The sequence below is a fragment of the Protopterus annectens genome, chromosome 15.part0 (genome assembly GCF_019279795.1).
Source record: "Protopterus annectens isolate FY-2018-M chromosome 15.part0, PAN1.0, whole genome shotgun sequence".
NCBI classification, from domain to species: domain Eukaryota; kingdom Metazoa; phylum Chordata; order Ceratodontiformes; family Protopteridae; genus Protopterus; species Protopterus annectens.
Window position 1 is genome coordinate 332,904,913 of NC_056749.1, and position 72,089 is coordinate 332,977,001.

Here is a 72,089-nt window from a genome sequence, read left to right on the forward strand (position 1 = left end):
GCCTAAAAAAGGCACTATAGGGGCAGCAAGAGCCTTAGCTATTATCTGGAATCCCAGGGGCGACAGGTGCAGGCCATCTGTGGCAAAGCATTGTGGTCTGTCGACCATGTCATCCCAAGCAGACAGATACTGGATCCCCTTAGAATGACACCAGAAGCTTAGCCAATTGTTGAAGTCAATCATTTTGTCCTTGTACTGCAGTATCATTCCGGGCGATTGCAGAATAACTGCTTAGGGCTAGGGTCATACCTGCCTGGGCTACAAGATCGGAGAGCTCTTCCATGTCTCTCCATGTAGTCCAGGGAAGTAAGTCTCAGGTCATTCACACCAACATGGACAATGACAGAGTCATATTTGTACTTGTGTAGTGACCTGAGTGCGTGGGTTATGTGGCGGATCCTGGCACCCGATAGGCAGCTGACAGTAACCTTCTCCTTGTTTAGCCAGGTGAGTGGGACATCAGTGTGCCTGACTATAGAGTCACCTATGGCTAGTGTATTGGGTACATTGTTTTGCCTTATTGGCTATGGTTGAGTGGCACACTGAATCTGTGGGCTATGTGTCATTTGGGTTGTGTTGGGGGATGGAGGTTGCTTGCGTTTCTCTTTGGAGGCCTCTTTTGCTTAGACAGGTTATTATTGAGAGCCTCTGCGAATGTTTTTGTTACTATGTGTGGATTCTGGTGGTGTAGATTTAGTGAGACTGTGTGTGTGTGTGTGTGTGTGTGTGTGTGTGTGTGTGTGTGTGTGTGTATATATATATATATATATATATATATATATATATATATATATATATACACATTATGTGTGGTGCGGTTTGTAGATTTATCTGGGGTTTCAGGTAAGTGTTGTGTGTTCGAGCATATTGGGTAGGGATTTTAGTGTGTGTGTGTGTGTGTGTGTGTGTGTGCAGTGTATTTTTTTGTGTGTTTAGTGCGACCTCGGAGTTAGAATATATAAGTAGGGGGGGTGTGGGGGGTGCAGGGGAGCTTGCCCCTCTGCTTATAGGTAGGTTAGGTGCATTTCTGTGTGTTGGTGTTATGTTTGTTTAGCTAGGTAGGTGTATGTGTGTGTGATTATGTCATGGTTTGTGTATGTGTGTGTGAATGGTTGTGATTTTGGTATTCGTGATTGTGGGTTTTCGTGTATGTGGGTTTTCAACTATTCAGTCTTGAAATACTGAAATTTGACATTTCAGTACTTCGAGATTGTATAGCGAATCCATATATATGTATATGTATGTATATATATATATGTATATATATATATATATATATATATATATATATATATATATATGGAATCCATTCACTACAACAAATTTACATTTCAAAGAAACGTAAATTTGCAAGTGCACTTCCACGATAGTGCATTTTGTCGAAATTGCACTTAACTGGGAAGATTAACATAAGAAAAAAAAAAACAGTAGTTATAAGAACATGTAGTTGCATGTCATCTTAGATGTACATCACAGTTTAGTGTTGATGTACAACTAAACAAACTAGTGCTGAGATCGTGGTACAGTGGGGATAAGGGAATATCCCCTTTTCCCCACTGTAGTGCGATCTCGGAATGATAATATTAAAGTAGGAGGTGTGTGAGGGTGCAACCCCCCACATGCAGGGGGTGCAGCCCCCCTGCAAAAGATGGTTTGTTGTGCATTTGTTGCTTCTGTTAGGGATCTGGTGATTGTACTTCAGCAAAAGTCCACTTTCGCTGAAGTGGGGATCTACTTTTTTTTTTTTTTTTAACAAGTGTATTTTCGATGAAGAAATATATATATATATATATATATATATATATATATATATATATATATATATATATATATATATATATATTGTCTGCTGTTCTTGTTTGTGTCAAGTGCAGAACATCAGTTTGCATTTTGTACTGACATCCTTTCATTTGTTTGTCACCATCACTTATTCAATATATTAAGTTAAAATTAATCTTTACTTCAAAATCAAAACTGTATGTCTAATTACCATTTTTGCTTGTAGGTGCTGGAGTTGAAGATCAACTGACTGATAGCATGTGCATGAAAAGACATGATTATTATCAGTAACTTGCCAAATGTTTCCTTTTACTTTAGCTACATGCTCTTTTCTGTAAGAGGTCACAAATGAAATGGAGTTTGAGTGTTCATTCTGGTGTACAAAACTGCACCATTTTTTGCCAGTTCTTTAGATGGACAATCAATAGGTGAACACAATAGTACAGAAAGTTGGAAAGTCATTTTATTTCTCAGACTTTCTATTCTCAAAGTTTCTTAAGATGTGTAACCTCAACCTTAGACTTATCAGTGCACAGGACCAATGCAAATAAAACATAGTTTCATGTAATTGTAAGGAATTACTTTTGAAGTATTCATTTTCTTAAATTTAACTAATACCTACTGATACTATGACAAATATGCTTTGTAGAAAAGTGGCTTCCTATACAAATTAGCAAGCCAGCAACTTATTTATGATTTATTTGTCTAAGGCACTCTTGGGGTTGGTTAAAGGGCATGAGAACTTTTGGTGAGCTACCCTTTAATTGCTCTCTCCTCTAATGATGTATTTATTTATTTGTTTGTCATGGTTTACCTGGAAAGTCAGACACCCATTTTCAGCAGTGGCCCAAGGAGAAAATTTTCCTTTGTTTACATTGCATTATACTTTGCTCCAGATAAACACAGAGTAGCTACATTTCTATTTACATTTATACAGTCTAAGATTTTACAGGGGTAGAAGTTACTAAAGAGAAAGCCTACATAAAAGTTAGTGGATTGTACAGGCAGGATTTTTGTATAAAAATTGTTTTGTCATTTTAGAGGTTGAGAGCATTCTGTTTAAGGAGAGTATCTGGAGAGTATTTTATGGTGAGCACCAAGTCTTAACCTGGTAATGCTCATGTGCAGGACTAGGAGTGGTTAAGATGTTGTTTAAGCAGTGGTTTAAAACTATTGTATTTATGTGGGGATACTATATATTATATATATATATATATATATATATATATATATATATATATATATATATATATTAGGAAAGTACTGGGGTACAGAGAGTCTCCTACAATATTATTTGACTTGTATTTAAGTAGTAAGAATTTGTAACTAGAATGGAAGTCCCTTGCTGGACAGTACGGCAGTAATAAGTTTTGTAGTGCAGGGCATTTTTCTGGATGATGCTTGCATTTGTGTGCTGTAGTTATGAATATGTTTGGTAGGTGTGCAGTTCAAGCCAGTTTAATTGCTTTAAGGTATGACAATGGTGGGTTGTATGAGGGAGATTGGTGGCAAATTTAGCTATTTTATTGTAGCAGGAGGCAAGTTTCTTTATTTCAGCATTAAGTTTGCCATGATAGGAGCTGTGTGTAAGAGATTTGACAGTAAGAAAGAGGTGGCTAGAGTTTGTATTGCAGTATCTGAAAGGAATCCATTGATACTATAATGGGCGTCTAGTTTCTGGTGTGTAGATTTAATGGCGTTCAGTATATGCTAATCATATCTGATATTGTCATCTATTATAATACCTAGAAGTTTACTGTGAATTGCAGTTTCAATGACAGTATTATTTGCTGACTTTATGGTAAAAGATTGCTTCAGATTTTGGCAAATTTTTGAGGTAAAAGCATTAACTTAGTTTGCCAGGGGTTGAACATAAATAAATATATATAAGGGGTTGATTTTTTGAGCCAGGTTTCTGCAGAGGAGAATGATTTTCATGTAATGTCTTTGAGCTTTATCTATTGTTGAGCCTGCACATATTAATGTTGCATCATCTGCATACTGAATTAAATTAGCATGGTGAGTGAACGTGTGGAGGTTAATAAATAAATATATTAAATAGGAGAGGACCCAGGATAGAACTCTGAGAGACACCTGTAGTAACCGGTTGAGAAGATGAGTAGGTTTCTTGCTTTTAAATGGCTTGTTGCCTTCCAAACAGGTAACTAAGCAACCATGACATGGAGTTTTGTGAAAGTCCTATTGAGGAGAGCTGAGTAAGCAGTTGCTGGTGTGAGTTTGTATCAAATGCCTTTAACAACTCTAAGAACACTGTGGTCACAACCAGACAATTGTTTCTATGTTGGTTTATTTCATTGGTAAAATGTATTAGAGCAGTGATGTGCTGTGCTGGGGCCTAAAGCTAAGTTTTGCTTCTGAGAACATGTTATTTGAGATGAGGTATTGCATCAGCTGCATATGGATGCATTTCTCTAATATTTTGAAGAGGGGGTAGAGAACTGCTATTGGTCATTAGTTATTAAACTCTGTAGAAGTACCATCTTTGTGCAGTGGTGTGATGTAGGATTTTTTCCACCATGATGGGACTTATCTTTCTGCTAGGGGCCTATTTATTAGTATGGACCCGGGGAAAGGTACAACTTTGGCCATTTTTAGGTAGTCTGGTGGTAGTTCTACAGCTACAGAGGTAGTTTTTAGTTTACCGAGAAACTTCATTATGAGTGAGGTAGGTACTGGACTAAAACGCCAGAGCTGTGGGTGGTTTTGGTTGGTCAGGGTAGAGAAGGGGGGGGGGCAGATGCATTTGTGTCCAACAGACATAATATTGGTTGTATAAAGTAGGAATTAAATGATGTGGGGATATTCTGGTATATTCTCTGTTTTTGGAGAGGTAGTGGTGGTCCTTTCATGTTGGAGTAGTTTATTTAGTGATTTTAAAATTTTGGGTCATTTTGATGATTGTCTTGTAGGTTGGTATAGTATGTTTGCTTGACCTGTTTGACATGGACTGTTGCAAGGTTTCTAAGATGTCTAAATTGCTGGAAGGCATGTTGAATTCTATTTGTATACTATTTTTTTCCAGGCATTATGCCTTTTTGTCATGATTTTTTGTTTGCTTTACTATCCACAGTGTGTGGTTGGTCTTTAATACAGACCTTAAATAATTTTGTACCAGTACGTAATTAGTGTTCTACAGCAGTATCTAGTGGCATTATTCTATGTACATTCTGGCTATATTGTTTTACTGTTTCATTGAAAAATTCTTTGCTGAATTTGGTAGTATTTTGCATGTGATTATAGACATATTTATCTAGGTTATGTTGAGTTCTAATGGAATATGTTGGTATGTTGTCACTTAATGCTACCTGAGAGACAGTCAGTTTTTTTTCAGTTTGTCTGGTTTGTTTGTAAGGATCCAGTCTAATGCTGAATGTCTCCCTGAACTTTTATTGATTTTTAGTGGATCTCTACGAACAGTCCTAATTACTGTATTCATATGTTTTATCAAACTTCTGACTTTTTGGGTTTTATTGAATTTCTGCACTCTTTCATTGATCTTAATATATCTATATATCTCTGTTACATCAAGCAACTCTTCTCTTAGCTTATTTTCTTCTAAACTGAGGGCATATTTTTTATTTTCCATTTCCTGTGGGCATACTATGGAAAGTTCTATAGCAACTTCCTGTGGCAAATTTTCTTCAATTTCTTTCTGTGCCATCTGTTGCTCTGTCATATGGAAGCTCACTTAGCCTATCACTTCTCAACATTGACTGCATCAACATTTCCATTTTCCTGTTCCTTCCCTTGCTATCTAACTTCAAGTGAATGCTTATACTGGCTTTCTGTGGAAGGCTTCAGAATATCTTCATATGGCACCAGACCAATTGCTTCCTGTTCCACTGGTTTCCCCTAAATTTGGAAGTCCATTGCTCTATCCTCTTGTGGTGCTTTTTGAATTAAATTTTCTACACTGCATCATTCACTTCACAGGTGCTCCATAATCTCAGTTTCTATTTCTTTAACTTCTCCTTTCCTAATCTCTTTATCTACTTTTCTTCTTTGTCTTCTTATTTTTTGTATTGTAAAATTGTCCATGTTTCGATTCCTGTGCCTGTATTTGTCTTCAAATATCTTTTGTGTTGCTCTTTTTGTTTGATTAGTTTTGCTTTCTCCTTTGCATACATAGGTATTACACCATATTACATCTTTTTTTTCTTTCCCATGTCCATTCTTCAGATGTCTCCTGATCTTCCTGTTTCTCCTTAATTTGGGGACTCATTCCATCATGCTGTGATGTAATCTGTGTTAGACCTTCTACACCAAATTCTTCACTTTGCAGGCATTCCATAACTTCAACTTCTATTTTTTTTTTAACTTCTACTTTACTAATCTTCTTTTCTACATTCCGTTTGTGATATATTTTCTTATTGTGAAATTTTCCATATCTGGATGCCTTTACTTGTATTTCTCTTCAAATATCTTTGGGGCTGCCTTACTTATATTGATTAATTTAGCTTATGGCTTTGCATAAATATTGCACCATATCAAATCTCTCTTTCCCATGTTCATATTTCTTTATTTATACTTTTCAAAAATCTTTTTTTTCTTCCTCAGATGATGCTTTTTCCAAACAGATAAAAGTTTCTTGGTCTATATACTGTTTTTTTTACAAATATGTTGTATTAATGAACACAAACTTTTATTTGAAGCTTCTGACAGTTTTTTTTTTTTTTTTTTTTTTTTTGTGGAAGTATTTTTCTTTCCTCTAAATTCTTAATCTTTTTCTACATCTTGTATCTGAAAATTCTGGGCTTTTTGCATAATAGTAGCAATGCATCATTTCTTTCTTATTTTCAATAGTCCTGTCTGTCATCTTTGTCTCTTCTTTGGTCTTTCAATATTTGTGATTTTTGTGGATTGTTACTTCCTTCTACAATGGGGTGCCATCCTCTTCCAGAGCCTGTGCTGGCCCCATTGTAGGAATGTTTCGATATTTTGAGGATTTTTTTCCAGTCCTGGTACCTGTGCACCTACCAGTATTGGGCACTTTTTTATCTTGGGTATTGTGCACACAGCTATCTTTTTTTTTTTTTTTTTTTTTAATTTTTAATCTACTTCTGTCCATGATATGTGCTATATAAATATAGTCTATATATCAGTGTCATCTTGATGAGATTTTGTGAAAAACAGGGTCCACCTTATGAAGGTATTCACTAAGACTTGAGGTTGAATTGATTTTCAGCAATACTCCATTGCTTTCTGACTTATCTCTCCATTTGGGCCCCTCCTATGTGAGTAAGGTTATGGCTAGGAAATATTTATAGATGATTGCTAAACTACCTGCATGCTGGTTTTGTCTGTCATGCCTGAGTATATTACATCTTGGGGGGTATAAGGATCTCATTATCCTTTGTCTTTTTTTAACCACGTTTCAGTAGCTATGACTACATCAGGAGTGTATGTGGCAAGGTAGGCATGTTTGCCATGTATTTCATTGCACATACTTCTTATGTTCATATTTAGTTAGATGAGTTTCTGTTGTGCTTTTTGCTGAGAAGTACTAGGTGACTTTTTTTTGTGTGTTGGAAGCGATGGTTTTATGAACAGTGGGTCCTGGGATGGGGTGAAAATTTATACTAGCATGCCAGGACAGAAAAGTATTCGGTATTTACCCAAGATAACCATGCACATTTTGTATAGATTTAAAGAACTACAGCAAATTATTTTAATGTTTTCTTATACAGGAATAAAAGAAAGACTATTGTGTAGGCATCATGAAAAGAAAATATCCACATATTTTGTCTGAAATGGTTTTATCTTTTGATGTAGTCATCTCCCTACTATAACTACTTTTGTAACAGTGAAAATTGTCAAGGGACAGAAAAGAAAGCCCAGAAATTTAGATTTTGTCACCACTGTGTTTTCTATCTACGTGTAAAACTCTTATTGAAAAGAGCATGAGGCATGCAGTCATTTATCTGTGGTGGGCTAAAGTTATAAGTTTACCCTTATTTCTTCCTCCTTCCAACATTGCTGAAGTAAATTATACTTATAAGTGTGACTAGCTAATAAATGTGAAAATAATTCCATCTTTTCTTTTTGCAGGGTTAGGGAAAAAATCAGATCAGTAATTACTACAGATGCAAGATGATACTTCATTTGGAAACTAAAATATTGTTATTTCCATTGAAACTTGGAGAATAGCAATTTACTTGAAATGAGTTATGTCAGAAGCAGCTTGCTGTGCATGACTAAGATGTATATTTTTAAACTCATTTTGTGTTGAACTCTTGCAAAGATATAAATGCAACATGCCACTAAATGTACACATGTGCATATGGACTTTTTTCTGTTTTTTTTCTTGGGGGAGAGGGTTAAGTGTTCTACATATAAAGCAATCTTATTATCTTGTTTAGTCTTACTTTTCTGAGATATACTTCCAAAAACAGGTCATAATTAGAATTTCATTGCTAGTTACCAGGTCAACTTCCTTTTTAATAAGAAATTAGTGTGCTTACCACTTTAATCACTCTCTACTCTGCGGATGTAGTTCCCCACACCAGTGGCCTTCACAAATGTTAAGGATTTCCAACTGCACCATAGCAAAAAAAGAAGAAACTAAAGTTTATCCTAACTACTCTATATACAAATACCTAACTGTGTTTTTGACACCATCACTGCAGATAAGATCAGTGATGTGCACACTAACAGGAGTGCTGTATATCCATTTTTACCCCCCCCCCACCCCCAATCTCTCTCAAAATTTCTTCCCTCTCCCATGCTGGATAAACTCTTTGCAGTGTAGTAAATGTTTAGTCTACCCAATAACTCTGTAAGACTGTATGCATTGTTTAAAATACCAGGCCGCCACAAGTGTTCATCATAGTTGAAATATCGGCTTCTATTGACCTTTGAAGAATCATTGAAACTGATATTTTTTCACTGAACAATTGTCTGCCTCATGGTGCAACCTGCTCCATTCGCCCTCGCTTTGCTCTGGCTCACTCTGTTCCCCTACCCTACCCCATTCCCACCCACTCCCTCCTTCATTACACTTATACTGACCCGGGCCACTCCCCCATATGCTCTCACCCAATCAACCCCTCCACAACCACACTCAATATTCTTCTGTTAAGTACCTGTTAAACTTTAAATATCAACTAATTTCCCTAGTCAATTTATTATCACTAACTTCACCCTAACTTATTTTATATAACAGTTATGCTACAAAATGTCCAACATCAAACAGCTAATTATCTTAATTTTCTCTCTTAGCAGTCCTCTTCCTATACTAACCCAAGTCACCTCCCTCCAGAACATTCAGTTCTCATAGTCTTCAAGAGCCCCTACCCTAAGTACAGCACCACAACCCAATATAATAAGCTTCTCCAACATCTCATTATCTTTATTTAACTGTAGCAATATAAACACAACCAAATTCAAACTTCTCCCTATCAACAACAAACTCAAAATAATTCCCTATACTTTAGCTAGGTCCTCTCCTAAAATCTACTACTTCTCACACTTCATAAATCATCTATTGCTACTATCTCAAAGAGACAACATATATCCAAATCCCGGCCCTTCCTCTCTTCCAATAGCAGCCATACCCCCATCTCCCTCCTCTACATCATCTACTAACACTAGAAACCTTTTTATAACAACAGTCAATACACAAGAGTATTTGTAACAAAATCATAGATCTTCACACCTGGCTCTCTCAGTATAACCCTGATATTGTAGCTGCTACAGAAACATGACTAAAGCCACATATATCAGACACTGAAATAGTTCCAACTGGCTAAACTATTGTGTGAAAAGATAGACTCCTAATAAATGTTGGAGAATAACTCTAAACTGCCATAACTCCTTAACCATTTCATCCTTTCCTAAACTTGTCCAAACCTTTGGAAAAAAAATGGAAATTTTATTAGCATCATTACAAATAAATAATAAATATTTATGCATAGCAGCACTATATATCCCCCCATAACAAATTATTTCTTATCTTGATGATTTTCTATCTTGGACAACACAAAACATATCCAATGAAAATAGTATTCACTTATACAGGTTTATACAGCTTGTCACATGCCCCACATGAATATTAAATAAGCAACCAGAAGCCACCTTGGATTGGATCCTAGTCTCGGGTCCACACAAATATTCCAGTACTGGTACCCTCCCTTACATACTAAGTGACCATTTACCTGTTTGTTTACACAGGGAGCACATACTTGTGTACCAAAACTCCACTCGTGTAGAATATTTGCAGACTTAACCATCTTCAACCAAATAACTTTCAGTAACTCACTAAAAGCTCTGAATTGGACCCATTCATCCATGCTGCATTTGAGGTATGAACCATGTAAAGAGGTATTTTAAGCACCTTCACATATTTCCCATCCTCCATTTCCTATGTTAATTTAATATTTTGTTACTGCTGCATTAGTAACTAATATAAGTGCCCACACATAGGAAAAGCCTGTTTTAAACCTGTCTCCATATTTTTCTGTCACTTGGTCATCTGTTGATTCTTACTGTATTGCTTGTTTTATCAAACATTAACTTATAATCTCATTATAGTTTCCCTTTTTTTCAAATATTTTCAAAATTGGCTCATGTTGCCTCATGAGCTCCGTTTTGGTTTTCTCTGAATCTGATTTTGCTAATGTCACATTAATGTCAAGTGGGTTGTTCACTTCTAGACTATTTTTTAAATAGCCATTCATATTTAGCTACATTATTTGACTTTACTCTTAATTTATAGTTTTTTATGCATTTCTGACCTGTTTAAAGTTTATTAATCAGTCTTATCAATGAGATATATTTTTTTCTGGTTTAATAATGCATATAATTTATAATAGTTCTAATCTGAAAAGCTGGCTTCCTAAAATGATGAGTAGAATGAATAAAACAAAATAAAAAAGGCCAAACCTCAGAAGGATGAAAAATCAATTTTAATGATTTTTTTGAGGGCAATCCTCATTGAGCCCTTAATGTGGGAAGCAAGCCTCCCTCACATCCCCAAACTTGTATACACTATCTCTATGATGACATTCACATGAAACATCTCCTAAACCAAGTGAGTAATTACTGGCACACAATTTGAAACCACATTGACAATGATTTCCTACAGACAGCAGCATTTGACATTATGCAGTTTATCTTTTTTCATTAAATAACAAAAACACCTCACAGTTCAAGAAATAAGAAAACACACAGCCAGCCAGTACTTCACCAGTAACTTGCTTTTCTTTAATTAAACGATCTGGTACCTCGGCAGTTCGCCTTCAAGGATCACAATTAATTCAATGCACTCATAACATTTATATACACTTCTCTTTTAAACAATTAACAAATGAATCCCCTAATTAATCAATTTAACAATGAAGGATTATTTAAAGTGACCTTAAACCAACCATAAATTTCTATAACATGAATATAAATGTATAAATACACGAATAAATAAATAAATAAATAAATAAATCGATAAATACATAAATAAATAAATAAGTGAGCGTGTACTAAACATCAATAATTCATTAGATGCCTAATTCTTGATTCATACCATTGGGCTTTAAGGTATGGAACTTGAAAATCATTCTAATCTCAAGTTCCAATAGTTTTCCTACAACATCATCTCCCCTCTGAAGGAAGGGTTTTCCCAAAACACTAAATGTTAAACTATTAGAAGACCCACCATGTTTTTCTAAGAAATGCTTAGCAACAGGGCTAAACAAATTTTGGTTCCTTATATCTTTTAAATGCTCTAAAATCCGTATCCTAACCATCCTTTTGGTTTGTCCTATATACCACATATTTTCACATGAACATCCCAAGATATAAACCACCCCTGTTGACTTACAATTAAAATGATGTTTAGGAGTATAATTTACATCATTAATGATGCTCAGGTTCACAACCTTATCACAAATATTACAAGAACCACAACGATATGTGCCCAACTTTGAAGTCATGATATTCTCTTTCCTTTCAATTAGTTCAAGTTCCATACCTTAAAGCCCAATGGTATGAATCAAGAATTAGGCATCCAATGAATTATTGATGTTTAGTACACGCTCACTTATTTATTTATTTATGTATTTATCTATTTATTTATTTATTTATTTATTCGTGTATTTATACATTTATATTCATGTCATAGAAATTTATGGTTGGTTTAAGGTCACTTTAAATAATCCTTCATTGTTAAATTGATTAATTAGGGGATTAATTTGTTAATTGTTTAAAAGAGAAGTGTATATAAATGTTATGAGTGCATTGAATTAATTGTGATCCTTGAAGGCGAACTGCCGAGGTACCAGATCGTTTAATTAAAGAAAAGCAAGTTACTGGTGAAGTGCTGGCTGTGCGTTTTCTTATTTCTTGAACTGTGAGGTGTTTTTGTTATTTGAATTTGCCAGTTTCTTCACCAGTTTATTTATCTTTTTTGCTTATGTCGCAAATTAATGAAGGCTCTGAACAGAGCAGTATGTCAGGAACAATGTTGTTTTCTGATATGAGTGAGCGTGATAAGAAGTATATTACCATGGATCCCTGGAACGTGGGGACTGATCGTGATGTAGACGGGCGGTTTGTGCAAAGATTAATGACTAAAGAAATTGCTTTATATTTGGATATGCGCCTTTTGGAGAAATATGTTAGTTTAAACATTACTCCGAGGGGGTTGCGTATTGATAAGTTACCTGCCACACTATTTTCTGAAGAAGAGTCTGACCTACTAGACAAGTGGAAACGGGCTTCTTTATCTTGTACCAGTAGTTGGCTTCGCACTCTGATTAAGCGAAACATGAGAGCTCATGAAAAATTGAAAAAGGAGATCTTGCATCTACAGGATGAGGTGGTGGGGGAGTCCTGTTATAGGATGCAAACTTTAAAAGTAAATGAGAAAATATGTAAACTAGAGTGAGACATTATTCAGAGGAAGCGGAACAAGCTTATACGTGATTTAAGGGATTATGAGACTGGTATACTGTTTTCATGGCAACGAGAACCTGTGCGTAGCAGGTCAAAGGTTAGCAAAGCAAGTCAAAGACAACGCGTTTTTTCAGTGTCTTCAGCGTCTTCATCGGAAAGGAGCACTGCGAAAAATGTAACTTTTGCCAGCACTTCTATGACTACTAATGTAGGTGAAGTGCTTGATGGTGCTTCGGTCTCTTCCAACACAGGGGACTCCTTTCATACGAACAGTTCGAATAAGGGGCGAAACAGAAGGAAGGGAAGAAACCGCTTCAAATGACTTATTGGTATGTGAAGCTGGTTCCATTCTAACAAATGTTACTAAAGAGACTCTAATGTGTATTAATTTGTCGAATTTGGAATTGACCATTGATATGCAAAATGTTTTACATAAAGGTAGCAAGTTTATACCAACGTTTTTTCCTTCTTTTGCAGACATTTATTTAGAAATTAAAGATTTCATTAGAAAGTTGCTGCTTAAAGTTTATTTTAAAAAAGAAGATGAGCCAATAATTGAAAAATTTGAACCTAATTTTTGTAACATTGATTTAGATGATAGCCTTTTGAATTTGTCTACATATGACTATGATTGGTCAGACCCCAATGAATTGTGTGAAAATGATGAACTAGTTAATCATGAAAGTAATTATAATACTGGCTATGGAAAATTGAATGTACCATATCTAAAGAATGTTAACAAGTTTACACCCAGCATTGCTGTACCTGCCATTTCTATTTTTTTTAAAGTTCTTCTTAAGGAAGTTGATATAACTTATAAATTATTTTGTAAAAAAAAAAGATGCTATAACCTAAGTAAAAATGAATGGCAAGCATTGAAAGAATTGAAAAAGTTAAAATCAAACTTTATATTTAAATGTGCTGATAAAGGTGGGAATTGGGTTATCATGAACAAATCTGATTATTGTGATATGGTTGACATTCTACTTTCTAATGGTGATGAATATAAAAAATTAGAATGTGAGCCAACCCAGATATTTAATGATGAGTTATTATTCCTGTTAGAAAAGGGAGAACGTTTGGGATTTTTTGAACACAGGGATGTTTGCAGAATATATATTAAAAAAAACTGCTATACCTATCCTGTATGCTCTGCCTAAGGTGCATAAAAACTTAGAAAAACCTCCTGGTAGGCCCATAGTCTCAGGGATAGGCTCCTTTTTGGTCAATGTAAATACTTTTTTGGATTTTTATCTGAAAACATACCTGGGTAGGGTTACAGCTCACATTTCTAATACTCAGGATCTTATCAATAGTGTATCCAAAATTAAATGGCACCCAGACTATTATTGGGTAACTATAGATGTTAAATCATTGTACACAAACATTGACATTAGATGGGGACTGGATTCAATTTATGATATGTTGGGTGAAGGGCCAAGGACCAATTTTTTGGTAAGCTTATTAGAGTTCTGTTTGACTCATAACTATTTTCTATTTAATAACAATTATTTTTTGCAAATAAAAGGTACGGCGATGGGGGCAGCTTTTGCGCCCTCATATGCTGTCATATATATGGGCTTTTTTGAGAAAACATTTATTTACCCTACTGATTTTTTTAAGAACAATGTGATACTGTATCAACGCTTTATTGATGATCTGATTTTCATCTGTAAGGGAGATATAATTGATTTCTTTGAATTTTTTGAAGTATTGAATAATAATGGGCACAATCTTTCCTTTTCTTATGAATTAAATAGAACACAGATTAATTTTTTGGATCTGTCACTATTTGTAGATGGGGAGAATATTGGATTTGGGCCCTATAGAAAATCTACTTCAGTTAATATGTTTTTGCATGCGACAAGCATGCATCCTGACCATTTACTGAAGGCTTTACCTTATGGAGAATTCAAGAGAATATTTGATCATACTAGTAACATCAATGAAAAATCTAATGAATTAAATAACGTTGTGCTGAGGTTGGGTGAAAGAGGTTATAACAAAATACAGTTATTAGCATATAGGGATAAATTACTTGGAAGAAAATCATTTGGAAGAAAAATAGAGTCTATAAATTTTGAATCTAGACAAGAAGAGTTGAACATAGAACAGAACAATGAAGAAGCTGATTAACTTTTTTATGTTACCAAGTTTACTGCCTTTTCTGATAAATTAGTGTTATTGGTCAAAAAATATTGGTATTTGGTCAGTGATGATGAATTGATTGGTCACTTGTTCCCTAAACATATCACGTTTTCATATAAGAGAGGAAAAAATCTTAAGGAACTGTTAAATAATAATCTAATTGAAAGGAAAGAGAATATCATGACTTCAAAGTTGGGCACATATCGTTGTGGTTCTTGTAATATTTGTGATAAGGTTGTGAACCTGAGCATCATTAATGATGTAAATTATACTCCTAAACATCATTTTAATTGTAAGTCAACAGGGGTGGTTTATATCTTGGGATGTTCATGTGAAAATATGTGGTATATAGGACAAACCAAAAGGATGGTTAGGATACGGATTTTAGAGCATTTAAAAGATATAAGGAACCAAAATTTGTTTAGCCCTGTTGCTAAGCATTTCTTAGAAAAACATGGTGGGTCTTCTAATAGTTTAACATTTAGTGTTTTGGGAAAACCCTTCCTTCAGAGGGGAGATGATGTTGTAGGAAAACTATTGGAACTTGAGACTGATTTTCAAGTTCCATACCTTAAAGCCCAATGGTATGAATCAAGAATTAGGCATCTAATGAATTATTGATGTTTAGTACATGCTCACTTATTTATTTATTTATGTATTTATCTATTTATTTATTTATTCGTGTATTTATACATTTATATTCATGTTATAGAAGTTTATGGTTGGTTTAAGGTCACTTTAAATAATCCTTCATTGTTAAATTGATTAATTAGGGGATTAATTTGTTAATTGTTTAAAAGAGAAGTGTATATAAATGTTATGAGTGCATTGAATTAATTGTGATCCTTGAAGGCGAACTGCCGAGGTACCAGATCGTTTAATTAAAGAAAAGCAAGTTACTGGTGAAGTACTGGCTGGCTGTGTGTTTTCTTATCTTTTTTCATTGTTTGCTACAGATGCTTTAGCTTTTTTACCTTGATATGTAGTGGAGCTATTTACATAATCTACATGGATTTTCTCTTTTTTTCTTGTGTTATAGACCTGGTTTTAATATCCCTATATATTAATGAATTAAATAATCCTAAAAAGTGACATCTAATAAAATATTTCATCATAAATAAGTTGCAAATTGAATTTCTTCAAGAAACCTGCTTCAGACATGTTGCCAAAATCTCTTGGAACACAAACAAGCATATAATTTTATCCTACACAACTTTTAAAGGTAGTGAAAGAGGAGTAATGATTATTTGGAAAAAGATTATAATAATGATCCAGATTATTTATAAATTTGAAGATACTAAGGGTTTATTGTCTTTAGTATTAATGAAATTCAGTAACAGAATTTGGACTCCAGCCAATATATATTAGTTAGCCGAGGTGGACACCAGATTAATGAAAAAGCATTTGGAAATCATTCTGAGAAATACTTTCATTTACAATCCCAGTCATTTCAGTCAATGAAATGATGATTCTAAAGACTGAAAATCATGGCTGACTTATTAGCTTATGAACAACTACCAGATCTACAACATTGTTTGTTGTCTGGAAGCATACTTCTCAACCTTTTAGAGCAAGAAATCTGGACAAAGCCATAAATAATGGGGGAGGGTTAAAGGTCCAAAACTAGGGACAGTTTTTAAGTACTGTTGTTACAAATTAATAAAATTGATAGAAAAGCTGCTTTTGGATTAGCATTAATTTCCTGAATGGTATGAAGTTTGAAACTTAAATGTCTGTCATTATTTTCTAACTTTAACCTTCAATGATTTGCCAAAAAAAAAAAAAAACACACACACACACACACACTTTAATGAGAAACAGACCAAAAGTCTGAAGCAAAAATCTGGGAATTCTGAGAAATACATACAGCTGAGAGTTATGTCTGGAAGTTTTATATGCCAATAAGGAAGACTAGCTGCTGAATGATACTTTAGCGGCCAGACACTTACTGTTGGTATATTCTCAATTTACTACTGGCATGCTGGTTGGGCTAAACAATCACCATGCTCGTTTTTGAATGTTAATGGCCAGTCATTATATAATTAACCACTGCATGAATATTGTATGTAAAATGTGAGCTAGTTTACATTTTTTTAATGAATGAATACTTGACAGCATATAGCACAGGGGCAACTGCCCTAGTGTCCATGCAGCTGTTTAAGTATAATGTATCAATCTCCAAAAATAATTCTTCTTGAACCTACACCAATCAAAACATGTAGCCATTCACAATCTGTAGCAAATGTATTTTACTCATGACTGCCATCAAATTATAAAAGGCAGTTAGTGCTTAAAATCATTCATTCGTTTTCAAGAATGAATGAATGAATTTCTTTAATTTTTATTTTTAGTTTGGAGGAGTTATGAATGAATGCATTCAAATTATACTGCCTTTCACTTAAACTAAAGATAGCAGAAAAAGGCAGCCATGGTTCAAAGTATCATGACAAACCAAATAAATTGAAAACTAAACCAAACAAACAGAAACCTTCCAGTTGATCTCTGGTCGATGTAGTAATCAGCAAACTGTCAAAAACACTCGAATGACAGCAATAGTATTCCACACTTCATTAATTTCGTTAAGCTTAAAATTAAACAGCTTTTCATCAGTTGATCAAAAACCAACTTCCTCAGAGCGGAAAACACGGCAGTGGCTTTCAAACACCTTACTTATAATTTTCCTCGCGTGATTTCTGTGACAAGAAAAGCATTAACAACATTCAAAAAATCATCCGTTAAATTCAAAGAAACATCCTAAACTGCTAAAATATAAACTATAAATTATACAAACTATATGTAAACAACATTTAAAACAATCAGCATGCCAAAACGTTTAAAAATATTAAATCTGTAATATATGAACATATAAAACCCTGTATCGTCCGACAACTGAATGCTGTCATAAGAAGCTTTCTAAATCGCTGTTCAACGGTGGAATTATTCTGAATACAATAAAGATAAAATGCAAAGGAAAAGATAATAAATAAAAATGAAAAATAAGAAACAAAATACTTGATATTAAACAAGTTTCCCAGTCATTCTAATATCTCCAATGATTACCTAAATGTTATTCTCCAAATAACTACATCATTGTACAAGGTAACTATACAACAAAACTAGCAAGCAGATAATATTGCCCAACAAAACAGACCACTAATATATGCGCTCACCTTATAGCCCATAAAACGTGGCATACAAGGTTAGCAGAAGGGCATACATGTAACCTATAAATATAAATACAATCCGAAACTCAATTCTTGATTTATTACTTTATTCTAATCATATGGTATCAACTCTAACTATAACCATAGCACTACACTGAACATGTGAACATAAAAAACCGCTTAAAAATAATAATGAAAACAGTAAAAATGAAACATTGGCCATTTATATAGCCCACCTATCCTTTAAACACGACTCCACATAAAGTAGGGAAAATTCAGAGGTCATCTCTTATGACTTGACTTATGAATAAACATAGGAACAAATACCTGTCATTATGAATGCCCTAAATTTCATCTTTCCAAACTCTTTAATTTGAGTAAACATGTTATAGACAACATTCCATTTAGACCGGGGTGGTGACAAGCATCCAGATTTAACTGCCAAATCAGTTCCTTCATCTCCAACATCAGAGACTCAGGTCCCTCCCTATTTTCTAATTGAATCTGATCGATGACAAAAAAAAACAAATTCATGGTGGGGGGTTTTCCACTGTATGTTTAGCCAGGGCATTCTCCATTTTTCTTTTCTAATGGCATACATGTGTTCATACATACGTTCCTGTAATTTCCTATCTGTTTTTTCTATATAGAAAACAGGACAGTTTGAACATCTCGCCAAATAAACGACATGGGTACTGCACATTTCTTTTCTGCCTATTAGGGCACACTGATGATGCATTTTTAATACAGGCAGCTTTACAAATACATTTTTCAACACAAGCATCTGTACAAATCAGTTTGATATACAAATGACATATAATTCTTTACAAAATTACAGCTAGCTGTGCTAGTATATGTTACATATCCACTGCCTCTCTTCTCCTGCCATAGTTGGCAGTACCTGCTATCATCACACAAAATTATTTTTTATATGCAGTGCACTCAACATGGCTGATGTCACCGAGTCAGGTGTCAGGTTCACTACGAAGACTCTTAACAAAACATTGTAATAATTAAGAAGAACTACTTCTGGAAATTGAACATTGCCTATACAGACAGCATAGCCTGTCCACCATCTCTAAGACTGCAGATTTTGTTTAAAAGACGCTTTAATGAAACCGGGCTGGACTGCATAAATTATTACCTAATGCTTTGTCCCTTTTCAAGATGATCTGAATTTTAACTGGCTGATTCTTGCAGACTTAGAGCCCACAAATTTAAATATTACTAACAATGTCCATATTTGGGTAAGGTTTACTTGTTTGTTTGTTGAAACAAAAATTTGATTTATGTAGCAGATATAGACTCAAAGTACTCACCTGATTTATTTTTATTAATTGTACATTGTTAGAGTAAGTCAAGCTTGTATAACACAGCTAGATGAGGAAAAATAGTGCAAGACCTGCCTATAGATGAAAAGATCAGCAACAAAGAAAATGACATGATTCTTTTTTTCTTTTGCTTCTCCTTTGATTTGCCTTTTTAACTCATGTCAGAGCAATTGCTAAAATTAGAAATGTAGTAAAAAGTGATACTAAGGGCGGTAAAATTTGCTATATGATACACTTCTATTCTGGTTGAAACTTTCATTTTCTTATCTGTAAGCCAATCATTTCCATATTTTATTGTCATTATCTGGATGAATGTTTTATTTTTTTTTTAAATTGAACCCCTATAGACCTAAGTTGGTTAGTTACAGAGTAACAAACAGCAGTATAACTTTACAGGAAAATAATCCATTCCCAAAGTATTAGCAATTATGAGAATGCATCATTCGCAGTAATTTGTTTCCTCTTCAAGCTACTAAGCTCAGACTTGTGCCCTTAATTAGCAATTAGTCATTCTTCACAGTCCCCCACACATGCTAAGATACATGCACAGCATACATTATGGAAAGGGTAAGAGAGAAACAAACTTACTAAAATACATGCGAAGATACATGCACAGCATACATTATGGAAAGGGTAAGAGAGAAACAAACTTACTAAAATACATAACGTGTCAGCTGTAAGTAAAATAGTGTAAATCACAATATTAAATCTGAATTATTGCATGATAGTCAAATTATATGCCATTCAGTCTACTGGGAACTTGGTTACATTGTGCATTATCTCCATGTATCTTTATTCCTAAATGCAGTTATTTTGTTTTATTGTTATGAGTGTCTGTTTCTTTGTCCAGAAATATTTTTCTTAGTTTGGTTCCACATTTCCTAGAACTGTACTTGTTTTTATTATTTGGTTCAGTAATATGAATTTCATTCTGATTAATTGTTAATATCTGTATTTAAAGACACTGTGGTGCTGGCCTTTTGCAGACTCTCTTTCTCTCTATTTTTTTTTCTTTCTTTCATTAATACCTCTATTTTTGCACTAAATGACTTGCAACCTGAATAATAAAGAAATAGTGGGTAGAAGACCTCATAGATATCCTCTGTGTTAAATACCCTTATTAGCCTGCATCTTCTGTCCTGTATGTCCTGTCAGCCTTGAGGCAGTTTAATATGCTGTCACGATAGTGGCACATTTCATAAAAGTAATTGTGAAACCATCAGTGGACTCAGTGTGCTGAATTGAAAAATTGTTGATTTCAAGAGTTTCAGTAATCCTCTGTTGTAGACCATACAATATTTAACTATACTGCTGTGCAGATGGCTGTGCAGTACTGTCAATGCTGCATAGACCACAATCATAGTATGGTCACTGTAATGCCTGCATATTCTGCAATACTACACATGTACTTAATGTCACACATTCTTCCTCACAACCCATCCCACCATATTTGGTTTGAAAGCATTTTCCATCTTTGTTTTTCAATTAGTTTACTTCATGTATGGAGTAACTGCAAACTTAGGATATTATGAAAAATTTTATTTATGGTGGGGATCTACATCTGTTTGAATGCAGATTCCCTGAAAAGATAGCTCCTGAGGCAGTCTCTATGAAGTATATGCTGCTGGAATGTGTTTTGGTTTTGGTATGTGACTGCAGTAGCACAAACAATGTTTCACCATTAAAAGTTTTTTTTTCCAGAATGTTTGAGTAATAATGTAGTTATTAAGAATTCTTTGAGGGTTAAGTCACCAATATAGCAATGATATTATTGTCAGCTATAATTGCAGAAAATCATTTTTTTTGAGTTATGGTAGTAAATCACATGTGGATCAGCAGACATTTGTATTCTGTACTGGTGAACCATATACAGACAGCTGTACTATAACATGTGCTAGTTCAGAATGCCAAACGCATATCCTTGTGACACACATTTGTTATAGTTGGCAGCATACACAGTGGCATGTTTTGCAGCAAACTGAACTTCTAGGATAGGCAGAGAATAGGCTCTTTCCTCCTCCATTTGTGGAGAACTGACTCCACTATCATACACTATTTGCATTTATGAGACGTAATGCTTTAGTTTATGCTGATAATTCCTGTTACAACCATTGACAGACCTACCAAACCACTGTTGAGAGCTGTTTGCTCAACCCCATAGAGCAGCTTAGAAAAAATGCACTGTAAGTCTAATATTGTGGTGTGGGAATAAAACAATTGCTGGACAGAAACAGAAAATAAATTTCTACTGTCATCAGATGGCTACCATGTGTTTTGTCAAATGATCATTCCTTCAACAAATGGAGTGGTTGAGATTGTTGAAAACTCATATAGCTGAATATTTGATATCTCAAAGTGCCATTTCATTGAATGTGCTGAGGGGAATTGGTAATGTGCTAGTGTTTTTGGGTGTTAGGATTAGGGAAAGGATTATGTAAGGGTATAGGCACAGTGTGTTTGTATGTGATTGTGTGCATTTTAGTTTAGGGTCGGGTTTGGTAAGAGGTCAGAACTTATGTTTGTAGTTATGTGTTGGTGTGTGCTTGTGTGCATGAGTGTGTCTTGTGCAGTGCCAGTGTTATGGGAAGTTTTTTAACATCTGGTGTGGAGTTAAGGTTGGGGTGGGGGACAGTATTAGTGTTAGGGTTAGCATGTACACCTTACTCAATAAAGCTCTTCCTTTAACACTGCCAATATTCAGACAAAGTTGATGCTAATGTCAGAGTGGTGGTTTAGTGTAAACATCAGTAAAGGAATGATGATTCACTTTTTCACTGCTTATTTTTATAATTTGATGTTATATATGCCTGAGATTATTTTTGTCTGAATGTTTTGCTTGACTTGATCATAAGTAACAAAATGTATCAGAGAGTTGAGAAAATGTAATCATATGCAGCATCAGTAGCATTAGAGATGTAGCTTCACTGCTGATTTGTCATATTTGTGATATTAAGGCTGCTGTTCTGCAGTCTCATTGTTTTGTTTTATTTCCTGCATACATTTTCAGGATAGAGCAGGAATGAGTATTTTCATGAACTGTTTTCAAAACATTACCATATTCTTTGTCTGCATATGCACAGCATAGTGCATGCAATGGGTAGTAATGCTACACAATAACATACCTGGCTTTACTTGTGGACCATTTCCACTTGTTTATAAACTTCCTTTGTTTGCCTCACTAATCAAACCAACCATATCTGTGACTTTTGCACCTAATATACAATGTATAATAAAGCATCTTTAAGGACCACAGACATCCAGAGAACTGAATGCCATGGCTATAATATATACAGGTGCTAAAAAATACCAAACTAGGGTATCTGCAGGCATGGGAATTACATGCAGAATTCATTATACAGTTTATGCATGTATACAAAAAATATATCACAACATATGTAGGCCTATGACAAAAGATCTGACTGCACAAAGTGCAAATAAATAGAAATTTTATCCACAGTGAAAGTAAGAATGCATTGTATGAGCTAAATCTGATCATAAAACCAAAGCATACAGTGTTTGTGGCTACAGTGGCTGTGCTGTGTGGTATGCAAAGACAAAAATATTACTAAGGCCTCAGTTCTGAATGTTGCATGATATTAATTAGCTACCAAGATGGGTCTGCAACAATATTTACAGGTTCTTAGTCACAGATGTACCAATCCTGATGAGATGCACCTCTTCTAGTCATTCTATTTCCAGCTGTATGCCCTAATGGCTCATTTAACAATGGCCTGGATATCATCTTTACTTTACACATATCTGCATAATCAAGGCAACTCATCATCCATGTGTAATGACATCAGTTGAATACTCTTCATTGTCCTTAAGGTCACTGACACTTCCCAGTCCATTTAAAATGTATTGATTGGAAGGTCCTACAGGCCTATACATCCCTATTTGTGCAGAGGCCCCTATTGATATTATATATAGTCACCATAACAGCCCAATGGAATAGCATCTGTTGAGCTAAAGCCTCTGCAGCATAGTCTTCAGTTCAGCAAGCACCAAGTGTTCTGGCTTGTGCATCCTTTGAATCTTTAGTGGAGTCTGAGAACAGGCTTGCTGTGTCACATAACAAGGTAGGACAACAATATCATAAAAGTGACAACAGTGTGTATTTCACCTTAAATACTGCAAGGTGCAATACACAATTTTCTTGTAGTATATTCATTCCCGAGGCTCAGCCAGAATGGTGGAATTCACATGACAAGTTTCTTCATTTGAAAATTGCACGTGAATATTACAGTTGTTAGCATTCAAATAACACACGGTCCTAATTGCTGCTGTATTTAATACTTCAGTGCACCACGAATATTATACAAGAACTAACAAGAAAACTACAAATCTGCACTAATGTGCAGCTCCTTAAGTGTGAAAACTGCATAGACACTGTATCAGCACCACCAGAATGCAGACAATGCCATAGACCTAAGAAATGTTTCCTCTTTTCAGATATTTGAGGTGGGGTACCACTTGAAATTACAAATGCTGTCAGTTGTGACACTTGGAATAGCAGAACTGAAAGTGTGAATATTGGGATACATATATACACACAAACCCACACACACACACATGTATACATACAGAAATATTGAAGCTTAGTCTGAAGGTGCAGTATGTCAGATTACTTCTTCAACAGGTACTTAAACAGCTGCAGCTATAGTTATAAAGCAGCACAGATGTGGGAAGTGTGTACCTCCTGTGTCAGAAGGTTTAAGGAGTGAATACATCTCATAAAATATTTTAAAAAATGTGTTTTATAATCACTGTTGGTTTGAATGAGTGTTTTTTTTTGAAATGCTGGAACTCTCAAGATTAAGCCCTTCACTTTTGAGAGAGAGACAGCTAAATGGGATGGTCCTAAGACCCTTTTCTGAAATGACCAAGTATTTTGGCAAAACAAACTGCAGAAAACATACATAATACACAATATAAAATTACTGCACAATTGTAATTGCAAATAGTTGAACAAAAATAAGTCTAAACTTGGAATATCTAACTATAAAAGATTAAATATTAGTCGATTAGCAATGTGTATTATTTATAATGTATAGAGAGTAACCACATGTGCTCCATTACACGAATACCTGTAGATGAAAAAGCGTAACTAAGCACTTCCTTCACATCCATAATCACAGAGCAAATCCCCTCCATCATAAACACACAGAAACATAACTGATGTCTACAAGAAAGTGTTCATGAACAACAATCTCCATCAATGTGTAATGCTGGCTACTCTTCCACCTATTCAGGTGCGTGTAAACAGCAACAGAAAAATCACAAAGCTTTCCATGTGAAGACTGCTCCTGACAGAAGACCTTATCACTATACAAATTGCTATCCATGCATTTGTTAATGTATGCAAAATATCACCCTTTTCTCAGTGTGGATCACACCTAACATCTGGTATTCTCCAAAAATGTACAAAATCCTGTCATTAACATGGATAAAGTGGATTCACTTTAGAAGCTTGAAATACTGAAATATCGAAATTCATTATTTCGAGACCATGAAGTGGAATCCTGAGACCAGCAAAAGCTCAGAAGCGTGAAATTGAAAACCTCGAATACCAGCGGTTTTGAATTTCGCCCTTTTGAGGTTTTGCTGTGGTTATGGATTCAGGTAAGTGTGTGTGTTAAGGTTTTGAGAAGGGGCTGTGGTGTCGGTCAGTGTGTTTTGTTGCTGTGATATATGTGTGTGTGTGTGTGTGTGTGCGAGGAGAATGTAGCTTGTATGGTGGTGTTTTGTTTGTGTTTGTCTGTAGTGCGACCTTGGAGTGAGAATATTTAAGTAGGGGGGTATGGGGAATGCAGTAGAGAGCTTGTGTTTGTGTGTGGGGAGGATGGTGTGTATATGTGCAGTAGAAATGCAAAATTCAAAATCTCCGGTGTGCGAGATTTTGAATTTTGTAGTTCTGAGTTTTCGTGGTTTCAAAAATTCGACTTTATAACTTCGAAATACTGAATTTCGATATTTCAGTACTTCAAGGATATAAAGTGAATCCGGATAAAGTACCAGAGTCAAAAAAAAAAAAAAAAACAAGTTTTCACTTCTGTCTTGAATGCTACCAAATAAGTTTGCCAATAGTATAGCAAAGCTGCCTAATATGGGAATCATTAGTATATAATATAAAATGTAGCAGGGCAAGTTACATACAACTATTCTGAAGGTTCTGTAACACTGCAGATTTGCTGTATGAGTTTTGTATATTTCTACAGTACATCATATATAAATCATATGCAGTTGACAGGGATGAATATTCTTTGCAGTACTATATAGACATTTTACAAAGGAGCTATATGAAGAGAAGTAAGAGATATTGTTATATCAGGAGGCATGTCTGTTGCATCATCAGGTACAGTGAGCGATGCAACTTTCTGTCATTCCGTTAGTGGTGATACTGGTCATACTTAATGCAATGGTAGCTAGTGTGGATAATCACTAGCTGATGTTGTCACAGGAGTAACTGGAGGAATCGTTGGCCATAGTTTCTACAAACCTCATAAAATATAGCTGCATAGTGCAGTTGAATAACTTGATTGATATGATCGATCTCCCCCACAAGCTGTGTGACAGACAAGCAGTTCCTCTACACATTCAAACACACACAGTGACCCCCAGAAAAATAAATAAAACCGTAGGCAACCAAGCTGACCATCATCACAAATCAATTACAAACTTCTGGCAGCTGCAAAATGGCACCCACAATCCAGGTGACTGAAAAACTGCTTCAGTTTACTTGTTTATCAAGGGAGGAATCAGAACTAGTCTGGGCAACTCCAGGCCAAATAACTTCATGGTGACTGCAGAATAAATGATGAAAAATGCACTATAGGAAAGATTTATGTCCTTTATTTGGTTCCTTTTTCAAGACGTTGTCCCGTTCGATTCTCAGTTAGAGCATCTTCTGTGCGGAGGCATGCATGAATGGGCGTACCTTCATTGAAGGTTGTGCGTCAGGGCTGGCAAACTCGGCACATAAAAAATCTACTGCCAATCATTAGCGGACCGGAGTTCCGCTGTGGCGATCCCTCACCAGGAAAAGCCGAAAGACGCAAACAATTTAGTTCCTCTTTAAAAGCTCTTATTAGCAAAACTTTATAGAAAAAGATACTTTGACCTGCTTCACTTCTACAAAATGGAAACTGTAGAGGTACATGTACCAGTCCTGAGGATGTTGTAACATCTTTGTTTCACTACCATGCTGTTTTGAGATGAGCTTCTCAAGTAGATGTTTACTAGAATTTATCAGTCGATCTTTTTTTCCTTAATTTCCCATGTTATGCACCACCGTCTTTGTTTGGCTACTCAATACAATTAGCATCTTAGTTTCAATTTTAAGCATAGCTTCAAATTTTATTTAATGGAAATGTTTCTCTGATAAAGCTGGGGCATAATTATCTGCTGTATTTTGTGTTGTGTAATACTGGGGTTAGGGCCACATCTTATTAGCAGGAGTCTTTATTTTCTATCATTTGAGCTACTTTTCACCTACTTAAATATTATGGAAATTATGAGTTTCAACATCTACAGTTCAGCTAGTCTATCTCTGTGGCTATCAAAAAGCAGGGGGTTTCAGTTCTCAGAAATGAAAAACTGACTAAATTTTATCAAGAAAAATTACTTTTACTTCAGTTTTCACTCACTGCAATATTAATAAAAAAGTGGGCCATATTTAATTAATAAAGAACTGAACTAAAATACAACTTTTGCAAAGTATATTTGAAACGGAAACTATCCTTTTATGCATGTGTATTATGGTAGGATTAGAAGTTAAATATCAATACTCTTGCATATCAAGATTTCTTCTGCAGAACAAAGATTTATTAAGGCCACAAGTGTATAGCATTGACTTCAGGTCAGCATTTCCTTGTATTCTTAGTGCAGTAATGTGCTATACTCTGTGACTTTAAGGAGTTTTTATATGACCAGCTATGACCTTGGCAAACTAATAGCCTTTCTTATTTTTCCTTGCATTCTAAAGATCCCGTTGAGATTGTTTTCATCTTTATAAGCTGGCACGAAGCCAAATAATACACATTTTGAGATGTTTTTCATGATGAACACCATGCAGGTATTTGTCCTTTCAAAGTAACTCTTTTGACAGGAGAATACTTGATGCTTTTCTCCTTGGGTATAAAACCACAGAAAATAAAACCCTTTAATAACAAAGTTATGGGAAGTATAATGTAGCAGAGACTGCATAATATTCCATTTTAATAATGAAGTCTCAAACACTGATCAGTCCATACTCTGCATGAATTCAGTTGTGTTTGGTTCTATCACCATGGTGTCCATTTACTTTTAATAATGAGAATTCGAAGTCTATGTCTAAGCAAGCAGTTTAAAAATATTGAATGCCTATTTCAGACTTTTCCTATAAACTTTCAAAGCCTAAATTATATAGCACACTGTGTTTAGACTTGTGTAAAAGTATCATTTTAATCCTGTAATCATCAAGGGTGGTTTCTGGGTGTATGCCAAATCAAACTTTAAATGTTTGCATTCCTGGGACATAATTTATTTGAAATTCAAGTTGGGATACCCTTTGTAACAGCTTGTCTGGATCATTTTTTTTTCTTTTTAGTTCTCATGTACACTAGTTTCTGTTATAGAGAATAGTAGCATCTACGTTTGAACATGACAGACTCTGCTATATGAGGAATCACATTTATTCACAAAACATAATGAAAATGAATATTAAAGAAAACTCGAAAGATAACTCATAATACTCTGCTAACAAATCTACTATTTTGGACTTAGGGGGTTTTATGATTTTATCTGAGGATTATTAACTATAGAGAATACATGTCTTACATAAAGTAGTAATGAGCAGTTAGTGAAATCCATGCACAGTTTAAATGGCATTATGACTCGTGCTGTAAACTGTCATCAAAGGAAAACAGTGCCACCTTTTATAACAAGGTATAAATACATACTATAACATATTAAAACAAATGAAAGAAAGAAATAAGGAAGTGTTTGTATTTGAGTGACTCAAAAAAGGACACTTTCTCCTGACTGCTTTATAAAATAAATTAAAAATTTTTACTGTTCTGGGACAGTTTCCATGATTAGCTCTCTGACTGATGGCGTCTATTCAGGTAAACCTACACAATAATACATTTAGTTATATTAGTTCAGTGGTAGAAGTAGACACTAAGTCCAGGCTGTTTGTATTGTTTAAGCGAATTTGGTGTTATCCTACATCTGGTATAGCTCTGCATCTCTTGTCCCTTTTACCACATATCTCATTACCTACTGAATGCTTCTGTGAGTCCCTCTCCACAACCTATTATGACAATCCCTCTCATATTACATGGGTCTAAACTAATCTCTGTGTAGAAGTATTCCTGACATCCTTGATGGAGTCATTCCATTTCTACTGCCTGTGTTCCCACCACCCCCAATCCTTTTTGGTCAAAGCAATCTGATACCATCTTGTTGGCATGATGATATATGCCAATTATTGGTCCCACCCTTCATCTCTGTAGCAGATGCTGCATAATATTGCATTTTTTTATAATGAAACACTCTGCTTCTCTCATGTCTGGTTGTATCCTTTACCCTCCATCTCAAGCAACATGCAGTTACATTTCTCCTTGACCATTCAAGGAAGATGATGTATCCTTGTAGGGCCTCTGGAACTGCACATAGTATTCAAAGTGTGGTTTGACCAGAGCCCTGCTGAGTGTGGGCATCACCTCTTTTCTCTGGTCTGTAGTTGCTTGTGGGTGTAGCCTTCAGCATTTTGCTGTTGCTGCCTAGTCAATCTGTTCCTGGTAGTGTAGTCCATGTCTAACAATACCAAATGAAACATTTTCTCCACTGTTACCATCACATCCTCTCTCTCAGCTAATACATCATACCAATACTGCTGTGCCCCACCTCTCTCTCAGTTAATACATCATACCAATACTGCTGTGGCCCACCTCTCTCTCAGTTAATACATCATACCAATACTGCTGTGGCCCACCTATCTCTCAGTTAATACATCATACCAATACTGCTGTGGCCCACCTCTCTCTCTGTTAATACATCATACCAATACTGCTGTGGCCCACCTCTCTCAGTTAATACATCATACCAATACTGCTGGTGGCCCACCTCTCTCTGTTAATACATCATACCAATACTGCTGTGGCCCACCTCTCTCTCAGTTAATACATCATACCAATACTGCTGTGGCCCACCTCTCTCTCAGTTAATACATCATACCAATACTGCTGTGGCCCACCTCTCTCTGTTAATACATCATACCAATACTGCTGTGGCCCACCTCTCTCTCAGTTAATACATCATACCAATACTGCTGTGGCCCACCTCTCTCTCAGTGCATCATACCAATACTGCTGTGGCCCACCTCTCTCCCAGTTAATACATCATACCAATACTGCTGTGGCCCACCTCTCTCTCAGTTAATACATCATACTATTACTGCAGTCTTCCAAATGCAGTACTTTTTATTTGCTTGCACAAAATCATATTTGCACCTTTCTGACCACATTGATACTTTTTTCAAATCCTTCCTTAGACACACCTTCCATCTTCTACTGAGGCATCTGGGATTGTGTAGTCTACATTCAGAATGATCCTTTTCTCTCTAACGTGAGATGTGTGTAAGATAGACAGACTGATGAGTACTGAATGTACGACAGTTCCCCTCTGTTGCTTTTACTAATCACTTTCACAATTTATTTTGGATGGGTTGAGTTAAGGGATGTATATGAAATTGCTAATACTGCTTATCTCTTGAGTTCCTTTACTTCTCAGACTTCAGTGTATCTGATTCCCGAGATACTGTCTGTAGATTACAATGGTTCAGTGAGTATCAGCATGAAGAAACAATATTGTTTTCCCCTTGTGCTCTTAATGCTAGGACTCTGCTTCCTGTGTAAGAAGGGGTGAAGGATAGAGGCATACTCATCACTCAGGGAAAAGCAGTGATACTGGATCATTGTTGTTCCAAATAGCAAACAAACATTTCCCACAATACAACTTGCTGTTAGTGGAGGGTGACCTCTACTGTGAGATGTAACAGACAAAGATGTTTCAAATGGTTAATAGATTGTGCAATCCAGTTTATGTGATTTCTTGGCATGATTTTAGTGCACATGATTGCAACTTATTCTCTTTATGATCTGCATACGAAGTGGTACCATTAGGCAGGAAGTATTTTTAAGAGGTGGAACATCATCTTACCTTCATAGAGGTTCACAAGACTCTCAATGAAGTGCAAATCCTTTAAAAACCTAAGCTTTGGCCAGCTAAGATCTAGCTGTATTCAACTGGACGTACAAGAGAATTTAAGTACCTTTTATCTGCACTTTGTTTCAAATAATACAGCATTTTAATTGATTTATTTGTGCTGCATTGAATATTAACTAAACTGGAAGTTTTGACGTTTTTTTTTCAGTTTGTGCTTGCTAGATTTTTATTGCCTGTTAGTAATTGCAGGCGAGGGTAGTCTCATTCATTGATATCCTGTCACTGCCTATTTAAGTGGTACATTTTGAAATAGTTTCTGCTTAAAACCTCAGCTTTGGCTGGCTAAGATCTAGCTGTATTCAACTGGAAGTATAAGAGAATTTAAGTACCTTTTATCAGCACTTATTTCAAATAATACAGCATTTTAATTGATTTATTTGTGTTGCATTGAATATTAACTGAACTGGAAGTTTTGACATTGTTTTTTCAGTTAGTTCCCCCATCCACCCTCCCTGTTTCTGTTTTGGTGTTAATTTTGGTGGCTTTGAAACTGCCCGCCCCTCTTGTAAATTTGTGTTTGGATACTCCTTCTTGGCCCATCTCATTTGCTCACTCAACTAAGTGCAGTGAAATCATATTCTGATTTCAGGCACTCCTACTGTGTACAAAGAGAGCATCTGGGAAACAAAAAAATGTTTTTAACTTGGTTTCCTGCCTTTCCTGTAAGTGGTCTAGACTGTTTGTAGGCTTCTGAGCCCCCAAGCCTTTCTGTGTTGAAGGGAAGCCTTCTAGCTTAATTTTGTTTATTAGAACTAGCCATTTTTCTAGTTTCAGCACTCTGTTTCTTTGAACTCAGCACTTGTTCAGAACTCGTTGCAAGCACTAAATAAGCTTCAAACTACTACAGCACTCAACTTTCCTCACTTGTCTAGATGAAAGCAGTTTTTAGTACTTAATAAATAAGCACCTATCCAGGCATGTCTAAGGGTCATCTCCCAGTGATTTCTCCTGTCTACCTGATGAATCTGGGCATCTTGGAGCAAGGCAGCAATTGCCTCTTGTACACAGACAACCCTCTCCTCCTACCACCCAACACTGCAACCTGTGAGAGATGCATTTATATAGCCAAACTGGAAGCAAAGCTCTCTTCACCCAAGACTGGACTAGACAGTCAAGAGGAGAAGGTAAACACTTGCACCACACCACACTCATCACATAGTCCCTCAAAACCTACACCACCAAAACACACACCTACATGCGTGGAGGCTCTCAATAAAAACCTGCCCAAGCATCAGGGACCTCCATAGCAGAAACACAAGCAAACTCCACCCCCCCCAACACAACCCAAATGACACATAGCCCACAAACTGTGTGCCACTCAACCACAGCCTATAAGGCATAAGAACGTACCCAACACTCTAGTCATAGGTGACTCTATAGTCAGGCACACTGATGTTCCACTCACCAGGCTAAACAAGGAGAAAGTTACTGTCAGGTGCCAGGATCTGCCACATAATGCACACACTTAAGTCACTCCACAACAAGTACAAATATGACACTGTCATTGTCCATTTGGTGTGAATGGCCTGAGACGTACCTCTCTGGACTGTCTGCCTGGGAAGACATGATCGACAGACCAAGATGCTTTGCCACAGATGGCCTGCACCTGTCACCCTTGGGATTCCGGATACTGGCTAAGGCTCTTGCCACCCCTATAGTGCCTTTTTTAGGCAAGGTTCAAATGACAAATTCACCACCGTAACAGGTACAAGCAAGCAAAATCTGAGGGTAATGCTACTCAATGCTAGAAGTCTAAAGCTCAAAATGCACTCACTCGAGACGCTCCTTAAAATGAAGAACATCGACATTTGTGCAGTGACAGAGACCTGGTTCAAAGCTACAGAGATCACCCCTGCATTACCAGGCTATAACTCATACCACACCTTTCAGCCACCTAACCCGGAATGAAGCACTAAAGGTGGAGGAGTGTCCATATTCATTAAGGATATCCACACCTCCATGCTAGTTGCACAGCATAATGCATCCAAGAACAACTAACTCTGGACAAGACCGCAATCCAAATTGTAGCTTGCTACAGATCCCCCCCCCATGCCCCAGGATTCCCACTCCTCATTTCTTGATACACTGGAAAGTATTAGGGTACAACCCAACACCCTAATAATAGGCAATTTCAACTACTCCACCATTATCTGGGAAAACTACTCGTGTACCAACTCTTTTGTTCAATGTTTTCTGGAATTCATAAATTCCAACACCTTGCATCAACTTATTCACACTACCACCAGGGGCAGCAATATCCTAGACCTGGTCATTACCAACATGGGCAACCGGTGTTCCACACCAGAGGTCAATTCCTCGTTGGTCAGATCCAACCACAAGCTAATCACCCTAGACATCCACATCCCGCCCCACCCCCAGTTAGGGAAACCACCATAAAAAACTACTCCAAAGCGAACTTCACACTTCTTAAGACAGAAGTGGCAAACTTCATGACACCCACACAGATGGACAATAGAGGTATGACTGCTGAATCCTACACAAATGCACTTTATAAGCACTTACACGAGTGCATGGATCATGCTATCCCTAACAGAACCAAGATGCTATCCTCCAAAAAAGGAAGCCAATCTGGTGGTCCTCTGCCATAAACAAACTCTACAACAGAAGAAAGAAACTGTTGCAAAAAATAGTAAAATCCCATGACTGGAGGAACTCCCTGATCAACCTCAGTAAGAAGCTGATATCCCTCATAAAATCCTCCAAAGCTAGTTACGAAAACAAAATTGCCATTGACTCTAAAGACAACCACAAAGCATTCTATAGCTATGTCAAGAATCTCAATGGCAACACTCAGATCTGCTCTGAGTTACAGCACAATGGCACTAAATATACAGAACCAACTGATATTGGAAACATCCTGGCAGATAGATTCAGTGCTAACTATACCCCCCTCTCACCCCCTAGAGGGCCTATCTCTATACTGGAAGAATGCAAAGTTCCTGTAATCACAGCTGCACAGGTAAAAAACACACTCTCCAAGGCCAAGAACACAGCATCCATGGGACCTGACAATATCCCAGGCTGCGTTCTACATGAACTACAGAATGAACTGGCACCCTACCTAAGTACCATGTTCAATCATAGCCTCACCTCAGGCTTTGTGCCCACTGAATGGAGCACCGCGACGGTTACCCCACTCCACAAAGGGGGAGCCATGACGGACCCTGGGAACTACTGCCCCATTAACCTGATGAGCCTGGTCTGCAAGGCCATGGAACATATCATCATGGAACTCATAAAGACATTGGTAATCTCCAAACTCTGGACACTACCCAGTTCGGTTTTGTAAAAGGAAGATCATGTCTCCTAAACCTGATTGACTTCTTTGAAGCAGTCACCAAAGCCATAGATGAGGGTAAAGTGGTTCACGCAACTTATCTAGATCTCGCCAAGGCTTTCAACACCATCCCCCACTCTGGAATTATAGATAAACTCACTAAACTAGGTATAAATCCCTATGTCACAAGATGGGTTGCCAACTGGCTCACAGACAGAACCCACACTGTGAAATTAGCGGACTCCAAATCCGACTTCAGACCAGTGACAAGTGGAGTACCACAGGGTTCAGTCCTGGGTCCTCTCTTGTTTGGTATCTACTTCTCTGAATTGCAGGCTCTCACAGAAGGTCTTTGGCTAACAAAGTTTGCAGATGACCGCAAACTAGGAGCTATAAGCAAAACTCCTAACGATGTGGATATACTACAAAAGGGCCTCACTGAGACAGATACCTGGTGTCAAAGCCATGGCCTGAAGCTCAATGCCAAAAAGTGTATTGTCATCCCCTTTGGTAAAAACTCTGTACCCATGAACTACCACATAGCTGGTAGTCTACTTAATGTTGAAAATGTGATGAGACCTTGGGACACAGATGGACAGTAGTCTCTCCTTTGATAATCACATCACCACAGAGGTCAGGAAATCCTTCTACGTGGCTCACCTCTTCACAAAAGGTTTCTCATCCAAAAAAAAGAGGTCATTGTTCCCCTCTACTCGTCACTCATTAGACCCATTATAGAGTACAATGCCCCTTTTGGGTATGTACCTCACAAGACATCTACAACAACTGGAAAAGCCACAGAAATACCTCACGAAGAGGATTACTGGCTTCAAACAGATGCCCTATGCAGACTGTCTCAAAAAACTCCAGCTTTACTCCGTCGCATATCACCTACTCAGAGGCGATCTCTGCCTAACATACAAAGCTATGTCAAATCCAGAGCTGTTGGACTTGCTCCACTTAAAGAAATCCCAATCCCTCCAAGCTACATGCTCACGGGACCTAAATCTTGTCACCACAATAAACAGAACATGCTGGAGGGATAGATTCCTGTCCCAGAGACTTCCCATACTCTGGAACAGACTACCTATCTATGTCAAACAGAGCTCCTCATTAGCACTCTTCAAGAAAAATCTTGATGATTGTATGGGAAATAGGAAATTCACCCCAGGGACCACTTCTGTGGCTCTGCTCAACAGGGGCACAGGACAATAATTTTCTTGGGTGGTGAAAGCCAGGGTACATTTTTGGCTAGGCTTATATAGGCCCTAGGGCCGATAGCCTAGTACCTACCTATGAACCTATGCAATTCACAGAGATTCTTCCAGCTTTGCATTAGGCCACCAGTAAACGGAGTCATTTTCCTACTAAGCTACATATTTGATTATTTGAAATTGGTTGCTGCATCTTAAGAGCTGCCCAGTATACTTGGTCTTCTTTGAGGGCTTTTGTTCTTTCAATTCTTGAGGAACATGTTGATTTATACTAGTCCTGAAGAACACTAGTGACAGTCAGCCATATTTTTCCCCCACATTTTTGCTTCATATATCCAGGTGTCCCAGTGCCCCCCATCCATCGCCAAGTGATCCAGCTCTTTTTGCATCTCTGGGCTAAGGCTGGTGTGGATCTTAAAGGCATTCTGGGGGTCCTAGCAGTGACTGCCTATGCTGGGTGGAGGGTTATTATTTCTTTTTTTCTTATTTAATGACATACCCTTATTTCTGTCCCAGATCATGTTTTCTGTATGAGGGCTCTTTGGTCCATGCCTCCCTTCAGGGAGCACTTAGATGAAAATCCTCCTCCCTGGAGTAGGTAGGCCCATCCCTCCCTGCCTGTGCCTCAGACAGTCAAGCCACTAATTAGTCTCGGGTTACCTGAACCATAGTTAGTATTTTATCTGTCTGTGCTATGGCACTGGTAATATCTTGAGACTTCACTTTATCAGGAAGGAAACTGACACATTAATATGTAACACAGATTCTTTATTGGCTGTCATGCCCTCTAGGATCAACAGCTGTTTGATTTCATATTATGTCACACGTCTTTGATGGCACTCACCTGAGTGATTAATTAGATTCTTGTAGCTAGAGTGAAAAGGATATATTTAAGTCTAGTCTTTTTCCTGATTTCTGTGCACTGAATTATATAGCTGACATTTAAGCATTTTGGAACATCTGAAGGCTACTATGGTTTTTCTGGGATATTTTTTGACTGTCTCATCCTTGAGCCATCTGTGTTCACTCAAACGTGTGGATTCAGGAGTTACATACTCCTCTGACTGCTTTCTTTTCTGCAGGATCCCAGAAACATTCACATCGGGTCCTTCCTTGTTTGTTATGTACATGATGCTGATTTAGTCTGAAGGAAATGTTTGCAGTATAACTCCTGTATAAACATTTCCCAAATATATGTTTAAAGAAAAATATACCTTACTCTGATCTTATGACAAACTGCATGTGTGATATACTTACTAGGTTGAATGCAATGTTCAGACACAACTACAAAAACTATGACTTTTCCTGACATGTTATGGTTCTAAAAATCACCAAATACGTTGAGAAAAACCACTTTATATAAATAACAACAGCAAAGCTTTCGGGTAAAACCCTTCTTCAATACTACTAATATGGCTGTTGTTATTTATATAAAGTGTTTTTTCTCAACGTATTTGGTGGTTTTTATCATACTTCTGCTGCAGCCTGTGGTTTTTTGATGTTCTGGTTCTACACTGACCTTAACCTTGTTGTACATTTCATTTATGAGGAAAAATACTCTGACTTTGTGGCTGAGGTGAGAAGTCTCAGAATGTTCCTCTATCAGCTGACATTTCAGAATTAGATTTCAACCATCACTGTGATGTTCTATCACAATTTAAGGAATGACATTGTTATTATCAGAAAGACCTGCGAGTAGTTTAACAAATCTTGGTTATCTTAATGGCTTTGCTTTAATACACTTTATATTGTATGTTCAATACTAATTTTGTTAGGTTGCAGGATATGGAATACTATACAGCTAGACTGCTAAGCAGAGTTTCAGCAGATGCTGTCATAACATTCATTCGGTTTTATGTCCGAAGATCATGATGACCACAATATCGCACCATTAGGGGCCTACCTGTCTTTTAGGTCCAGGTAAACTACCGTGCCTTTTAGAATCTTTGCTGTTCAGCATAGGGAGGCTAGTGATCACCAAGTACTAAGATCTATATATTCTTTTGCTATAACTAAAATATTTTTATGTGAAAAGCAAGAGAATCATCTGGTTCCTTATCTATCTATTGAACTGAAGAATGACCATCTCAACACTTTTCACATTCCTTTAAGGTCATTTTCTGCTTCATGAGGAAAAGAAAATATGTAATAAAACAAACATTGCATATGTGGAACATTAGCACCCAAGGTCACTTTAGAACTCCAGTCTTTCTTGTAGGACAACAGAAACTAATTAGAACAGTTTCAGGCTCGCAACAGCAACACAGTCAGCTAAAGCTTCAGGAAGGACTAATCTGTTCATATAAGAAGCTGACTGGTGTGGATCTTGGAGACAAAAGTTTGGGTAGGCCATGGCAGCTTACAGTTATGACTGCAGAGAAGCCCTGAAAATACGCTTAAGACCTTCTATGACAATTCATCACATTTCTGTAAATTATATGGTTCAGTTGTAAGCTAAGCTGGGACTGGCTGATTCTTTGTTTAGACTTTCTCTTCTAAAAGAATCATTCCATGAAACTGATAGATGTATTCTGCTTGCTGAGCTTGCTGTTTTTACTAAGTTTAGTTGCTACTTTTTGTATTTTAAGTTTCAGTATAATGTTTCACTGTGTATGTAATTAAATGCTGCTGTTTCAGATGTGTTACACATTGTTTCCTGCTTGTCTACCTAGAGACTGCCACCTACCTGCTAAGTTGTTTAAAGAAAGTTAACAAAATTTGGCATTGTGGTGGTGCTGCAGTAGCGTTGTCGCCTCACAGTAAGATACTGTCTGGTTCGATTCTCAGTTAGAGCATTTTCTGTGTGGAGACGTGCGTGAATGGGCGTACCTTTGTTGAAGGTTGTGCATCAGGGCTGTCAACTCGGCACGTAAAAATCAACTGCCAATCATTAGCGGACCAGCATTCCTTTGTGGCAACCCCTAACCGGGAAAAGCCGAAAGACACAACAACAACAACAAAATCATTGATCATGAACAATAATGACCAAGAAAAAGCTGCATTTTGGTGATGAAAATAGATTTTCAGAAGCAAGTGTTATCATTTGAGGTAGTCTACTCTTCATGAATCCCTATTCACTGTGTTCCGCTTCTGTGTAGTGCATGGATAATGGCAGCTGTGCTCTGAATTCATGAATGCAACTTTGCGAAGCAACCTTCTGATGTAAGAAAGGTGCTTAACAAATTTTTGTTAATGATCTTTCAGCGAAGTTATTTCCAAGTATGAGACTTGAAATTAACAGTGGCCACCACAAAAATGATGCATTTTCACAGCTTTAAAAGCTGGTATACACATCATTGTCTGTTTCTCATACATATACACACACACACCAAAAGTGTATGTTTTAGGGTGACGTATTTAACATCGTTTAAAAATGTTCACTTATCATATGTGCCCCTCACGTCTGTCTACTGTTGCAACATTTTCAGCACATGCAGTAGATAATGCTTCATGAAGTCCAAAGAATTAGGATCAGGTTTCTTTTGTAATATCTAGTTGTTATGTATTTTCAACATGGATGTCAGGTTTCAGCATCAGTGCTTATTTGCTTTGTTCTGGAGGAGACTTTCATGGCGCACATGTGCTCAGCACTTTATAAGCTAGTTATGATCAGAGACTGCGCACTCTCATAGTGCTTTATTTAATTATTTTCTGACGGGCATTATTCATTTCTTTTTCAAGAAGCTTGAGCAGTAGGTCATTTGACCAAATAAACATTTCTCAAAAGAATCGTCCCTGTTAATGCAAAGTTCCAGTCAGGAATTCCTGCCAATTCTAGACAAAGATCACATTAAAGTATGAAAACACAGGCATAATTTATCAGTAAAGTATAACTTAATACAAAGGTGTAGAAAGCGTTAAAAGACTTATCACACTTTACAACCTGAGAATGGAAACAGTACATAAAAAGTATACATAATGATTTGCAACAGTCAGTGTTCTCCTGCTGTGTCATAGACATACACAGACAAAGGCACTCTTGGACAAAGTGGAAATGACAGGTTTGTTTTTCTGAAAATCACATAATAACAAAATAATTGCAAAGAATATTTCAGTGCATTCAAATCTATTTTTTTAAGCATATCCCCTTCCCATTGAGTACCTGCTAACTGTCATTAATTTTCATGGACATTCCTGTTTTTGGCTAAAAATTTTTCATTATTCATCTTAAATGTATTTTATAAGTAAAAAAAGTAATGACAATCATTTAACTTGCAGTCTCATTTTGCTTCAGAAAATCCACATTAATTCATACCCCTTTTCTCCCAATGTTCTATGCTTTTAGTAACAGTATTTTAAAAATCCCTAATTGAGGGCATTCTTTCCTAATTATTTTGGTATTATCCTTTGTTCTGGAGGTAAGAGATGCACTGAAAAAAAAAGTGAGAGGATAGAACGATAAAACATAAGGCACAATTCACAAAAACTATGTAGGTTAGATTGCAGGAGCATAAATACTGAAAATGTGAGTGGATAGGCTGCTGTAAGCCATTACGTAGGAAGGGGCTGTACCTTATGTAAGCAATAATGCTTGACAGGGTGTGTTAATGTGTAATTAATGCCCACCTAAGGGTGTTATGAGGCCCGATCCCCTGTAGGGCATTATTGCACCTAGATAATGGGCTCTCTGTAAAATCGCTGTGTTTTACTTACTTATTTTTTAAGTAATATATTCATTTATATATATATATATATATATATATATGTGTGTGTGTATATATATATATATATATATATATATATATATATATATATATATATATATATGTATATATTTGATATAACATAGTTCCTCTACCTAATGTTTCAAACTTTCTTTAATATATGTTAATGGTGTTGGAGGAAGCATTATACATCAAAAGTATATAAAAATAATACAGTACTTAAAAAAATAAATAAATAAGGAAAACACAACAATTTTGCAGAAAGCCCATTCTCTCAATCTCTTTCTCTTATACACAGTCTCTTCTGCTTTCTCACGCACATACATATAGAGAGACAGTCTCCTCTGGTTTCATATTGGCATTCACTCACACAAGCACATATCTCAACCTCTTAGAACAAAAAAATCTGGACAAACCCAAAAATAATGGGGTAACAAAGCTCGTAAAATAGGGATACATTTTAAATATTTTTCTTATAAACTTAGAGATTTGCTAGAATAAAAACTTTGTATATTACAATACATTTTCTGAAATATATAAAGCCTGAAACTCAAATGCCTGTCATTATTTATTGAATTCACTTCTCACCGATTCGCCACAAAACTTCAGAAAACCACAAATTTTATGAGGAACAGACAAAAAATATGAGACAAACATCTGGGCATTTCTCAAAAATTTGGACAGTTGAGAGCTATGTACACAAGCCCACTCTCTCCCTTGATCGCAAACATACCATCTCTTCTGCTTTCATACACATATTCACTCACACAAGATCGCTTTCACTCTCTCTCTATCCCTCTCAGACACAGTCTCCTCTGCTTTCATACATGCATTCACTCACATATGCAGACAAAAACATAAACTCGTACACATACATACACGCATGCACTTTTTTCTGTTTTTACACTCGCTAAACAGCAAAAGCGCTGCTTAGCAAGTCCAAAGTAATGCCGGATGTTAGTTTTTTGCAGTTCAGGCTCCACAGCAGCTTGATATGCTGATGTGAAGTGGTCAACTCATTTTTCAGCAGGCATTATTTGCACATTAATACCCTGCTGGAGAATGTTCATTCTCCAATCAGGGTATTGATGTACAGTTTGCTTATCCTTTGAATAATAAATTGGATTGACTAGGTGAGGCATTTAATTATCAGCCATTACAATCTAAGTATCTGTGACTTAATCAATTGCCTCTTCACTTACCATCATTGCAACGTGTTTACATGTATCTTTTTTTGTTAAAAGAGCTCAGTTTACACTGCTAAAGAATGAACTTAAGCAGTTGCTTATTATGTGTCTAACAATGTATACCTTTCAGTGTCCTTGCACAGACGTATGTCTCTCAATGTCTCTCAATGTATTTGAACTAAAGTTACCAAGGAGCAGGAAATAACACTGTTACCTTAGCTGGGCTATGTTTCATAAAGGGATTTTAGAAGGTCATTCTGTCAAATAGTTCCAATCATAATTAATACTCTAGCTGGCGGTTGTTAATTGGAATGAGCAACCTGCATGCAAAGAACTAATACCAGACTTGAAATAACTGCCATCTTGTACATGACTTGAAGTTGTTGCATATGTGATGTATTTTGTTGTACAGTTCGCGAAAAAAATATAAATACCATAAAATGCATATAATCTGCTTTTGTTTGACAAACTATAAACTTAAATCTCAGTCGACTAAAAGCATGGTACAAAAATGAATGTTTAAGTTGTTAACCTATTTATTTTGCTTCTGTTGGTTACACAATCGGCTTACTGTTTTCTGACCTTGGCAAAAAAAGTGAGATATCTGATCATTGACAAAATCAAATGACAGAAACTGCGTAGCTTTATAAATACTAACCATCAAGTCACATGCTCTTTTCTTTCTTTTGACATGATCAGTTCAGTTATTAATGCTGAACCTTTGATTTAACAGTGCATAATGCCATGCTTCCTCTTGGGCGGCCACGGTAGTGCAGTGGTTAGCGTTGCTGCCTCACAGCAAGAGGTTCTCCGGTTTGATCCTTGACTGGGGTGCCTTCTGTGTGGAGTCTGCATGTCCTCCATGTGGTCACGTGGGTTTTCTCCGGGTGGTCTGGTTTCCTCCCACATCCCAAAGACATGCTGTAGGTGGAATGGACACTCTAAATTGGCCCTAGGTGTGAATGTGTGTGTGTCTGCCTTCTGTGGAAGATAGGGCGCCGGGCTGGCAACTCGACACCGTAAAACTCCACTGCCAATCATGAGCGGGCAGGTGATTCGCTGTGGCGACCCCTAACTGGGAAAAGCTGAAAGAAGAAGAAGAATGCCATGCTTCCTCTTCCATGAAAAAGTAATCACCTCAAGCAAGCAATTAAATGAGCAAAATTTAAACAGTGAATTTCACTTTGAAACAAAACATATTGCTGTGTATGTTCTATAAATAATTCAGATGTGGTAGGAAAATGAGTTGTTGGAATAGCCAGGTGTTTCAGGAGAAAGAGCTACCAGAATATACTTGTGTAAGGTTGTTAAGAGTTTAGTGAGATGGCCTTGTATAATATTTCCTGATTTTTTAATGCACTTGTACTTCCTTAAGAAGTTATTATCTCACTTTAGTGTCTGAAGCACAGAAGCATGGTCAGTAATGGCTGTTGTTCTGTGAAAGAGCTCCGATATCTGCTCATTTCTGCATCTTTGAGAAACTGTGAGCATACTGGTTGTAGATTCCACTTTTATTGTTTACTATAAGCATTTAACTTCATGGAAAACATTCTGTTTGATAATCCGCTAACACAATGGCCTGCCACAAATGCATATTTTTACAAATATAAAGAAAAGGCAATGAGAGATTACCTGTGGTAGATCAAGTACGTACTTGCCTGCATGTATCGCCTTTCACTACATTCAGTTTAGGGGTGACATGTTCTTTTAGGAAAGGTGAATCAGCTATTTGTTTTCTTTCTAAACATATACCTCCCTCTAGTGAAGAAGACAGTTTTGCAGAGAAATAATATTCCAGTCCGTGCTAAGTTATGTACTTTTTAACATGTTATTATTTACTTAGCATTAAAGTTTGATTACAGAATGGAAGCTTAGGAGATGTTAGTTTGATTTATTATTGTTAGTTTGATTTATTTCTATTATTACTTTGATTTATTATTAGTTTGATTTATTATTATTACTTTGATTTATTATTATTACTTTGATTTAGTATTGCGTTCTATGTTTTTTGATCACTGTAAAGTTACAGATCTAAATCTTCTTCCTAGTGCGTGACATATTTGACTTTTCTTGTAGCAAGCTTAGAACTGTAAAAATAGTAATTAGCTTTATAAATTTAAGAGCACATGCATTCATACTTGTCTACTCACAAACACATGTGCATATGTGCAGAGGTACCTGTACAGTCTGTTTTTAATTGGTTATGTTGATCTATTTTTACTGTTACTCATTTACTGCATTAATAATGTACATGTTCCACCTGAGTAATAGGCAGATATGAGTAGTAGCAGAAGAATGACCTTCATAAAGTAGTCATGAGACCCTCAAAGCAATCACGAGACCCTCATAAAGCAATCACTAGAGCAGTAGTACACCTGGGAAAACTACCAATGGTTGATTTGCTAGAAGGTATAACAGATGCTAGACAGAACAGAAAGCAAGCAAGTTTCTATCAACAATACTCTACTTGATTAAACACTTGCATGCCTTCATTTTCTAGTTGTGAAAGCATTTGAAATATGAATAAAATCAATAAATACAGTATGACTTTTAAAAGTTTTTTTTTGTACATTTAATGCCCATCTGTTCAGGTATGTTAAACCAATAAACCATATCACATCCGACATAGTGAATGAAGGATATGAACAACCCATAAAATGATTTGCTCATTAGTTTTAACTGCAGCATGGTGCCTTACAACTATTTTACTAATTAATTAACTGTCATGTTAAGGTCATCTACTCTTTTTTTGAATTTCTTTTTTTATAGCAAGCAGTCCGCCCCAGCATTAAACAGCATGCTCTGAGACAAAAAAGTGCATGTCATTCTGTCTGACTGCATTACATATTTTAATATATGACATTGTTCTGATGTTTCTAAAATTATCTACATTTCCTAGTAGCAATCAAGTCTCAGCATATATCCACAAGGCAGAAAAAAGTAACACTTCCTCTGTGTTGCTTTCATAAAGGAATGAACGCTTACTCACGTGTCTAATTTCACCTGATTTTGACTATCAGCTTAATATGCTTTCACAAAATATTTCACTAAATATATTTTATTAGATTTATTAACAATCTACTAAAAGATACCTATACTTAAATGAGCAAAGCATTTATATTTTGTATCAATAACGGCGCTGCTCTCTTATTCATAGTTCATAACCTATAACTTCAAGTGTTTTTTTAAGCTACTTTTTACTAAACAGCATGTTTGTTTACAGTTCTAGATTTGGTTGCAAAGTCCTAAGACATGGGAAAATACACTGCCAATTCTCTACCAAATAAAACAAATCAAAGGATTGTTCTGGTAACTGTTCATCTCCTACTTCATGTAAGTAACATCTGCCGCACTAAAGGTAAATGGTTGATCTCCCAGGCCTCCCCTTGTAAATATTTCACCTCCCAAGTGCCTGCTTGGACTTATCAATTGTACCAGAACTTGTCAGAGATTTGGGATGCATGGCTAGGCTTAAAAAGGCCTTAGTGGTCGTTAGCCAAGTACACACATACGAACCTAAAGAATTAAACAGATGACCGATTACATACATTTCAGTTTATTCAGAATAGTACCTCAGCTTTTCGTCTGCAATCAGTTCTACCTAAAATAATACAAACACTGCTATCGCTACTGAAACCTACAAAAATCAGCATGAATACTTACTGCAGCAGGTGCCGCAGCCTGTCCCATATCAATAGTTCCTTATTAGAATCATATGCATCCAAACTATGGAAAAGCATATAATATCCCACTGCAGAAAAGAAACTAATCAGTGTAATTATCCAGCTATCGATCATTAACAATAGTCTCTCCCTGCGAAAGCCAGGGTACCTTTTTGGCTAGGCTTATATAGGCCCTAGGGCCACTAGCCTAGTACCTACCTATGAAAGATGTCTATATTCCTAACTGCTAAAATATCTCCTAGAGAATGAGCTACTCTATCCCACCCCACTTGATGGGTTTTGCTCTTCTCATAGTGACTACAGTGTTTTGCTCTTCTCATAGCATCACAATAGCTCTTTTCTCCTTCCCCAACACAGTAAATTAACATTGGCATGAAGGTAAGCTAGGTTATTCCATATTTCTGGATTTATATAAAGTATTTGGTATGGTCTTGCACACTAAATCACTGCAAGCATTACTCTCCCATGGTCTCTCCACCTCTACCTTAGCATGAATTAAAAAATGTTTCTATGGTAGAAGAGTAAGACAAGATTATCTGGTTCACTATGCAGACAACTCCACTCTAATCTGCTTATTTTCTAGCATGCCATTACTATAAACTAATACACACCAGTCCTTCTCTTCTATCAAATCTTTTTGGGTTAATCCAATCTGCTGAATCCAAACAAATCAAAAATTCTAATTTTTCATCTCAAAGCAATAGCCTGATCCAAAAATACCTTTATTATATCATTCACACAAAACACTAGAGCTGAGGTTATCATTCATTATTTGGGGTCACCATAGCTGAAAATCTAAAATTTGACCTCCACTTCCAAAATACTGTCTAAAAGACCTATGTAAAACTAGGTCTCCTCTACAAAGCATCTACCTACCTCACCTTGCAATCTAGAAAGACCACTGACATCTTTTATCTATTGCCTCGCTTTGTCTCTGTTGTCATTCTTAAATGTCACCTCTTTTCTTTTAACAAAACTGGATCAATGCTATAACAAAACAGCAAAATTTGCAACTCACCTAAGTAAATCGTATCACTGTCTAGTACTCAACCAACTAAACTGGCTGAAATTCCTTAACTAGCAAATATGCAGTCAACTTAAACTGGCCCAGAGTATATTTCATTTCCAAAACAAATGCCCAACACTGAAGACAGTAATGCTATTGCACAGGTCTGTTGGCACGTATCTTGATCAAGTCCAGAGTGAGAAGAAATGTATTCCTCAGATGTACTTAAATGATGGAATACTCTCCCACAAAACCCCTTAGAAGTCAGAAAAATACTTGAAAGCAAACCTTATAATGTACCTCATGTATTCCAAACTATGTTCCTAACACTCTTCTTTTGGCTAAACATTATTGCAGCTGTAGCCATCTGTTCACTAGCCACAACTTTTTTTTTTTTTTTTGTAAAATCTAAGCTTCTCAGCTTTCATTAGAAGATCCAGTAGCTAAGCCACACCTAGAAATTCTTAAAAAAGAAATAAAATCTGCTATCTAGCAGTAATGCACAATACATACACTACTCCACCACAGCTTTACCTCAATTTGAAAAAATGCTAAAAGCTCACCAAAAATTAACTCTGATGATAAAGAAATACTATCTGTTAAGAAAAATTACATGCGTTGGCTTGCCATCCGAATATCTATAGAAGTTTATATGCAATTTGATTGTCTTTTTTTATTCCAGCAAACGTACCTGAATGGTTTCTATAGATTGTTTTTGCTGTTATACAAAACGTATTGAAATGCTTGTTCACTGAGTATGTAGACCTTTTCTCTCTAGGCCTCCACTGATAAAGGACATGTGTCCAGTCAGACTTTCCCAGTAATCAAATGTAAAATAAATTAATACACTTCTCAAAATGTCAATTTATACTCACACAGACCCATCCGGTTTACTCTAAACTGAACAACCTTGATTGACTTACATATGTTAAACCCATGCAACATGTAAAGCGGTTTCTTTATGTGATGTTTCCATTACTGTTTGTGTACACGCATGTTCAATATGAATATTAACCTGTACTTTATGAAAGTATTTGATACAGCCATTTGACATTAGGCTATTAAGATCTCCAGCAATAAAACTAAACATGTCCTTATTCTGATTAGGGGGTATATAAAACAAACACAGCTTAACTTTCACCCCAGCCCTAACATTATTCACTACAATGATGTTTACAAGATTCACTTTTAAATGTAAGAGAAATATTTCATTCATTTTTAATATAAATAGCTTACCCCCTCTCTTTTTTTCCTTTCTAATATTGTGATAATGTTAACCTAAAGGACCATACATGTAAGTAAATCAAGTTATCAGTAACAAATATAACATCCAACTTATTAACTTTAGCTCTGGCTTTCATATAGTCAAATTTATTATTTAGAAACCTACCTAAAAAAGTCTGAATTTTCTAAATATGTATATATTTCTGAAAAAATAAAAAAGAAAGCTCATGCACAGCTACAGTCATTCCAATTCAGTTTTATTATACTTGATCAACTGTAATAAAACTGTTTTCTGATGGACCACAGCAGTACATGAGCTCTCTTGTATACATTTTTTTGTTAAAACAACCCTACTTCCTCTATAATGTAATGTATCCTGCCATTTCCAAAAAAAAATAAATAAATCTCTACTTAGCACTACATGTATGATTAGTCCATAATGCCAGAATAATATCCCAAAAAATGGATTAAATCCCCATGTCAATGATAGCATGGCCATAATCTCTAAACAAATTGGGATTTGTCCTCACATCATTAACCCAACCATAGCAATCACATCATATCTTCTACACTTATAGAAGAGTTTAACCAGGAAACTCCAAATATTATTAGTATAACCAAGCAAGGATGAGACTTAAATATTGATCTTTATCCTTATTTAGCAATATATTCATTCCACTCTTAACCATAGGATCTCCAATTCCTAACAGTTGCTTTTTATGTGATCCCAAATCATCACTTATATCAGTTTCTTTTACCATGATTATCATATTTGCCAGTCCAAAAGTTCTTTTTCATTTTCCTTTTTACAATTTCAAAACCATCATTCTCAGCATCCTCCTGAACATCTAGTTGTAAACCCTTTTTAAACTAGTTTGTTTTGGTGCTATAAAATGGCAGTTGTCATTATCAGACATATTCAAGTGTACCTTTTCTTCTCTTGTATTATCCTTGAGTGAACTACCATTATCCAGCTTACTCTTGATGTTCTTCGTGTTTCACTGTTGCAGTCATAACTGTAGGGTGCTCCTGCCGGCAGGCAGCCCGAGGTCGGCCAGAATCCCAAAGTCTGGGTCCGGCGTCGGCTGTACAAGCTAGTACCCTGACGTCAGTACGCATTGGTACATAGCCCTCAGCAGACGCCATCTTCTCCAGTCTTTCTTGCCGTGCGGTGGAAAGCAGCTCGCAAGTCGTTGGTTGGCGATTTTCGAACAGCGTATATTGTTGTTGTTGGTCTGAAGTTCTTACTTCTCTTCTCAAAGCTAAGTACCCCGTTGGGGAATCTTTTTCTTGTTCCTCCGATGTCAGAAAAAGTTAATAATTGTATAGCGTGTGGGAAACAAATACCTCATAAAGATTTCCACTCTTACTGTCTACCTTGCTTAGGCTCTGACCACGACGTTTCTTGTTGTCGGTTCTGTGCCAGGTTCAACTCTCGTACTATTAAGCGCAGGTACGATTGGGCTTTCGATTATTTTGGCAGACACTTCAATTATAGAATGTCGTCGGACACTACCGGAATTCAAAAAAAGCGCAAAGACAAAGACAGGCCTCCGAGGTCCAAACAGGACTCGTTGCAGCTGGAGCCAGCGTCTGGTTCGGCTGTCAGTGAGGCGCTTTTGCAGCCCCTGTCGACCGCCACTTCTGAACCGATGGCCGATACGGACTCCCATGGGGAGCCATCAAGGCCCACTATTTTAACTGCTGCAGGACCTTCGGACCTCGCTCCTTCAGATGGGTCCGGAACCGCTGTGCAGGTACCGGCTTCTGAGGGGGTTTTCAGGCCTACTCACATCACTATTTCAAAGGCAAAGGCAAAGACAAAGACTCCTGCTAAGTCTAAAGTTCCTTCTCAAGCTGCTTCTGAATCCACTCCCAGGACACAAAAGCAATTATTAAAGATGGCTGAAGATTTGCTTACAATGATTAGGGGTTCTCACCCCCCTCCTGAGAAAAGGCCTCGACAGGATGTTACTCTGGATTCCTCTGACCAGGCTTCTGTATCTTCTGTTTCTTCCTCAGATCAGGACTATTCCTTTCCTCCTTATGAGGATTCGGATGCTGAGGACTCTTTACCCTCGGCCTCTCCGCCTGAGGATTTCTCTTTTGGGGAAACCTTGCATGAGATGAGGGAACATTTTCATTGGGAGGGACAGGAGTATTCTGCTTCTAAGAAGAGGCTTAGGGAATTTCTTCTTCCTCAGCATAGGCCTTTAGCTATCCCTCCTGTTTTGGACATTGTAGATGATGCTTTTTCTGAGGCTAATTTGAATCCTGATTCCATGCCTCCTCCTCCTTCTAAGCCTGATAGATTTTATAGGGTTCCTGACGCTCATTTATTTTTATTTAAAAACCCTTCTGCGGATCCTGAAACTATTTCTCAGGGCTCTAAGGCTGCTAAGGTTGCTACTTCTAAAAATCCTATTCCCTCTGAGAAGGATTCTCGTGCTTTAGACAGGTGGGGAAAAAAGGTATATACTTCTGCTACCCTGTCTGTAAGGGCTTTAAATTGCCAGTTTCATATGTTTAAGTATCAGCAATTTCTTTTGTCTGTTTTAAAGCAAAAGCTTGCTTCCCTTCCTGCTTGTGCAGAGGATAAGGAACTTCAGGATGTCTTGCATGCTACTGAACAAGTGAACAAGCATAGTTTACATTGTGGTTTTGATGCTTTGGATGCTTCTTGCAGGGCTGCAGCCTCGGGTACTGTTATCAGGAGACATGCCTGGCTTCATGAACAAAGTTTACCTGAACAGGTTAAGGCAAAGTTATTAGATGCCCCTGTTCAACATGATGTTCTTTTTGGATCAAAGGCTGAGGAAGTTATTAAAAAGATGAAAGAAAAGGCAAAGTCTATGCAGACTGTAAAAGATTTCTTGCAAGTTCAGCCTCCTAGATTTTCCAGGAATTGGCCCTCTAAAAATTGGTCCTTTCCCACGTCTGACAGGCCTCAAAGGGGAAGATATAGGCACTCCAGAGGTCGTGGTCAAGGTCAGGCCTCTTACAGTTCTAGACAATGGATTGCTTCTTCTCCTAGAAGGGGAGAAGACAGATCCCAATCTCAAAGAAAGCAAACTCAATGACTCTCTCGGTTGGGCTACAGGACCTCTTCACCTGGATGCCCCTCTCGGAGGAAAACTGTCTCTTTTTTACAGAAATTGGACTCATATTACCCAGGACAGATGGGTATTGGACGTGATTTTAAAAGGTTACAAATTCCACTTTCACACTTTGCCAAGGGCTCACGGCTGGCCAGATCTGCCAAAACATCAATGGTCAGAGGCCTTAACTCAAGTGGATGCTCTTCTGGCCATGAGAGCCATAGAGCCTGTTCCACTCTCGGAGATGGGAAAAGGTTTTTATTCAAGACTGTTTCTGGTTCCCAGAAAACAAAACTCATGGAGACCTATTCTGGACCTTTCTGTGTTAAACACCTTTTTGGAAATTCCAAAATTCAAGATGCTTACTCTGCAGCAACTAATTCCAATGCTCTCTCAGGACGCCTGGATGGTGACATTGGACTTAAAGGAAGCCTATTTACATATTCCCATCAGGCAGGAACGCAGGAAATTCCTCAGGTTCAAGGCAGGTTCGAGGCACTTTCAATTCTCTGTACTGCCCTTTGGTTTATCTACTGCGCCCAGAGTCTTTACCAAGTGCCTGGCACCAGTAGTGGCTTACTGCAGACTTCAGGGGATCCAAATTTACCCCTATTTGGATGACTGCCTTATTCAGGCAGACAGCAAAGATCTTCTACCTCAACATCTGGACTTTGTTCAACATCTTCTCCTCCTACTGGGATTCTCAGTGAACACAAAAAAGTCACATTTGATCCCTTCTCAATAAATGGTATTCTTGGGAGCCCTCTTAAATACAACCTTACAAAGGGCCTTCCTCACTCCAGAAAAACAAACTCAGCTGGCTTCTACTTTCAGCACCTTAGCAACTCTATCTCAGCTCACTGCAAGGAAATTCCTGCAGGCTCTGGGCTACATGGCTTCCTGCATTCTGTTGATTCCAAACGCAAGGCTTCATATGAGAAAGCTTCAATGGTATCTGAAAAGTGTATGGTCACAGCATTACCACGATCTGGATATTCTGATTCCTCTGATCCCCTGCCTTCAGTGGGAGTTCCTCTGGTGGTCCAGGGTATGCGCTTTAAACGAAGGAAAGCCTTTTCGTCTTCCTCAACCTACTCAAATCCTAACCACGGACGCCTCGGATTATGCTTGGGGAGCACACTTTCTAGGCAATTGCCAGCAGGGAACCTGGACAAAGGACCATCTTCTCTGGCACATCAATCTGAAGGAAATGTTGGCAGTTCAAAATGCCCTTCTAGCCTTCAAGAACCTTTTGCAACCAGGGCCTCTGCTAATTCGCACAGACAACACCACGGTCATGTGGTACATCAACAAGCAGGGGGGTTCTCATTCGTACCCCCTTTGCAGACTAGCTATGGCTTTATGGAACACAGCTCTAAATTTAAATCTACATCTCCAGGCTCAATTCATTCCAGGGAAACAGAATCTCTTAGCAGACAGCCTGAGCAGAAACATTTCAGATCCTCACGAATGGATGCTAGACACCAACTTATTCAACAGGATTACTGCAGTTTGGGGATATCCCCAGATAGATCTGTTTGCATCCAATCTCAATCATCAGCTGCCTCACTTTTGCACCAGGTCCTTCCACAAAACAGCTTGGAGAGTGGATGCCCTGTCCTTCAGCTGGAGAAGCCTTTCAGCATATGCCTTCCCTCCTCTTCCTCTACTACCTCTGGTATTACTAAAAATAAAACAGGACAAGCCAAAGTTCCTCATTCTGATTGCTCCAAATTGGCCTCGACAGTTTTGGTATCCAACTTTAAAGCACCTGTTCTTGGGGCCTCCTTGGATTCTCCCTCTGAACCCTTCGCTTTTGTCCCAGTATCAGGGTCAGTTACTACATTCCAATCTCAAGACCCTTTGCCTGGCAGCTTGGCTCTTCAAAGGAATTTGATTTCCTCTAGTCTTCCCAAACAAGTTTTGGATGTTCTTTTGGAAGCTAGACGGCCTAGCACTAGGAAATCCTATGCCTCTAAATGGAAGAGGTTTTGTATTTGGATGCAGGACCGAGGCTCGGATCCTCTGGTTCCTGATCTCTCTTCTATTTTGCTTTACCTTTCGGAACTTTTATCTAAAGGACTTTCCTTTTCTTCCATTAAGATTCATGCTTCTGCTATTTCTGCGCATTTCAGTTCTGATCCTCCTGTTTTTTCTCATCCTTTGGTGAAGCAATTCTTGAGAGGGGCTAAAAATTTGCGGCCTCCCAGGACCCCTCCTGTCCCTGCCTGGGATCTTAATTATGTTTTAGAAAAACTTACTTTGCCTCCTTTTGAGCCTGCTGCATCTTCAGATATTAAGTTTTTATCTTGGAAGACTGTTCTTTTATTAGCATTGACCTCTGCCAGAAGGGTCTCAGAGTTGCAAGCTCTCATGGCTGTGGAACCATACCTTATTTTCCATCAGGACAGAGTATCCTTGAGGACCAATCCTACTTTCATGCCTAAGGTGATTTCGAAAGTGGCTTTAAATCAGACAATTCACCTTCCTACTTTCTTTCCAAATCCTCAAAATAAAGGGGAACGGATTTTGCATTCATTAGATGTGCACAGACAGTTACGATTTTACCTGGACAAGACTAAAGAGTTCAGAAAGTCTAATCAATTGTTTGTTTCTTTTGCCTCCAGTTCTCTTGGAAAACCTATTTCTAAACAAACTATTTCCAAATGGATTGCTTACGGAATCAGATTTTGTTACACTCATCATGGGAAACAGTTTCCAGGTACCATTAGAAATCATTCTACTAGAGCAGCTGCCACTTCTACAGCTTTCCTCAGAGGAGTCCCTACCAAGGATATCTTGGAGGCTGCCACTTGGAGTTCTGTGCATACTTTTTCCAAGCACTACAATCTCCCCCTGTTTTCTAAGACCAGGGCAGGCTTTGCCTCTGCTGTTTTGCAGGGTATTCTTGCCTCCCCTTCTTCTATCTAAAGCCTCCTCCCCTTTTACACTGCTTTGGGATTCCACCCTACAGTTATGACTGCAACAGTGAAACACGAAGAACATAGTACAGTTGTGTACACCTACCATAAATGTAGATGTTCGAGTGCCTTCACTGTTGCAGTCGGGGTTTCCCTCCCTCCTATCCCCTCTTTTTTCTCCCTTTTCCTTTTTTTGTGGTGTATTTGTGTTTCCTGGTTGGATTCATTTTTGTTTTATTGGGGACTTCTGACATCTAGGGCAAGAAAGGCTGGAGAAGATGGCGTCGGCTGAGGGCTATGTACCAATGCGTACTGACGTCAGGGTACTAGCTTGTACAGCCGACGCCGGACCCAGACTTTGGGATTCTGGCCGACCTCGGGCTGCCTGCTGGCAGGAGCACCCTACAGTTATGACTGCAACAGTGAAGACACTCGAACATCTACATTTATGGTAGGTGTACACAACTGTACTTTATTAACACCCTTCACATTCAATATACTTCCCCTGCTCCCTCCATAAAATCAGAAATAATATCTTCCCCATTATCTGTGTTTAAGTTCTCAGTAATAACTTGATGTACACTCCCATAAAAATAATATCTTCCCCATTATCTGTGTTTAAGTTCTCAGTAATAACTTGATGTACACTCCCATAAAAATAAATAAAACCATAAGTAAGCTCTGTATCTCCATATGTTTAACCACTGTCACATTAACATATACATGCATTTTGACATTGTCTCCACAGGAACCTTAAACTCCTTAACAACCATTTTATTCAAATTACAGAGAATATTACAAATTTACTTCAGATACTATTATACAAATCCCCATCCATCAGACTCAGCATTGTATATTAAATTACATATAAGCAAATAAAAAAGACCATCCAGAAAATCAATTAAATCGGATTTATTAATTTCTTCACTTATTTTTTATAAAAATAATACAAAACAAGAAAACCCCTAAAACTGTATCGCTCCTAATACCCAACTATGCACAAACTGTGTCTTTGTATCTTTGTCAATACAAGACAAAGAATGTCTTTACTCTTCCCATGTCTGCTCGAGCAAAGTTTCTTTTATAACTTACCTGCCCACTGACTGGCTATATTCAAACTACACCCACACAGACTCATAAAAACAAAAGAAAAATCAGTTCTTTTAAATGAAATTTTCCTTTTACTTAAAGGACTCGAGACAAATTAAAAGTTTACACACTTCTGGTCTGCTGCCCTTACAAGGACTCGAGGAATATAGAGATGGAGAGCACATCAGCAATACACAAAAAAAGCTAGTGTCCACTTGATTAAAGTATCTCTTATAACCTACCATCCCTCATAATCAAAAGACACCCACACAGCCCCAAAAAAGAAAAAATCACACTTTTTAACAAAATTCCCCAGACCTTTAAAAATACTCGAAAGGAGTTAAAACTTTACACAAATGGCAGGCCCCCTCAGCCCTTACAAGGACTTTAGAGGAACAGAGAGAGAACAAGTCAGCAATATATGTGTATTTATTTACTGTATATTTTGAATTTGCATAGAATAAATACGTTTTCATATAGACAGTTTTCATTTATGGTCAACATTTAGTTATTTATCGAGTCTTTCATTATCTCTTGTTAACCTTTGCATCTTATTAATATCCATCACCTGTTTCTTTTCAGTGTATAATTTTTAGTAAAAAATGGTGTACAGAAGATGATACTGTAATTATTTTTGATATGCATGTATTTGCTTCATTCAGTCCTTGACCATTCAATCTCTCTTTCCATGGCTGCCTTGTTGACCAAGTCATTGCCTCCAGGGTGAGAGTGGTACAGCCCATTCACCACTCTGAGGATAAGTATGAAATGAAAATCTCCTCCTCTGTGAATTATAACTGCAACACCTTCCACAACCACATTAGAAAGCTTATAAGCAGTAACACTGCACTGAGCTAATACGAAACAATAACATTTACTCGGCCCCAAAGATGTAACTAACATTAACTGAAGAATTTAGTTCCGACTTTACACTTCCACACACCCCTATCTCACTGTAACTTTTATTCACATATTAACAAGTCTACTCCTCAGATCATCTTTAAACAAGTCCAGAGGACACATTTCAGAAGCAAGAAGTCTAGATCTATGGTACCATAAGGCACAGGACCACCATGAGCTGGAATCAACAATTTATTTAGCGCTTTCATTTGTGAACTATGACTTCAGAATAAATGCAGTAAAAAAGACTTGCATATATATATATATATATATATATATATATATATATATATATATATGCATGTGACCCCAACCTTAATTAATTAGAAAAGTTGCCATTAGTTTTTAAAGTGCCAACACTCATAATAAAAATATATGTGAAACAGTATATCATGTAACACAACTTCCTATGCTTCTATTATAATACACACACACACACACACATATATATATAAATCTATTGTGTCCTAAATATATAATAAAACTATGATATAGTAACCCTAAAATATCTAACATAAAATTAGAAATAAAACTGATTTGAGTTTTAAAAAACTAACTAACGATATAACTTCATTTAAACCTGGGGGGTTCACTGCATTGACCCTCAATTGCCACAGCAATTCTTTATACTCTAAAAAGGTGCCTATGGTACCATACAATGTGTGACATGTCTTCCTTGTCAGCTGCAGGTGGCCTTACTTACTCATTTTAAATCTCTTCAACTACAGCCTCTCCACTGGATTCATATGTGGTGTCTGGGGAGAAGCTGTATTCATCCCACACCACAAGGCACATTCCACCACTGATCCTAGGAACTAAGTAAGTCTAATGAGCTTTCTTTCCTTGGACATGGATCATCATGGAATTTAAAAAAAAAAAAAAAAAAAAAAGACATTTGCAGTCTGTAGTCCATTGCTCCATAGCAGTTAGATCTTGCCTACTAAACGTAGTAGACATCTTTGACTGACTTAATGCATTCAATGAAAGAAAATCCACATAGTAACCCATTGAAGGCTTTTGACATCATTCAACATTCTGGAATTTACAATATACCTTAACCTGCTGAAGGCATTTGACACCATTTAACATTCTGGCATTTACAACATACTTTAGCCTGTTTGAAGGCCTTTGACACCGTTCAGCATTCTGGCATTTACAACATACTTTAACCTGTTGAAGGCCTTTAACACCTTTCAGCATTCTGGCATTTGCAGCATACTAAGGATAATCCCTTTTGCAATCTGCTGAATAATAAACTGGATCACTGACAGAACTCAAGCTATTAGTGTAGGAGGCCCATTTTTACCTAAAAGGGTTGTTACTACTGGGGTCACATAAGAAATTAGTCTTGTCACCCCTGTTCAACAAAATATAGGCTTGTGGATGACTATGTTTGCAGATGACTGTACACTCAGAGGTACTGTAAACTCTTGTGCAGTTTCTAATATTCTCCAGGAGGGCCAGAAATATGAAAATGGATCATATTAGCATTGTGGTTTAAAGCTAAATGCTAGGAAGTACAAGTATTATGCTCATTGGTTAATCTGGCCACCCAGTAGCATTAATTGCATAGATGACACCCTCATCCCCAGAAAGTTAACACAGTAATTAGGGCTATAGAAACATTCACTGACAATAGCAGTCTTTTGACCACCATGCATCTTCTGTTTTTAGGAAGTCCTTTCATCTAATAAGGCTGATTACTGGAGGAATATCATCTAGGTCAAAGGAATTTATTATCCATCTTTACCTTTCTCTTGTTAGACCCATAATAGAATATAGTATCCATTTTGGCATGTACCTGCCCAAACATATGACTGACTCAAAAAAACTCCATGTTTCCTCATAATGTAAATAAACATTATTGCTTCTAGGTGCTGTGCAGACCCTGTTTGTCTCTCTCAGTTATTTGTCAAATGTCTTGATGGTGATCTTTGCCTTGGCTACAAATCCTGAAATGGTACAGTCCTTCCTGATCTACACATTTGCAAAAACATACATAACTGCATGAAAGAACTAAACTTTCACAGTAAGATAAACAGGACTTGTTGGAAAAAGAGAGGTACCCACCTTTCAAAGCAATCTCCATATGAAATAGACTTGTCCCAGTTGTCAAGGATTGCAGCTACCTGGCCCTCTTTATTTGCAACCTGGGCAGTTGCATGAGTACCCATAAGTTCACAAAATTGTGCACCTCAATTAATCACTGAAGGAGGAAGAAATCAGATGTTAGTTACTTACGTGGATGGGTACTGATGAGGGATCTTGAAGCTAGGTTTCAAATGAGCCTAAGGGGGAAGAAATCAGATGTTACTTATGAAGATGGCCACTTATGAATGAGATCTTGAGAATAGACTTCAAATGAGCTATCAAATCTACAGCCTTGCTGTATGCTTCCATATTCAGTGGTTTATGTAATGAGCTTTGTCTGAACTGTATTTGAATTCTATAAATTATGTTAATCTGCAGGCATCCTATCTCAACTGAATGAAACACCTTTGTTGACTCAATCTCCAATAAGTGTCTCTATGTGGTGCCAGTATACACCCTGCATCCTGCCCTGAGAGAAAAAAGCAAGTTCATCCTCTCTATCCTTCGCCTGCAATGGCTCTTTCAGTACTGAGACAAACTACGATATTGTAATCCCAGTACATCAGTTGTTAACGGGAAATGTAAATGACAAGGCATGGGAAGTGATGAACTCTTCTTTTGGATGGGCAATGACTGTAGAGAATATAAGGACAGAGGAGCAGGATAATTACAATTGGCAGGAGAAAAGTTGAAGCAGGCATGTTGGGGGGGGGGGGGGTCATCCAATGTGTTTAAAAAAAAAAAACTTTTAAGTCTGCAGGCTTTTATTAAACATCATGTATATAAGTATGTCTTTGCTCTAAGATTCAAATAGATAGCAATGCCACAAAGGGTAGGAATATTACCATTTCAAGCATGAGATTCTTGGCCTTCACAGAAACTACTGATGACATAATCAGCAGTGATCAAATAATTCTGATGTATGAAAGTGTAACAGCAATAAAATGCAACAATATCAGTGTAAGCTGCCATCTGACTGGAAATCAACCAACAGGTTCTGATAAAGAGAACAAAATAAAGAAAGGGTAAGGTATGGAAAAAACTTAGAACACAAAAACAGTTGTACTGATAGGTAGATGTGAAATAATTGATCATCTTCATGAAATACTAATAGCAGAAGGACTGTACACTGAAAGGCATAATAATGTGGCAAGACTGTCGCACTGGGGATTGTGCAAACATTACAGTATTAAAGTGGCTGAAAAATACTGGAAACATGGGCCACAAAGCATCATATAAAATGAAGTTTACATTGCATGGGATCACCCATTACTAACAGTTCAAAAGATAGATGCTAGAAAACAGATATAGTGGTCCAGGAAAAAAAGACAAAAGTGGCATTGATCATTGAAATCACCACACCCAGTGACTACAGTGTCTTGCGTATAGAAAGAGAAAAAATTATAAATTGAGGATTTGCGAGCAGAAATGAGAGCAATGTGGAAGAAAGACACCCAGAAAGTTCTAATAGTAGTATGACTAATGGATCTTATAAATAAGGATCTACAATCGTATTTAGATATATTACCAAATCATGTAACCCTGTATGAATTGTAAGAGTAATTACTGGGTACATTGCGGGTGCTGCAAAGAGCACTTCAGGCTGACATCAAAGATTGAAACAATACTAATTTCAATAACCTTAATTATACTATGACTTATGTATGGTGTCTATTCCAGTCATGGTATTATAAACCCAAAAGACTTGGAGAAATTAAAAAAATTGGGAGACTTCATTCACCCAAAAACAAGACTAGAGCTTTCCTGTATCCATATCAGGAAAATAGTGTGCCACAGAAGAGAACAGAACCCTTTTCACTGAAGTTTTTTTTGGGCCAGACCTAGTGTGTGTTTGCAATTGCCCATACATTCAACCTGGCTGCATATAAAGAGTATCGGGGAGCTACTTTGGTGCAAAGGAGATATTTCTACAAGAGAGGCATTCCCTGTGATCTCTATGTTGTTAGCAGGTCTGATTAGATTTTGCTGGATGTCTTGAGCAGATGTTGTAAATGTTTTTAGTTTTGTGGACATGTAGGAGGTTTAATTAGAACTGTATTTCTTTGAGGCTGTGTAGGTTTGACAGAGATCACCTCTCAAGCGTTTGTAAGAAACTGCAAAAAGGAAAAGTGGTTGTGGTCTTGGTAACTCAAGGATGTCACACTGGCTAATATTTTCTCATTAAGATAATAATCACTCAAGATGGGTCATGCTTAGACAGGCATGTAGCAAAGGAGGCATTATACTCTAGTTTGGGCCTCAAGGAGGAGGACTAGGATGTCACACTGGCTAATATTTTCTCATTAAGATAATAATCACTCAAGCTGGGTCATGCTTAGACAGGCATGTAGCAAAGGAGGCATTATACTCTAGTTTGGGCCTCAAGGAGGAGGACTAGAGAGGGATTCTATCTCCCTTAAATCTGAAAGAAATGCTCCCAATTAGTTTGGCAAGGTAAAAGGATGTCCTAACAACAGTGGATAAATGGTAATCAAAGAATAATTTGTGGCCAACAAATGTGCCCGTGTCCTTAATGCCTGAGTCAGTTTTCAAAGGGGTGTCACCTGTGAAGTGGATAGGTGAATGCCTAGTTTTGCTTAAGAACACAGTGCTGCATTTCTTGGCATTTAGTTTTAGGCCATGGTCTAGGTACCACTTACTGGTATTGGTGTGTTTTAGCTCCTCATAAAGAATCTGGAAGTCAGATGGAGAGTTAGACAGCTCCAAATGTGGATAGCCACAGATCCTTGATGCCTGTCTTGACAGCAGAGAAGAAACTGCCAAAGAGAAGTGTAGGACTGATATGTGGAGAACACCATAAAAAATTGCTCTTTTTGAAGAGGTCATGCCTCCTACACTCAGTGTGATCTCTCATTTGGTCAATTTATCCACTGGGTAATATAGATTTACATGTAGTCTGATTAGCTTATTAGTAATATCAGATTTTCTGATATTGTAGGCTTTGGCCAGGTCCAGGTAGGTAGTTTCTACTGATTTACACAAACCTGATGCATAGAGGAGAGGCCACGGTTGAATAGGAGTAACACTCAGTCTACAACACAGTGTTTGGCGCTGATCAGCATGAAGCCTGGCACATTATCAGGATACAGGCAGCAAATATTTTTTGGCCTTCGAGAAAGCATTCAAGACCTACTGAGCGGTGATCAGAGGGGGTGTTGTGGATCGTCTAATAAGATAGGAAACGAGGTGATAGAGGCATAAAGTTAGAGTTGAATTTATCTGCTAATATGTTTATGCTATCAGCTATCAAGTAGTTATCATTGTTATGTATTAGCTGGGTGTTGCCGTTAAGTTTTCTGACATAGCTGAAATAGGCGTTATGGTTGTTGTTAGCAGAGGTAGCGATTCTCGGTTCATATTTTGGGAGGATTTGGTTTTGTTTCAGTCCTTTGTTGATTATTGATTTCATCTCTGCATGATTGGTTATTAAGTTTATCGGATATGACATTCTTACTCATATTGTATATTTTGTTTATACTAGGGTTCCCACATATTTTTTTTTCTAAATTTGGTGTGGCATGACATTTATGTGTCATTAGGAGTAGGTGCTTCCTTGCATGCTTTTAGATGGGCATATAAATGAATAAAAATGTGGCAGCATTTCAGGTGGGGTTGTCTTTTACCTGGAATGGGTTTGTCTTGGGAGTAGATGTATAAAAAAATGAGCAAAACAGTCACAGCTAAAAGGACAAGAATGTATTAACAAAATACAAGTTATTACATGCTCAAAGGCGCATCAAAACAAGTGATTAAATATGTAAGGCAAGTTACATGATTGACTTTTAGTGTAACCAGCCTTTTTGACCAATACATGTCCTAAGGAAATAGAATAATTTAACCCTGGATTAACCAAAGCACATAATCTGAAAATCCACTCAAGTGCAATTCTCTCTGTGATATTTACCAGCTGTTGCACAAAACACTTAAAATATGCTCAGTACTCATAATAATTACAATTACAGCATGGAAATGCCCCCTTTTACTCTGAAGTAGAAACTACAGGTATATAAATGTGTGTATTTTGTAACGTGTTTCAAAGACCAACAATTTCTAAAAAACGGAAGATGGAGAGGGTCCAGCAATTGATTTTACCAAACTGTCAGTCACTAAAATAGGCCAGTTGCATTTTTATAAAATCACGTATACTATTTTAGCTGTCACTCTTACATTCATTCTTGTATATCTTGGATGTGACTTTAGACTGAACAAGTCTTTCTTTGTTTACACCTTGCTGTTTTTATTGTGGTAAGTTATGTTTTACCCTCATGGTGAATATTACTGAATGACTGTCAGATTTCACCAGTGACACAGTGACTGTAGTTGTTTAGCATAGGATGACAATGCTAGTGAGAACACAATTCAGTATTTCTGATCTCCTACTTGGGACTAGAGATATTTGGTCTATGAAGCAAGTGTTAATTACATCCAGTAATCCCTGTGTATATTTATTTGTATTCAACTGAGGAATAGTCTTAGACTTAAAAGGAGTGATGTCAGTTTGTTTAAATAGACCAGATGGGCTGCAGATGGCATTTGGCGGGGGTGGGGGGTGCTGGAAGTTGGCTATAATATGGTACAGAGTTCCATTTACCATCAAAATGATGTGCACAAGCTAGAAGTCATTGACCTGTCCTGAGAGCCACTTTAGGTAATTTATTTTCTTAACTTGTGAAGCTATTGATGATTTATTGTTATCTAAAATGTTCTGTAACATTTACAGTCTGACTGTCATGTTGTTTCGGTGGAAATTTTCTCCTTAGGCCTTTGCTGAAAAATTGTACTGTTCTGGTCAAAATACAGAAATAAGCTGACAGACATACAAGTAGAAAATTGCCCAAAGATACCTTTTTTTATTCACAGGCTAAATGCCAAAAAGGCATTTGAACTCTTGTGTTCTTCTGTGTTGATCTATTAGGCTTCATTTTTAGAGTTTTGATGAGGTTTCTGCAGTTGTCCAGGTTTATTAGCTTGTAGTACAGAGAACACCTGCCAAAAGCTATAGATTTTGTTTTACAATCAATACAGTTTTTGTAAGCTGTAAGTGTAAGATACTGGTATGACAGTAAGCACATACTTTTCTGTTAGGATTAACATTATTTTTCTAAGTGACTGCTTTGCCTCTCTGTTTAGTGATAAAGAAAGGAGGACAGATGAAGAGACTGTTGTTTGGCTTTTGCTTTACATTGTATATGTGATGGTATTTGTAAATTTGCATTGATTCAAATCAATTCCCATCTGGTCAGGAGATATAAAAAGTTTACACACCTCTGTTAAAATGAGACCACAATAACTCATTTCAAACTGTTTCCCACCTTTAATGTGACATATAACCTGCACAATTCAATAGAAAAACAGCAAATCTTTTAGGGAAAAAATGTAAAAAATAATAAATGTACGATAAACTGGTTGCATACGTGTGCACACCTTTAAACTAATACATTGTTGAAGCACCTTTTGATTTAATTACAGCATTCAGTCTTCTTGGGTAGAAGTCTATTAGCATGACACATCTTGACTTGGCAATATTTGCCCACTCTTCCTTGCAAAAGCGCTCCAAATCTGTCAGATTGCTTGGGAATCTGTTGTGCACAGCCCTCTTCAGGTCAACTCACAGATTTTATATAGTATTTAGGTCTGGGCTCTGGCTGGGCCATTCCAAATTTTCTTCTGGTGAAGCCATTCTTTTGTTGATTTCAATGTATGCTTGGAGTCTTTGTAATGTTGAAAGGTGAAATTCCTTTTCATCTTCAGCTTTCTAGCAGACACCTAAAGGTTTTGCCCGGAAAGTGACTGGTATTTGGAACTGTTCATAATTTCCTCCACCTTGACTAAAGCCCCAGTTCCAGCTGAAGAAAAGCAACACCAAAGCGTGATACTGCCACCAACATGCTTAACCATGGGGATGGTGTTTTTTTGGTGATGCAAAGTGTTTTTGCGCCAAACGTACCTTTTTGAATTATGGCCAAAAAGTTCAACCATGGTCTCAGCAGACCATAGCACATATTCCCACATGCTTTTGGGAGACTTGAATTGTTTTGCAAATTAGTCGGACTTGGATGTTTTTCTGTGTAAGAAAAGGCTTCTGTCTTGCAAACCTATGCCATAGTCCAGACATATGGAGAATATGGGAGATTGTTGTCACATGTAGTACACAACCAGTACTTGAAATTCCTGCAGCTCGTTTAGTGTTGTTCCCTGACCAATTTTCATCTTGTCTTTTCATCAATTTTGGAGGGACATCCAGTTATTTGCAGTGTCACTGTTGTCCCATATTTTCTCCACTTTTTGATGACTGTCTCCACTGTGTTCCATGGTATATCCAATGCTGTGGAATTTTTTTTCTACCCTTCCCCTGACTGATAGTTTTCAACAATGAGATCCCTTTGATGCTTTGTAAGGTCTCTGTGAACCATGGCTTTTGCTGTAGCAAACAACTGAGTAAATGTCAGGAAAATCCTACTTGGACAGCTGAACTTTATTTGGGGTTAATCAGAGTATTTTTAATTAATGGCAGCTGTGTACCTAAGAAGACTGCATGCTGTAATGAAATCAAAAGGTGCTTCAGCAAAGTATTAGTTTAAGGGTGTGTACACTTATGCAACCACCTTATTGTATGTTTTTTATTTTTTATATTTTTCCCATAACAGATTTGTTTGTTTTTCAATTAAATTGTACATGGTATAGGTCACATTAAAGTTGGGAAAAGTTTTGAAATTATTTATTGTGGTCTCATTTTTTATATCACAAAAACCTGGCATTTTAACAGGGGGTTGTGCACTTTTTATATCTACTATATTCACCTGGTGCTGGTGGACAAGATGTTTTTCTTACAACTTTATGCTGATTTGTTACATTCAGATTTGCATAATTTGCATTTAACTGTCTAACTATCAGCCAATCTCCATCATATCTTCTCTTTCCAAACTCCTGGAAAAATGCATACATAAGCAACTGCTGTACCACCTTATCCAAGGCAGACTAATTACCCAACATGATGTTTGCCCATCACACAGCACCACCACTGCAATAATCTCCTTCATGGACTCTGGTAATATCACGCGTGTCTTGCTAATAGATGTAGCAAAGGCATTTAACACAGTGTCCCTCAACAAACTTCATCAGTTATCTATTATAGACTACACCCCACCATCCTTTCAATGGTTTGTAAGCTACCTATCCAGCCTCCAGCAGTGCATCAAATGGAAAAATAAATTATTCCAATATCAAACCAACATAACTGGGGTACCAGAAGTGTTCATACATGGACCCTTACTCTTTAATGTTTTCACCAACAACTTTCACACCTTAACACCCCTTAGCTCCATCACCCAATATGCAGATGACACTACCATTATTACCTCGTCCAGTAAATTACAACTCCAGCAACTCATCCAGGCCACCTTCACCTTTTCTCAACAAAATTAGTCTCATCTTACTTTAAAAATATTCTCACAGCTAAACTTCTAGCTGTAACCATAGATAATCTAACTTTTGAACACCACATCTGCAATAGCATTAAAAACACACACAAATGCATCAAACTAGGAACACTCTACAAAAACTTTCTTGGATAACTCCACCAGAAAAATCCTCACCAGCACCTGATGTTCTTCATCTCACATTGCTGCAGTCCTTACACTTGGGTAGTCCGCTGTCCTCGGTCAGCCCGAATATCAAAGTATAAGGCTGACGTCGGTCAAGGCGCATTTGACTGACATCAGGACGTCAGGGTACAAATGCGCATGACCGACGTCATATCCTCAGTCTTTTTTGCTGCATGGTCCGATGCAGAAGCAGTTTTGCAAGTGCCGGTTGGCGTTCTGAAATTTTTCGATTCCGGAGTTTCAGACCGAGTCAAAGTTGGCCAAGTACCCCGTTGGGGAATATTTTGTTTTTTTCTTGCCTCAGTGGTTAAACGGATGTCAGAAAAAGTGAATAACTGCATTTCTTGTGGGAAGCAGATACCGCATAGAGATTATCATACTTTGTGTATTCCTTGTTTAGGGCCTGAGCACGACGTTGTTGGGTGTCGCTCTTGTGCTAGATTCAATAAGCGCACTATAAAGAGGAGATTAGATTGTGCCAGGTTAGTCTTCGGGAAGCGGTGCAATTACAAAATGCCGTCGGATGCTCTGACGCCCGCTTCTTCGAAGAAGCGCAAGGACAAAGCAGTAAAGCCTAGGCTAGAAGAACCGTCCGTACCGGACGCCGGTTCTTTAGAGGTGTCGGTGGAGCCGGTGGTTCCACCGGAGGTTTCTTTGGGATCCCAGGGAGAGACCTTGTTATTGCAGGATGTGGCCTCTCAGGAGGCAGGCCAGGGTGATGGGGCTTCTCAGGTTACTATACTCCCCTCCCTGCCTAGGGTGGTTAGGCCCTCTCCTTCTGTTTCCAAGGCTTCTCCTAGAGGCAGGCCAGGTTTAGCTTCAGTTGGTGTCACCCCTAGTTCTTCTGGAACTGTGCCCAAGAAGCATATGCTTAAAATGGCAGAAGATTTGATTACTCTGATTAGGGGTTCTTTGCCCTCCTGATAAGAGACCTAGGGTGGAGCCTGAGCTAGGGAGTTTTGAGCAGGCTTCGGATGTTTCAGAGTCTTCGGCTGAAGACTTGCAGGAGTACTCTCCTTATTCTGATTCTGATGTGGATGATTCTACTCCTTCTGCTTCTCCTCCTGAGGATTTTTCTTTTTCAGAAACTCTTCATTCCATGAGGGAGCATTTTAAGTGGGAAGGTCAGGACTTCTCTGATTCCAGGAAAAGGCTTAGGGAATTTTTGTTTTTACCCCAACATAGGCCTTTGGCTATACCTCCTGTTTTAGATGTAGTGGAAGATGTTTTTACAGAGGCTTCTCTTAATCCTGATTCTTTGCCTCCTGCTCCTGTTAAACCGGATAGGTATTACAGGGTGCCTGAAGTTCATAAGTATCTTTTTAAGAGTCCGAGGGCGGACCCAGAAACTGTTAGCCAGGGGCCTAAAGGTGTTAAGGCTTCTGTTGTCAAGAATCCGGTTCCTGCAGATAAAGAAGCCAGGGCCTTGGATAGATGGGGAAAGAAAGTTTATACTTCTTCCACTCTAGCTATGAGGGCTTTGAATTGCCAGTTTCACATGTTAAAATACCAAAACTATCTCCTTTCACAGTTGAAGTCTAAGGTTGATGCTCTGGCGGAAGGTATTGATTGTAAAGAGTTACAAGATTTAGTACATGTTTCTGAACAGGTGGGTAAGCATTCTTTGCAATGTGGTTTTGATGCTGTACAGGCCTCGTCTAGGGTGGCTGCCACTGGGTCAGTTCTTCGCAGGCACGCCTGGCTGAGGGATCAAAATTTATCTGACCATGTCAAAACAAGGATTTTAGATGCTCCTTTACAATCTGATGTGTTGTTTGGTTCTCCTGTTGAGGCAGTTTTAAAGAAAATGGAAGACAAGGCTAAGTCTATGCAGACTGTTAAAGATTTTTTGCAGGTTCAGCCTCCAAAGTTTAGTAGGAATTGGCCTGCTAAAGGGTGGACGTATCCTTCTTATGATTCCAAGTCTAGGGGTAGATCTAGACGTGGGAGGGGCAGAGCTCAGGGTTCTTTCAGGCCTAGAACAGGGAGTTCTCCTGCACAGTCTTCAGGTGAGGGTAGGGGTCAGTCCTTTCGTAAACAGACCCAATGACCTGCCTTTTCAGCTGCCAGAGCCTTCTCGTCTGGCAGCACCTTTGGGAGGAAGGTTGGCACTTTTCAAAGAAAATTGGAGTTTAATTACCCAAGACAGATGGGTATTGGATATCATACACCAAGGTTACAGGTTTTATTTCCATACCTTGCCTCCTTTCAGAGGCATGCCAGACGTTCCTCCTCAACAAAGAATAGAGGCTCACAAGCAAATTTCTCTGTTACTTCAACTAGGGGCCATACAGCCGGTCCCTATGCCAGAAGTGGGCCTAGGATTTTATTCTTGCCTGTTCCTAGTACCAAAGAAGGGGAACACGTGGAGACCAATTTTGGATTTATCTATCCTCAACACTTATCTGGACATTCCCAAGTTCAAAATGTTGACGTTACAACAGCTTTTACCTCTGCTGGGCAAAGATCATTGGATGGTAACTTTGGATCTCAAGGAGGCTTACCTTCATGTTCCTATCAGACTAAGTTGCAGGAAGTATCTGCGTTTTCGAGCTGGGACTTTTCACTATCAGTTCTCTGCATTGCCCTTTGGCTTATCTACTGCGCCCAGAGTGTTCACGAAAGTTCTGGCTCCAGTGATAGCTTTCTTCAGGCTAAAAGGAATACAGATCTATCCTTATTTGGACGACTGCCTGATTCTGGCTCAAGGAAGGAAGAGCTTCTTCATCATTTGGAATATGTGATAGCAGTGCTAAGATGCCTGGGGTATTCTGTGAACGAAATAAAGTCCAGTCTAGTACCCTCTCAAGACATGTGCTTTCTGGGTGTAAGACTGAATACAGCATCCCAGATGGCCTTTTCACCCCGGACAAACAAAAGAGTCTTTCCCTTTACTTCCATCAACTATCTCATCAGTCCGGGCTGACTGCAAGGACAGTCCTTCAAGCCTTAGGGTTCATGGCATCTTGTATTCTGGTGCTTCCCAATGCCAAACTGCATATGAGGAAGCTGCAATGGTATCTCAAAAATGTATGGACACAGCACTGCCAGGATCTGGACACTGTCATTCAAATAATACCTTGCATTCAAAAGGAATTTTTGTGGTGGGCTCAGGAATGTCACCTAAACAAGGGACTCTCTGTGACCCGGCCAGAGGCGAGTCAGATTTTAACGACAGATGCCTCAGACAAAGCTTGGGGAGCTCATCTAAATGGAAAGTGGATACAAGACAAGTGGCCTGTCAAGACTACAACATCTACATATCAACCTGAAGGAGATGTTAGCAGTCCAGTTTGCATTGATAGCTTTCAAGGATTTACTTCTTCCAGGGCAGGTGTTGATTCTAACAGACAACACAACTGTCATGTGGTACATCAATAAGCAAGGGGGAACACATTCTTATCCTCTATGCAGGCAAGCAATGATTTTGTGGGAGACTGCTCTCAGTTTACAGCTCAATCTTCAGGCAAGGTTTCTGCCAGGAGCACAGAACTCCTTAGCAGATGTGTTGAGCAGACGAATTATGGATCCCCACGAGTGGAAATTGGATCCTCATGTATTTCAGAAATTGACAGTGTCATGGGGAACTCCAGACATAGATCTGTTCGCTTCTCCACTAAACCATCAGCTGCCAAAGTTTTGCACAAAAGGTTTCATCCCACAGCTTGGAAAGTGGATGCTCTTTCTTTCAATTGGAGCAATCTTCATGTGTATGCCTTTCCACCTCTGCCTCTCCTCCCAAAGGTACTTCTAAAGGTCAGACAGGACAAGCCAAGGATGATTTTAATAGCTCCAGATTGGCCTCGACAGCACTGGTACCCATTACTGAGAAGTCTGGTACGGAAGCCTCCATGGCCTTTGCCTTCGATTCCACACCTGTTGTCACAGGAGGACAGCCATTTGCTCAATGTCAAACTTCACTCTCTTCACCTAACAGCCTGGCATATTCTGTTTTGAACCATAAAGGGTCTCAACTTCCTCAACAAGTTTTGAATGTGATTTTGGAAGCTAGAAGGCCTAGTACAAGGAAAGTGTACGCAGATAAATGGAAGAGATTTTTATTTTGGAGTGCAGCAAAGGATTTTGATGTTTCTGAGCCTAATTTAAGTGTGGCTCTTCAATATCTTACTGAGTTACTGGACAAAGGTTTGTCCTTCTCTTCTATTAAGGTTCATGCTGCAGCAATTTCAGCTCACTATGAATGTGACCCTCCATTGTTTTCTCATCCTTTGTTCAAGCGGTTTCTTAGAGGGGCAAAGAATATAAGACCCCCACGTAGAGCTCCTACTCCTGCTTGGGATCTCAATTTTGTGTTGGAGAAACTCACTCTACAACCTTTTGAGCCTGCAGCTACTTCTGAGTTGAAATATTTATCATGGAAGACTGCCTTTTTGTTGGCCATTACCTCTGCAAGAAGGGTTTCTGAATTACAGGCCCTTATGGCAGTTGAGCCTTTCTTGATTTTCCATAAGGGTAGGGTATCTTTACGTACTAATCCTTCCTTTATGCCTAAGGTGGTTTCTAGTGTGGCTTTAAACCAAACTATTCATTTGCCTACTTTTTATGCAAATCCCCAAAATAAAGGGGAAAAGATTTTGCACACTTTAGATGTACACAGGCAGTTGCGATATTATTTGGACAGAACTAAAGGGTTCAGGCAGTCTCAGCAGTTGTTTGTTTCTTTTGCTTTGAGTTCTCAGGGCAAGCCTGTGTCAAAACAAACTATTTCTAAGTGGATTGGGTTTTGCATTGCTTTCTGTTATTCCCATCATGGCAAGGAGATTCCAGCCGGGATTAGGCCTCATTCCACTAGGGCTACTGCCACTTCGACAGCCTTTTTGAGGGGAGTGGCAACCAAGGATATTTTGGAGGCAGCTACTTGGAGTTCAGTGCATACTTTTTCTAGGCATTATCACCTACCACTTTACTCTAAATCCAGGGCTGGTTTTGCCACTGCTGTTTTGCAGGGCATTTTGGCAGCTCCTGCTTCCTTGTAGTTTGGCCATCCTCCCTTACCTCTGCTTTGGGATTCTACCCAAGTGTAAGGACTGCAGCAATGTGAGATGAAGAACATAGTACAGTTTTGTACCTACCATAAATGTAGATGTTCAAGATCCACATTGCTGCAGTCCAATTACCTCCCTCCTTCCCTCTGTAGTTAGAGGTGGTTGTGTGGGTTGGGTTGTAAATATTGTGTATATTGTATATATTGTACATATAATTAGTGCAAGGGTGGTTGGTTGTTTGTTTGCTGTCTTTTGGTTTTGACCTTTATTTTTAGGGTCTTCTGACATCTGGGACAAGAAAAGACTGAGGATATGACGTCGGTCATGCGCATTTGTACCCTGACGTCCTGATGTCAGTCAAATGCGCCTTGACCGACGTCAGCCTTATACTTTGATATTCGGGCCGACCGAGGACAGCGGACTACCCAAGTGTAAGGACTGCAGCAATGTGGATCTTCGAACATCTACATTTATGGTAGGTACAAAACTGTACTTTTGCTTCCCTCACTGTTATACGCAGCCCCCTTGTACACCAATTTATAATCATATCTTAAAAACAAGTTCCAATCCTGCTACCATAAAATTGCCAAATTTGCACAAGTTACCCCTATTGTTCTCACCACTGCCTAGCTCTGAAAGAACTAAATTGGCCAGAAGTCACACAACATCTAAGCCTAGTACGGTTCTCTGCTCTGAAACAAAAAAATGCCTTAAGAGTCTACAATCCAAACAAAATAGCTAGAAGGTGTCTATACTCTCATGCCATGGCCAAGCTCTGAAACACTCTTGCCAACAGACATTATCACCATTGGGAGCTTTAACAACTTCAAACACACCCTAAAATCAATTTTCTATGTCATTAAACTTGCCTCTGCTCTTTTCCTAACAGATGAACTCTATTCACTCTCTAGGGGGTTTCCTTTCTATCCCTAAAACAGGACCTTCATCTATTAACCAGTAACATATTGGACTAAGAGACTTTACATATTTCTACACCCTTAGCTTTCCCATCCTTCTAAGTATCTACGTGCATCTAATGTTCTGATCCTCACTCTTTACCTTATTCCTACCTGGTGTGTTTGTGTGTGTGTGTGTGTGTGTGTGTGTGTGTGTGTGTGTGTGTGTGTATATATATATATATATATATATATATATATATATATATATATATATATATATATATATATGAAGTTTGCGATCTACCACTTTAATTTAGTACATGTTTTATTACTGTATCTGCCTCTCTGTACTTATTTTGTATTTATTATTGTAGCTACCTCTCTGTACTTCTTTTCTATTCAGTTATTATTAATGTGTGCTTTAAGACCTGTTTTCATATTGTTAATTAATTTGTCTTAACTTTCATGTATCATTTGGAGCTTTTACACCCAGGCCTCCACTGAAAATGGGTTCCTGACCCAGTCAGACTTTCCTGTAAACAAATGTTAAATAAATAAACAAACATGTAAACTCATTTGTTGCAAATAATGATGTCGTGTGATGTAATATGCCATTGTCATTTCTAGTACACATGAACAAAGTATAACAATAACATTGCAATTATTTCATACTATTAAACAGTATGAGAATATATAGTTTTATAAAGAAAAAGGGCATTGAATTATTCTCACCAATATTCTATATCTCAGTTCAGTAAATATGCACACATTTGGTAGAAAGAAATTCAAAGGCATTGGCACAAAAATCATTGCATACATAGTGCAGTATTTAAATGTTATTTGTATATGAATTTTTCATCAGCCTTCTATCAGAATACTTTCATCAGAACTAAATGCTTACCTGCATTCATCTGTTTTTACACTCATCTTAACCTACTGTAATATGTATTGTATATGCATAGTGCTGTAGTGAATGACAGATGCACATTTTCTGTATGTATGTCTGTAGGTGATTATTGAAACATTTCATTGTAATTTTTTTAAGTTGAAAAATGGTTGGTAAAGTTGGTTATATCTGAATACTAAAGACTGACTGTAATGTAATTCACTGTAGATTTAGAATTTAATACATATAGGTTATGTGTATATTAGCACAATGCCTCTAGTTTCTTTTGAGGAGGGGCAGATGTTCTTCATCTCACATTGCTGCAGTCCTTACACTTGGGTAGTCCGCTGTCCTCGGTCGGCCCGAATATCAAAGTATTAGGCTGACGTCGGTCAAGGCGCTTAAGACTGACATCAGGACGTCAGGGTACAAATGCGCATGACCGACGTCATATCCTCAGTCTTTTTTGCCGCATGGTCCGATGCAGAAGCAGCGTTGCAAGTGCCGTTCGGCGTTCTGAAATTTTTCGAATTCGGAGTTTCAGACCGAGTCAAAGTTGGCTAAGTACCCCGTTGTGGAATATTTTAGTTTTTCTTGCCTCAGTGGTTTACCGGATGTCAGAAAAAGTGAATAACTGTATTTCTTGTGGGAAACAGATACCGCATAGAGATTATCATACTTTGTGTATTCCTTGTTTGGGGCC